Source organism: Pinus tabuliformis, chromosome 5_2 (genome assembly GCF_031772625.1).
Source record: "Pinus tabuliformis cultivar Carrire ecotype Pingquan chromosome 5_2, CPIR1, whole genome shotgun sequence".
Lineage (NCBI taxonomy): Eukaryota > Viridiplantae > Streptophyta > Pinopsida > Pinales > Pinaceae > Pinus > Pinus tabuliformis.
Window position 1 is genome coordinate 589846829 of NC_142306.1, and position 72089 is coordinate 589918917.

Sequence of the window (72089 nt, forward strand, 5' to 3'; positions counted from 1 at the left end):
CATCACCTCCCCCATTCCTGTTATACACCGCCACCACTACCAGTTATGAGCTCTTTCTTCCCGAGTTGATGGGCCACACGTGCTGACTATGTATATGATTTGTGGTTTGAATTTGGACGAGGCTTATTTGAACTCCATGAGGGTGTGCGAACAAAACTAGGGTGACCAGTTAGTTGGCCACCGATTCCGTTTAATCGTGACCATTCTCATAGTCATGCAGTTTGTAAATAATATTCATGCAATCGAGGAATAGGTTTAGCCACTTACTTGCGTAGTTGCTGTTGCGCTATGCATGCTCCGGACTTCGGCACTTCATTTCCTCATTGCTGTTGCTACTGGTGCTCTGCATGCTCGGCCCTTGTCTTATGTTGATGATTTCTCGATCAAACTCTGCTCCTTGCATGCTTCATACATCCTGTTGCACTAACTGTGTCTCTGGAGTTTGTTTTTCAAAGGGATCAGCTGCTACAGGGATCTTGTGGGATTTTTTCCTGTAGCTGCTTCTCCTTCTGAAATTTCAAGCTGATGCTTGAGAAGGGGCTAGAAAGACTATTGAAGAAGGTCTCGAATGAAAAGAAATAGCAGCTCAAAGGTATCAGGTAGGAATAAGCAAAGAATGCTGCTACTTTATTTGTCACCCTTTTCTTATGTTTACAGAATGAAAGAAACAGAATTTCTGTATTTGTCTATGCAGGGAAAGAAAAAACAAGTCGAAATGTGGGTTCTCAGGGATGGAATGGAGAAATAGGAGGATGGATGGTGGCAGGTAGGTTCACAGGCCTTCTAGACAAATTTCCAACCTTCGGGTTCTTCTCTGAACTCGATTTTGGCCTCTGTGATTTCTACAGGAGCCTCGTGTAGAATACACAGAGTTTCCTGTAGGATGCGAAATTTTCCAAAACAAATGAGACCAAGGCTTGGGAAAGGAGAACAATGATGGAGGGATGGATTATGAAGGGTGTATGCAGCCTGGCCATGTCTTTTTCTCTTGTGTGACTCTCCTACAACCTGTAATTTATTCAAAAGAAGTTAGGCTTTTTCTTCTTTTTTTCTCTCTCTCTCTTTTTTTTTTTTGAGACAACTGGGGCGCCTCCAGGAGGTTTTCACCCTTACTGCCTACCCTGGGCGCCTCCAAGAGGGTGTTTTTTTTTATTTTTTCTTTTTATTTATTTATTTATTTTTTTTATTTTTTTTTTCAGGGTGTGGGTGGAGTGGAGACAAGGATCTGCTCCACTACCAAAACTGTTTTACCCATATTCTCGATGAATTCCTTCTTGGAAAGGGGCTTCTTGTAGATCTTCAAGCTATGCCCATTGACGAGCATGGGGATGGCTTCTTCATCAATGATCTGGATAAGGACTGAACCATTGTCATTGCATTTTTCTACTGTGTATGGTCCCAGCCATCTTGTCCTCAGTTTTCCCTTGAAATCTTTATATCTCGAATCATACAATAGCGCTTAATCTCCTTGCTGGAACTGTTTTCCTTTGAGGTGTCTGTCATGCCATATTTTCCGTTGAAGTTGGACTACCTCGGAGTGGAGAAGGGCCTGCAATCTCTGTTCATCCAATCCATTTAACTGAAGCAATCTTTCCTTTTGTGCATGGCTGAGATCTAGGTCTAGCTGAGCTGCCATCCTTAATGTGTTATATTCAAATTCTATTGACAGCAGAGCCTTCTTCCCGTAGACCAGCTCATAAGGTGTAAACCCTGTGGTGGTTTTCTAGGTGGTGTTATAGGCCTAGGTGGCCTCAACCAATCGATTTTCTCAATATTTTCTGCTACTGCTCACTACCTTAGTCAAAATCCCTTCCAAAGCTCTATTAGTGACTTCCACCTATCCATTTGCTTGTGGATGATAAGGGGTGGAAGTTCTATGCTTAATCTTGTGATGTGTGAGCAGGTCTTCAATCAGATTGGAGGTAAACCGACTTCCTTGATCCGTGACTAATTCTCTTAGATAGCCAAACTTGTAGAAGATATTTTCCCTCAAAAACTAAGCTACTTTTTCTTCTGTTGCTAGCTTGATCACTTTTGTTTTTTCCCATTTTGTTAGGTAATCAGTACACACAATGATGTAAGATTTCTGTTTTGATGGAGGGTTGATAGGACCCATAAAGTCCATGCCCCACTTCTCAAATGGCTCGAAAGTCACTTGAGGTTGTAGGGGCATCTCATCCCTTGGAGTAGGTTTCCCCATCCTTTGACATCGGTCACATTGGCTGATGTATCTCCTGACATCTTGGTGAAGAGTGGGCCAATAATAACCTGCTTGCAGAATTTTGAAGGCAGTCCTCTTTGCTGCAAAGTGGCCCCCATAGGGGCCATCATGACAAGTTAGGAGGATGTCAAAAACTTCCTCCTCCCTGAAACATCGCCTCAAAATCTAATCTGGGCCAAGTTTAAAAATATTGCCCCCAATCCAAGTGAATGGGGCACTTTTCCTCATGATCTTGCTCTTCTCTTTTGAGGACAAGTGTGGCGGAAACTGTGATGAAACCAAATAATTTGTTATATCAGCAAACCATGGAAAGAGTATTGAAATAGCGAATAGGTGTTTATCCAACATTTGATCATCCACCATTCCTTCTTCACCTGCAGGCAGATTTAGTCTAGACAGAAAATTAGCAACAACATTTTCCTTACCTTGCTTATCAACAATGGTCAAATCAAATTGCTGCAATAAAAGTAACCATCTAATGATATGAGCATTTACATCTGGTTTATTCATCAAATACCTAATTGCAACATGATCAATGTGTACGAATGTTTGATAGCCGGTGATGTAGTGTCTGAACTTGTTTAGGGAATGGACTACAGCTAGGAGCTCTTTTTCGGTTACAGTGTAGTTTAATTCTGCCTTGGACAGGTTTTTACTGACAAAATATATGGCATACGACAGCTTCTCTTCAACTTTCCCTAAGGCTGCTCCTATAGCTTTGTTTGAGGCATCTGTGTGAATGTGGAAAGGTAGGGCCCAGTTTGGACCTCTCAAGATTGGGGCAGTTACCAGCTTACCTTTCAAGGCATCCAGAGCCTCTTGACAGTTGTCAGTCCATATGAACTCAGTATCTTTTCCCAAAAGACCAAACAATGGAGAGGCTAACTTACTAAAATCCTTAATGAATCTTATATAATACCCTGCTAAGCCTAGAAAACTCCGAACATCTCTTACCTTTTGAGGAGGTGGGACTATTTGGATGATAGCAATCTTGTTGGGATCTACCTATAATCCCTGCTGAGAAATTGTATGACCTAGCACGGTCCCTTCAGTCATCAGGAATTCACATTTTTCAGGACTGAGGGACAGGTTCATTTCAATACACTTGGCTAAAACTCTCCTCAGGTTAGTTAAAGCTTCCTAGAAGTTAGAACCATAAGGGGTAAAGTCATCCATATAGATTTCCACCGAGTCGTGAACCAATTCAACATATATGCTCAGTACTACTCTCTGGAAGGTGGCCAGAGCATTGCATAACCCAAAGGGAAGGACCCGGTAGGCAAAAGTACCCCAAGGACAAGTGAAAGTGGTATTATCTTGGTCTTCTAGGCTAATTTGGATCTGGTTGTACTTGCTAAACCCATCTAGGAAGGAAAAGAACTTCTTTCCTACCAGGCCATCTAACACTTGATCTATGAAAGACAAAGGGAAATGGTCCTTCTTGGTGGCCTTGTTTAGTTCCCAATAATCTACACAGATTCTCCACTTCCCATTTTTCTTTTGCACTAGCACCAAAGGAGAAATCCATTCACTATCAGAGATGGGGTAGATGAATCCTGCATCCAACAACTTTTGCAGTTTTTCTTTGACAATGTCCTTAAGGGCTGGATTCATCCTCCTTTGAGGTTGCCTTACTGGTTTATAATATTCTTTGATGTAAATTTGATGAGTACAAACTGAAGGGTGGACTCACTTCATCTCCTTATAGCTCCAAGCAAAGGCATCCAAGTGGTTTTTCAATAAGCTACACAATTCTTTCTCCTGAGAGGTGGATAGGGATGAGTTGATCTTCAAGGTTCTTTCTGGGTCGAATTCCACATTCTTAACTCAGAGAGAGGTTGGATCAGCCACATAGAGATCAACTACAACATTGGCTTGGGTTTCTTCCACCAACTCTTCTAATGGCAACACACTGGGGGGTGGATTTTGGATCAAGTTTTCAATGAGATCATCCTCGGTTTGTGGACCCCCCATGGTAGCTTCCACTGTATACAATGGTGCAGAAGAGACTTCATCCTCATCTTCCTCTTCCAACCAAAGAGGTAAATCATGTTCTAGTAGAGGTTGGGCAGGAGGATATAGGACTAGCTGCTTGGACATATGCCTATTCTTGATTGTCATGTTCCCAGCTCAATAACTGATGTAAGCATCTGCAGTAGCCAACCAAGGTCTTCCCAAGATGAGAGGATACCCAGTGAGCTTTGCCTTTGGTTGGATAACCAGGAAATTAGCAGGGTACTCCCAGGAATCAATAGAGAAAATTACATCTTCCATAATCCCCTCAGGGGTCATGGTGGAGCAGTCTGCTAACTGCAGTACTGTTGAGGTCTTTCTCAGGGAACCCTGAAGGTTGAGTTTGAGCATAGTGTCCCTATTCATCACATTAATGGAAGCTCGTAGATCAATCAAGGTATGGGGTATTATGGTGCCATTGATGTGGACATCGACTACAGGACTCCCAGGGTCTAGATATTTTGGACAGATCACCTGCCCCAACATCAGGTCGGACAGTTGTCCTATGACATTGATAGTTGTGGCATCTCTCTTGCGCCTGCCTGGGTACCTGAAGCACTTCTCCTTGATCATCTTGTTGTATATAGGCACATCTTTTATGGCTTGGAGAAGTGGTATCTTTACACATAACTGTTTCAATTCTCCCAGAAGTTCAGTTTCTTCTAGGGTTGGTTGTGTGGTTCCAGTTAGTCTCTCAAGAAAGGGTGGAATGGCTTTTGGTTCACTTTCCTATTTCTCTTCCTCATCCTCCTTATGAGCAGGTTGGCTATCTGGGAGAACCTTCCCAAATCATAGGTTAATCTCCTGAATCTCCACAGCATAGGTTGGGCATGATGTTTCTCCAGTATATACCTGTTGGGCTTGTCTATTATTAGGGTTCGGGTTTGGTTGAGCAAGTATTTGGGGTTGTCTTGGAGGAGCAGGAGGTAATGGTTGTGGTTGAGCAGGTGGTGGAGGCAAAAGCGCGAGAGGAGAGTTGTATTGGTGCCTCCACCCTTGATGAGGTGCATTCCACTGAGGTTGTAGCTGAGCATAAGAGTGAAATGAATGAGAGTTGGTTGAGTATGATATTGAGATAGATACGACCAAGGAGGGGGTGTGGAGCAGGAAGGATGAGCAGGGGGACCCCAAGAAGGCATGGAAGTGGCTTAATTGGGGTTGTAATGAGTTTGGGATGTCCCTTGCATTCCCTGCTAGTAAGGTCTGGGTCCATGTGGCCTCCTTTGGTTCATGAAATAGAGTGGTTCAATGGCTCCTTCAGCCCCTTGGTACATAGCTTTAAATCCGGGTAAGGAAGGGCACTGATTTGTAGGATGGTCTTCTTCACAGACAAAACACACTTCTACGGAGTGCAATGGACATTCGTTCCTAGGATGCTTTCTAGTGCACCTGGGACAAAAGATGGCCAAAGCCCTCTCGGCTTCCTCTTGCTTCCTTTGGATCCACAAGGTATCCATTTGCATGGCAAGAGTCTGCCTCATCTCGCTCTTGAAATCTTCCATCTGATTCTCAAGTTCATTTTTAAGGGATGAACTAGATAAGGGGGTACTGGCTAAAGGTTGACTTCCCCTACCTCTCTTTCTGGCTGCCCTAGAATGGTTTCTAAACACAGTCTTTATGTCATCGTAAGGTAGTTGTTAGATGTCTCCCCCAGCTAGCAAATGGAAGGTATCTAGAAGGTCTTCAGGGACTCCTCTGAGGAGAACCAACTTCAAAGATTCGGGGTCAAGTGTGCACCTGACCCTTTTATAACTGAATTGAAACCCCTCTTCATAGTCTTCTAAAGATTCATCACTTCCCATGGTCATTCAGAAGATTTCTTCTTTGGTATCTTTTGACCTACAGTAGTCCCGGTATTTGTTGTTAAAGGCTTGCTACATCTGAGCCCAAGTTGTGATATTGTTTCCAGGTAACCCCATGAACCAGCACAATGCTACATCCTTGAGGGTAGAAGGAAACAGTTTCAACTTCTTCTCGTTTTCTGCATAGTCATAGGTTCGACAGAGAACAACAAACTCAAACAAGAAGGTATCAGGCTCTTCGGTAGTCAATCCATGGAAGTGAGGTAAGGTGGAGGGACTTATGTTTTTCATCTTTGTGTCCCCATTGGTCTCTCAGATACGAAAGGCACCTTCTATTCTTTCCCCATTTCCTCTAATGTTTCTGTTTTCAGCCATGGTCTCAGGAGGAATGGTTTCTTGCTCTTCTTCTATTATAGGATCTTCGTATATCTCTATAGGTTCACCTATAGGTTCTTCTGGATCACTGCCACCAAAGAAGAGAGAAGGGTGACTTAGTGATGTGGTGGGGGTGTTGGGTAGGAATTTTCCTGAATTGTCTCTATTCCTACGAGGCATGAAAGGAAATCTCTTTTTTGGGTGATTTTTTGTGTTTTTTTCTGCTTGTACTTGCAAAAATTGAAATGGATTGAACAACAAATTGAAACTAACTAAAATAAACCTTGCTGAAATGAAAATTGCAGAATTGAAATGAAAGCGGGAAATGATTAATCTACTTTGCTGAAATGAAATTGCAGAATTGAAATGAAAGCAGGGAATGTCTAATTTACGCTTGCTGAAATGAAATTGCATAATTGAAATGAAAGAAGGAAATGTCTAATTTATGCTTGCTGAAATGAAATTGCAGAATTGAAATGAAACAACTACTCTACTTTTGCTGAAATAAACTACTTAACAAAATGTTGCAGTAGAAAATAGAAGAAAAGCAGTAATCACAAAATACTCTGACGCTTCCCCAGCAACAGCACAAAAAAGATGGTCAACTCTAGTATTGCAGCAATAATGCTGCAACTCCCAGGGCTCCCTACTTTACTTTTATCAACCCGGTAGTTTGTAACAAACTTGGAAGCGACGGTGCTGTATACACAAATACTAGCTCTTACTGCAGGTTGTCACTTGATCAGCTGGCGCAAGTTCGCTAGGAGCTTAAGCCAACTTCTATGAATTCTTAGAAGAAGCTTTTAACTATGATAGAAGAAAGCTAACTTGAAGGAGGCTATTCTACTTGCAGAAAGAAAATGAAAACTGAAATGAAACACAAACCCTAGTTTTACCCACTAACCCTACTTTTGCGAGTAAAGAGATGGAAACTATTGAGATGGGTGCCATTGAATACTGGAGGGTAAAATGCATGTAATCAAGCTACTTCAGCACAGAAATGAGAAGAAATCATCTTTTTTGTACTTTTGAGCATTTTTATGTGGGATTATTATGCTTGTGTTTTAACTAGTTGTGACTGTGCAGAGGTTTGGTGGCGAAGGGAGATGGATTTGGCCTTTTAAGAAGGTGAGAAAGGTGTGGAGGGATCCTAAGAAGTCCCTAGTACCCTTCTGGATACTTCCATTGTGATCAGACTTCAAAAAATCCCTCGCATGAATGTCTATAGGAGGCTACAGGGGATCTACAGGAGGTTCTACAAGAGGATCTACAGGAGGAGGCCGAAAGTAGTTTTTCGAGGTTTGAAGGTGGAAAAAATCATGGGAAAGGGGAATGAAGACTGAATGAAGGTGTTGAATGGTCTAGGACTCTGTTAATGAAGATCAGGAATGAATGAGATGGTTGGATTTGTTCAAAGGTCAAGAGAGAAACTTTATGGAAAAATGCTGGAATTAGGGCAGATTTGGCGAAATATGGCGAAAGAGTGGGGAAATCTTTGGAAGATGGACTGGTACAGGCTATGCTATGGAGGAATGATAAGATAGAGTGTTCTAAAAGTGAGTTGCACACTTACTTCTCAAAACTAACCCAAGCAAAAACCAAAAAACAGAGTTTGTTTATTTTGACCTAAAATCTGACCTAAAAACAGAGAACTGTTGAACAGAACTTTATGAACAGAAATTTATGTGAGAAATCCATGGTAAATGAACAAGAAAGGATCTAAGCATGTGAATCCAACTAATATCAACTTCTCCAACTCAAAATATCACACTAGCAATTGCTTTGGAAGCGCAAAGACTGTGTTTTTGGTGGCAGCAGCAGTGCCTTGACCTCAAATCATGGTCCCAAGGAGGGAGAAAGGAGATCAAGACCTGTTGGTAGCCTTTTTGGATCTTTCTCTGTTACTACAACAAACTACTTAAGCAACTTGAAGCAAGAACAACTATTCTAACCATCAAAAGCAACCTAATTCACCAAAGCAAGATTTAACCTAAACAACATAAATGATCTTATGAATGCAAGCAAAAAGCATATAAATACACAAAGGAGGTGTTGGGCACTTGGTTTGGGCCCTAACCCAAGAGCTTCAGCCCTCTAGAAAAGATCAATGCTGGTTCAAAACTTGATTCATCTTCATTGATAAAAAAATTACATCTCAAAATTGTCTTCAAAATGAGCTCGAAAATGAGTTGAGTACAAGGCAGCACAAAAGTGCAAAAATATACTATGAAATGGCTAACCTACAAAGGCTTGAAGCCTTCTTATTTATACAAGCGAGGACTCCCAACAGTCCTCCTAAACTTAAGGAACTCGGCTGCCTAAAACTGGAGATAACAACAACTTTACTAGACTTGCTCAGCTACCCCTTGGAATCATCATTGTGGGCCTTTGTACTCCGAGATACTGATGGAGAACTCGAGGAAGGGGTAATTAATGAAGGAGACACCCATCCTATAAGTCCTCAGCCCTGTTTCCTCTAGTTTGGCTGCCAATCTGCTCATAAATTCCTTGTCTTTGTCCAAAAATGTTCAAAAATCTGCAATAAACACTCATTAGACTATGTGGCAAAGTGACTATCCCCATTCACACTATTGACATAAATATATTCAAAAACATGCACAAAACTATGGATACTGGTGGATGAAATGAAAATAATAGGCAGAATGAGCCCATATAGTTACCCATTTCTGGGGCTCATTAAACCTTGACACCAAACTCACTGCATACATTATATCCGGCCTAGTGGCAGTCAAATACATCAAGCTGCCTATCATGCTTTTGTATAATTTTGGATTGGTGTTGCTGCTGCAATCTTCTTTGCTCAAATTCAACCCCATGACAGTTGGAGTTGGTGTGGGCTTGCTGTTCTGCATTTTAAACCTCTCCAAAATGTCTGCTACATATTTTTCTTGAGAGATAAAATTTCCATTTTTTGTTTGCTTTACTTCTATGCCTAAAAAATACTTTAACAACCCCAAGTCAGTCATCTCAAATTCATTCTTCATGACTTGTTTGAAATCAGCGATGAGAAAATCATCACTGTCCATAAAAATCAAATCATCTATTTATAAGACAACAATGAGAATCTTACCATCATTCTCTTTGATGTAGAGAGTAGGCTCACCGTCACATTTGTCGAAACCATTGTCCAACAAGTAGGTATCTATCCTACCGTACCATGCACACGGTGCTTGCTTCAGCACATAAAGAGCTTTCCTCAATCGATACACTTTGTCTTCTTGGCCTTCTACCTCATAATCAGGTGGTTGCGCAACATACACTTCCTCTTTTAACACTCCATTCAAGAACACTGACTTTACATCCATTTGATACACTTTCCATTTATGTTGTGCAGCAATCGCCACAATTGTATGAATCATCTCCATCCTCATGACTGGTGCAAATGTTTCCTCATAATCTCTTCCATGCTCCTGCTTGTATCCTTTGACAACTAGCCTTGCTTTGTGCCTTTCAATCTTTCCATCGACATTACTCTTGGTCTTATAGACCCACTTCACTCCAATGACTTGTTTTCCTTGCGGAAGGTTCACTAACTCCCATGTGTCATTATTTTCTATTTCTTCCATTTTTTCCTCCATTGTTGCAACCCATTTTTCATCTTTGACTGCATCTTCAAAATGGATTGGGTCATCTACATGACAAAACAAAGCAAATAATGAATTCAGGCCAGCACTGCTATCAACTTCATCTTGCTCATATATTTCATTCAAATTTCTGAATTTTGGTCTTCTTATGCTTGCTGAAGATGGGCTTGATATGTCACTTGGTGTTGCACTTTGTAGTGTGCTTGGAGAAGCACCTGATTGACTGTGTGACACTATCCTAATATTTTTTGATGGTGTTCCTTGCTACTTGTTTTGTTGCACTTGAATATGAGTAGAGGGAGTCACTGTTGAGGAATTACTTGCTGTGGTAAATTCCTCTTTGTCCTCATGTGGTATACATGCTTTGACATTCACTATCTTCTCTAAACTTCCATCCCATTCTTCCTCTTCTATGAACTGCACATCTCTACTGATTATGAATTTCTTGGTTGATGGATTGTAGAGCTTGTATGCCTTGGATTCATCACTGTATCCAACAAATATGCATTTCTCCCTCTTGCTGTCCAACTTCTTCCTCAACTCATCCAGGACATGTGAATACGCCACACATCCAAAAGCTCTTATGTGAGTGATACTATGCTTTCTTCCACTCCACGCCTCTTCAGGAACTATGTTCTGGATGCTTTTGGTTGGACATCTATTCAAGATATATGCTACACAAGCGACAACTTCAGCCCAATAATCATTTGGAAAATGCTTTGCCTTCAACATACTCCTTGCCATCTCCATAATGGTCCTATTCTTCCTTTCTGCTACACCATTTTGCTGAGGTGTATATCTTGTTGTAAATTGCTTGTGAATTCCATGCTCCCTGCAAAATCGAAGGAAATCATTTGAGATATATTCGCCACCTCTCTTAGTCCTAAACACTTTGATGTAGTGTCCACTTTGCTTCTCAACAAGAGCCTTGCATTGGAAAATGCAATCAAACACTTCACTTTTCTGTTTTAGGAGATAGACCCATGTCTTCCTTATGTAGTCATCTATGAAGGTCAATACATAGTGGCTGCCACCAATTGATGGTGTTTCCATTGGTCCACATAAATCTGAGTGGACAATCTCCAAAGGTGCCTTTTCCCTTACTGACTTTCCTGCTTGAAATGTCTCTCTATGCTGCTTATCCAAGATGCATCCTTAACATAGGTTGTTCTGTTTTTCTATGAGTGGAAAACCTTTCACCATGTCTTTCCTATGCAACAAATTCAAACCTCCAAAGTTGAGATGACCAAATATCAAATGCCACAACCAATTTTCATCTTTGACCTCTGCTTGAAAGTTTACTTGTATGATAGTTGCATCTTTTCTTCCATTCTCTTGTGATTTCATTGAGAGTTGTGCTTGTGCACCTTCTTTCTGCAAATATGATCTTAATTTTAGGGGAAACATTCTATTGTTTGTCATATGAACCTTTGCAATCAGTTGTCTGCTTGGAGCCATGTCCAAAATTGTGCATACATAATTCTTGAAAAAGACATTGTATCCCTTTTGCATGAGTTATCCAATGCTTATGAGGTTATGTTTCAGACTGAGGACAAAGTAAACATATGAGATGTACTTCTTCTCCCCCTTCTTTGTTAGGATATTGACTCTTCCTTTTCCCATGACAGAGACTTTTCTATCAGTCTCTAATGTCACTTCAAATTTCACACTTTCATCTAGATTGGAAAACATTTATATGTTCCCTGACATGTGGTTGCTACACCATGAATCTAGATACCATATATCACTTTGTTTTTCTTGTGCTACATTACAAGCTAAAAACATGCTATCATGGTTCTATTTTTCTCTTGTGAAATTTACACTTGGTTTGTTACTAATGTCACATTGCTTCTTTCTACATTCAATTGCACAATGACCATACTTCTTACAGTAATGACATTGAACTTGAGATTTATCATACCTCTGAGCTTGTTCTTGATTTTGGCTTGGGCTTTGACTTGGATTTTGATTGCTGCCCCTTCTACTTGATCTTGAAGGGCTACTTCTTCCACCTCTGTGTGGGCTTCTTCTGCTTCCTCTAGTATATGATCTTGCTCTGCCTCGACCTTGACCAAAGGAAACTTGTGTCTTGAAGGCATGCTCCAATGAGGAGCTTGTTGCTGTATTCAGTCTATGTTCATGGGAATCAGTGATGCATGAAGCTCATCCACTGAGAATTGTGAGAGATCCTTTGTCTCTTTTATGGCCACAAAAATGGCATCAAACCTTGCTGGAAAAACTTCTCAAAACTTTCTCAACTATTCTTCTTTCTTCAAATGTCTCACCATGAGACCTGATTTGAGTAAGCAACCCAATTACATGTGTAAAAAATGAGTCTACATTCTTAGACTCTTTCATACAAAGTGTTTCAAAATCTCTTCTCAACATTTGTAGTTTTGTTGTCTTGACTTTTGCCATTACTTGGTAGGCTGTCTAGAGGGTGTCCCTTGCTTGCTTGGACTTCGTTGTTGCTGCAACCCTTGGGGAAATACTTTCATGAATTGATTGGAAAATATAAAATAGGGCTTTTCAATCCTTCTTCCTGTTGTCCCTTAACAAATCTTTTTCTTGTTGAGATAAGGAATCGTATGCTACTGCCTCTGCTAGTTCTTAAAAACCATTCTCCACCAAATCCCAAATGTCTTGAGATGATAACATGGCCTTCATTGTAATAACCCAATAATCATAATTTTTGCCATTAAATTGAGGTATCTGAGGATTAGTCAAGCTTGTGCTTGATGTTTCCATTTTTGAGTATAAATAAAACTTTCTACCTATTGGTAAATTCGCTCCAAAGGAAAAAAAAAAACTACCATCAAAACAATTTTAAATTTCTAGTAAAAACACTTGTTTTTACACTAACAATATTTAACCCGCTCTGATACCATGTTAGAAAACTTTTACGAGGGCAAAGGAACTCAGAAATCGGATGTGGCAAAGTAGGTAAGGTCAACTTCAGTTACGGAAAGGTAAATCTTAGGTTGTGGTGAGGATACCGCAACCACACAGAGACTTAATTAAAACACAGAGTTCACTCATGGCAAAATAGAGCAAAATAAAAGAGGTTACGGAAATTTACTTGTGTAATATTAAAACCATAAGGCAACTGATGACACTTTATATTATATGTTAAAACATAAAGAAATACCTACAGCTCCAAGAGAAAAACACAACAAACTTACTATGATTTACGCATTACTGGGTTGCGGCGTAAACTTTTGTAAAACTCCATAAAACTGGTTTTCACATGCCCACCAATATTTACTCCATGATTTTCTTGTCAAGTGAACGAAGAGGAAAATTATAGGTAAGTTCGCAGAATCTATGCAAATACATGGATATTATGATTTCACAAGTGTAAAAGTGGAGACTTGGACACAATATACAGAACAGAGAGGTATCATAGACCCATGTGCATGTATTCTGATTTCACTATTCTAAAAGAGGAGATGAGAAGGATATACGTAAGAGGAATGCTATGATATTCTCCCCTATTGACACAAGGAGATATGTGTAGTAGTGAAATAAGGACCTGAAAAATCAATTTAAAATTGAACAACAAATCAAATTGTCTCTCTATGGGAAAAATCAATCCAGCCGGCCCAGAAAAATGAGTAAGTAAATGCAGCCATAGCCAAATCAGAATCTAGCCACCAAAGTAGAACTAGTTAATGTTAAGAAGTTTAAACTAAAGAGTGGAATTGTTAGCAGGTCTCAGAAGAAAAAAAAAATATTGTAAATATGAGAATTATATTTTGAGTAGATGTTTAAAAATGAGCAAGAAACATATAGAAGTGTAATATTACTTACATTACAGGTCCTTAGTGCTTACTGAGATAGTCCTTAGTGTTGTATTGAGATAAGGACCTGTAGCAGCTCTTTATCAAACAATCTCAATGCTTAGAAAGCGACCAACAGGTTCACTCAAATACCCTCAAAGCAAAGCCTCTAATTTCAAAATCCTCTCAAAAAGAAAAGGAGGTAGCGATTTTGAACTTATCAATTAAAATAGGCCCTCCAACCTTCTTTGGCAAAGTGTTGATGTACTATGAGACTATTGGAAGGCTTAGTAGATGTATGATTTTTTTATGAACCTAATTTGTTAGTTATCTATTATTATGAACACAGTACCATTATATATTTGTTGGCAACTTGGTCCCTTGGGTTACCCCTTGTTAACGAGTGATTATAGAGATTTTCATGCTTCTAAGTACTTCAATTAAATATATATATAACTAAAATCCAACATCAACCTAAAAATTACATAAGTGGATTGGTCCATAGGTCTCAGTGTTTGATCCTAGGCTTTGATACCATGTGTAAGACACCTATCCTAGGGTCTGGTAACAGATCTAATTTCTTCTGAAATTAAGTGCAATAAGAGGCGATAGTTTACTTACTTACAAGACTTTTAAACAAATAAAATTTTACCATTTACATCCTAATCAGCATAACTTAAGGTGAATATTTCATTCTAATAAAATTTACAAGAGTAATCTATGGAGGAATACCTGTACTGGTGGCTGATGGAGATGCCTTTGTCCTGCTACTCTTGTTGAACGCTCCTCTTAATGGACCCAACTGGATTTACCTCCTAGCCAACTAGGAAATAATCCCTAGCCCAGGAAACCTCCACAAGTTCCCTAGCCATCGGAGCCCAAGTCCAACCAGATGTAGTGTATGTGTCCAAGATGAATGATACACACCAAGATAACAATATTTTCCTCCTCTCAACAACCCAAGAAACCTCCACAGGTTCCTAAGGTCTCCAAAAACACAACAAGTCCTCAAATCACAACCAACCCCACAATCATAAGCAAGACCCAACATCCCCTTTTCTCCCTTCCCCCTTCCCTTTTTATACCCTCCCTCTCTTCTCCATGTCAACCACCTCTCATTAATGTCATTAACTTCTCATCCATCCTTATAGTTTACTTCTCTTCTCCCAAGTAAAGTTGGGAATACATTCGGAAATATGACATGAATATAAAATTTGGAAATTAATGGGAGAGGACCATGTCTCCTCCCAAGTAAATCTAAAAGTACATTTAGGAATGTGAGATATATATATATATATATATAAATGGAGAGGACTATGTCTTCTCCTAAGTAAATGTGAGGGTACATTGGGGAATGTGAGATGTAATTAAATGGAGAGGACCATGTCTTCTCCCTAGTAAATGTGAGGGTACATTGGGGAATGTGAAATGAATATATATATTGATAATGAGTTGGAGAGGACCATGTCTTCTCCCAAGTAAATGTGAGGGTACATTGGGGAATGTGAGATGTAATTAAATGGAGAGGACCATGTCTTCTCCCTAGTAAATGTGAGGGTACATTGGGGAATGTGAGATGAATACATATATTATTTGAAATAATGGAAGGAGACCATATCCTACCTAAGATTCAATTTGAGAAGGTAAGTTGGGAATTTGAATAATAGAAATCATGAATTTTATATTAGACCAATATTTCTCAATATTTTCAGATAATGTAAATATTAACAAAATTTGTAGGATAAGATTTAAGTGGGGCATTACATACACCCCTCCTTCAGAAAACTTCGTCTCGAAGTTAGAATGAAAAGATGCAAGGATTTTGAAAGCATAGCAAACCAGAGAGAGTTATAGCAATAAAATTTGATAAGTCAGACAATGACATTACTTCCCATCAAGAGTCTCCAACTGATCTATATCCTCCTATCCATCTTGACCTACTTCCATTCCCACCCTATCTGTCCTCTGCTGCTTTATCAGTGGCAACAGCCATACTAACCATTGATAAAACTGACATGGTAGAAGCATAAAATACATCAACCTAACTTCTCCAGCAAGCAACTGGCAATCGTCATCACACGTCGAGGGGAGCGTGCCCACCACTGCCCTCCCACGATTCTAAGTTTTGTAGGATAAACGGTGGGAAATGCCTCCACCCCTCTTGTAGAACTAGGGTCCATACCCTAATACAGACCACGCTACAGAGCTGGTTGGACTTGTCATCGAATAATCTAGTCAGGTCATCTTGCCAACTGTCATTTTCATTTTACTCATGTCATAAGAGTGCATATCAAGTAGATACCAAATGTAGTAAAATAATGTACATTATACCTTCCTCATGAGATGTCTCGTCCTTCCCTCTTGGCTATCATATAATTCTTTTTCCCCTGCGGATTAGCTCTCATTCATGCATTTATATAACAATAAGACATATAATCATCACATTATTAAGTCTAGTATCCATGTGTCAATCTGGGAATTCTCACTAAGTCATTCATTTAAATAAATCATATCCACTTGAGCTATATATGAACCAAAATAAGTCTGATAAGTTACACACTAGATAATCCATCACTAAGTGAGTCATACGTGTAGTCCATACATCAACCATTTCTATCATCAATATCAAATTTATCAACTGATTCATATGAGTAGTTTTATGTGTCAAACCAAATGCATCAATATTACATAATGTTCATAAATAACTAACATGGAACTGCAAAATAGAAACTTAACATAGGTAGCTATCTAAGTCAAAATAGGCATCACAGATGCTCAAAAAGTGAGGGGTAGTCACAACGCATAGTCTGTGCATCCTCCCAAGTAGCAGATCCTGGGCTATACTTGTCCCACTGGACCTTAACTTGGTCCATCGTGTGACGTCTGCGTTGTCGAACCCTACGGTCCAATATGTGTAATGGTTCTACCATTACGGTTCCCATGTTCGAGACCTGCAAGTCCTGTCAATCCAATTTGTGAGATTCATTAGAAACATAATGTCGTAAAACAGATACATGAAAAACATCATGAGTTTTATGCAAATGGGGCAGCAGTACAAGACGATAGGCGACTGGTCCAATCTTCTCTTTGATCCTAAAAGGTCCTACGAACCAAGGTGACAATTTCGTCCCCTTCCCAAACCGGATGGTGCTTTTGTTGGGCCAGATATGAATAAAAACTTGGTCCCCTATCTAATAACTGCAATCAATCCTATGTGAATTAGCATAGCTCTTCTATCTATCATGTGCTTCCTTTAACCTTTGTTGAACCTGCTTTACCTGTTCCTCCATTTCTTGAACTAATTCCAGGCCAACTATCGCTCGATCCTCCAAGTTTTCCCAACTCAACGACGTCTTGCAAGGCCTTCCATATGGAGCTTGATAAGGAGGCATCCCAATCGAACTATGATAACTGTTATTATAGGAAAACTCTACCAATGGTAAGTACCTTTCCCTCAGAGTCTGATTATCCATGACGTACATCCTAAGCATTTCCTCTAGAACCTGATTTACTCTTTCAGTCTGCCCATCTGTTTCTGGATGATATGCAGTGCTCAGGTTCAACTGAGTTCCTAGTGCTGACTGCAAACTTGTCCAAAACCTAGATGTAAATCGGGTGTCTCTATCAGAAATGATCTATGTGGGCAATCTGTGCAGTCAGATAACTTCATTGACAAACACTTGCGCCACATCCGTAACATCGTAAGTGTCCCTTACTGGGATGAAATGGGCACTTTTGGTCAATTTATCAACTATAGCCAATATAGCATTGTGCCTTTGGGAAGTGAGTGGCAAACCCACCACAAAATCTATGGAAATTACTTCCCATTTAGATGTAGGGATGTCATGAGGTTGTAGGAGTCCTGTTGGATGGCGATGATCAGCCTTCACTCACTGACATTCAAGACATTTGGTGACAAACTAGACTATGTCATGCTTCATGCCTGCCCAAAAGAAGAGTTTCCTTGTGTCTGCATACATCTTCTTTACCCCAGGATGTGCACAATAGAGTGCTCTATGAGACTCTCTGAGGATGGTTTCTCTTATACCCCCTTCCTCAGGTACATACATTCTCCCTTGGAATCTCAATAGCCCATCTGGTTCAAGGACATATCCTTCAAACTTTGGTTATATCTGTTTCCCATTCTGGATAGCTAAGATGACTTTTAAATACCAACTATCTTCAAAGAGTTTCTCCAATATATGCTCCCTTAAATTTACCTTTAAGGCTGCTAGAGAGAAGGTTCATGGCCTCCTGCTTAGTGCATCTGCCACTACTTTCTCCTTTCCCTTGGTGTATGAGATTTCAAAATAATACTCACTCATGAATTCACTCCATCGCCTTTGTCTGGCATTCAAATCCTTTTGAGTGAAGAGATGGTTTAGGCTTTGATGATCCGTTCTTAACTCAAATCTTCTCTCAATGAGGTAGCATCTCCATAACTTCAAGGCTAACATCATTGTTGCCAATTATAAGTGGTGGGTAGCGTATAATTCTTCATTCCTCTTCAATTTTCTAGAAGTGTAAGCTATTACTCCACCTTCTTGCATCAATACTGCACCCAATCCTCGCTCTGAAGCATCGATGCAGACAGTGATGTCTTTTCTCATGTCTGGTACTCGAAGGATCAGTGCACTAGTTAGTAACCTCTTCAGATCTGTGAATGCAGTGTCACATTCACTTGTCCATTCATACCTAACCCCCTTTCACTATAATGTGGTGATGGGTTTTGCAATCCTTGAAAACCTTTCCACAAACCTGCGATAATACCAAACTAGCCCCATAAAACTACATACCTCATGGGCATTTTTTGGTACTGTCCAATCCATTATGGCTTTCACCTTTTCCGGGTCAACTGAAATCCATTCTCCTAAAATGATGTGCCCAAGGTAATGGACTTTCTTTTGAAAGAAGGAACATTTTGACAATATCCCATACAATTGATTTTCCCTTAAATAAGTCAATACTGCCCTTAGGTGCTTTTCATGCTCATTTTCATTCTTCGAATATATAAGAATGTCATCAAGGAAGATTTGCATGAATTAGTCCAAATACTTCCTGAACACACCATTCATGAGGCTCATGAATACTTCTGGTGCATTCGTTAAACCGAATGGAACAATTACGAACTCATAGTGCCCAAACCGAGTTCGAAATGTAGTTTTTGAGATGTCCTCCTCCTTTATCCTCAATTGGTGGTACCCAGATCATAGATCGATTTTTGAGAAGACAACTGCCCCCTTCATTTGATCAAATAAGTCATCTATTTGAGGTATTGGGTACCTATTCTTTATCATGGCTCTGTTTAAGTCTCTATAATCTATGCATGGCCACAAGGAACCATCCTTCTTCTTGACAAAAATTACTGGTGCACCCCAAGGTGAAATACTAGGTCTGATCAATCCCAAGTCCAAGAGCTCCTTTAACTGCATCTGCAATTCACAAAGCTCTGGAGTTGTCATCCTATAGGGTGTCTTAGATATTGGTTCTGCACCTAGTTTCAGATCAATGGTGAAATCAATCTCTCTTACAGGAGGTAATCCAAGCAATTCCTCTGGAAAAACATCCTTGAATTCTGCCAAGACTAGATGTTGATGTAGGGAAGGTCTTTTCTGGTCACTTGCAGTCTTGACCAAATATAGTTTGCAACCGTGTCTGAGACAATGTTTTACCTTCATCATGGATATGAATTGTAAGGACACTCCCCTCTTGATTCCCAAAATTTCAATTGGCTTACCTTCATCATCTAAACAGATCACCTTCTTCTTGAAACAGTCTACCAAAGCTCGATGAGCTTCTATCTAGTCCATTCCAATAATTACATCATACGTTCCCAATGTTGTGACGTATGCCTTCAACTTAGTTATGCACACCCCGAGGTTTACCTAACATTGGTCATCACTAGGCCCTACTACTTGTTTTATTCCAGAAGCCATCTCAAATTGTTTAAAGTCATCGTGCTCATAGGTTTCCAACCCACATTTTTCTAATGAAATTGGTGAAATGAAACTATCTGTAGCACCAGAGTCAAACAAAATTTTAACTTTTACTTTGTTTATCATACCTGAGGTTTCTGCCATGGCAGACTGGTGTTCAACTTGCTGATTGTCAACTACTGCATAGATTCAGTGGTGGCTACCTACTCTCCCCATTGGTTCTTTTCCCTCTCTGTTGTTACCAGTTCGAAACTCAGGGTAGTCCTGCTGGTAATGAGGTCCTCCACATCCCCAACAAGTGATGCGTGGTGGACCTTGAACCGAATGTTGCGGAGTTCTTTGGAAAGAGCTTCTTCCCCTGGAACCCCTGCCCCCACTTGCTGCTCCTCACATATGACTTTGATTTATACGTGCCCTTGAAGCTGTGGGTGAAGTTGCACTAGGAACCATTGAAATTCCTACTGTCGGTGTTTTAGGTATAACCATGTTTCCATATGGTGGTGGCCTCCAACTTCCTCCCCTTGGGAAGGTACGAGGGGCCTTCCCCATAAACCTTGTTTGGTGTGGAAATATGGCTCTGCCTTGACCCTTTAAGTCTAGGTATTCTTTGATATAATGAGCCTGTTCTATAGCTTCTGCAACTGAGGAGGGTTTCGACATCCACACCATTTCCCTAATCTTAGGTCTCAATCCATACATAAAATGATCTTCTTGGCTCTGGTCAATATCCATATAGGAGACATACTTGACCAATTCCATAAATCAAATTTCATATTCTTCTACAGTATGACCTCCCTGTATCAGGGCATGGAAGGCTCCTACTTTCTGTTCTTCATAATACGCTGGTAGGTACTTCTTCCTGAACCTCTCCTCAAATAATTCCCAAGTAACTGTGTCTGGAGTGAGGTGTAGTTGACGCTCCAAGTTACCCCACCAATTTAGAGCACTATCTCTAAGTTGGAATATTGCTATTTTGGCTTTGGAATTGGAATTGTAATCCCTTAGTGCAAAACACCATCCCATCCCCTCTAACTAGGTTTTTGCACGCTTGCTGGCACAACCTCTTGCAAATTCTGGGAGCTTAATCTTCTAGAGCTCCTAAGTAATGTTTTCAGCTGGAGGTCTTCTATCATAGTCTCTAGATCCCTCGGGGTTCCCTAACCCTGATTAAGGGTGTTCCCCTTCCATTTCATTTGTTTGGTGCCCTCTTAAGGTTTCATTAATTGCTTCCAGGGAACTTAGGATGAGAGTCAATTCTGGTGAAGGTAATGGGTTATTTGAAGGAGGTCCTTGTGAAGACTCTCCCAACCCTTGGTTCCTTCGCGTCCTCACCATTTTGATTTGTTCAAAATCTGCATGATATCTAAGACTTATTAGCACTATTCCTAGCATTTCCTACCACACTCTAGATAGTCCATAGAGAACCCTAAGCAATAGATCAGTTCAAGTTATACCACTATGTAAGTGATCACTGTAGCTCACCTATAACTCACTATTTTCGAGCCAATTCTTTTGATAAGAACAATGAACCATTTATACCACAATGTGACTTGTTTCCATGTATAACCTTGTTGCATGAAGTTGTGGATGTTATGATCTAAGTTTTCCATAATATTTATCTAATATTTGATATACATGCCTTGTACATAAATGTTTTCTATGTTTCATTTTCCTTTTATCTTAATTGAGTTGATATAAGCTAATATGAACTAACAAACAAAAACATGTGCATGACATTGCGGTTCCAATTTTTATCTGATGTAAGGTTCAGTTCTACCTAATGGCTTCATGAAATCGTTATATTTACTAGCTCAATTTTATTTTATTTTTATTTACTTTTATTTTTTCTATAACATGATTAACATTAATATTACAAGAACATTACTTCCTATCTTAACGCCTAATAAATAATTAATCTTGATAATAAAAAAATATATTACTTTGATTTTTTTGGCTGAGTTTACAAAAAGAGGTGACAAAATTAAAACACTGAAGCAACAAATCACTAGAAATAAATATTTATAGCCTCTTCTAAACACTCTTAAGCCCTTACTAAATTGGTCATGTGCCAGATAAAGCTTATAGGTATAAAATGCTTATTTATCATCATTGTGCCAGAAATATAGCAAGAGAAAGAATCCATTAACAGGGCAAAAACGAATGAGAGTGTAAGAGAAGCAAATCCAATGCAAATTATACATCAAATTTAGTCTTCATTAGTATGAAACAGGTGTTAATTTTACAACTAGCAACTAGTTAAAATCTACACAGAAGTTGACTATTGGTCATTCAACTGATTCAAATAAGTATGTCCAGATACAGAGGAAATAATCTCATTGTGGATTTTTCAACATTATTATTGCATTTTCTCCACAACTGTGATCTGCCCAGAATCTTAGGAAAGTTTAAACTATACCATGTTTCCAAATCAGAGGTGAAACAAAGAGCTAAAAAGAAGCAACATGGCGGTCTTTGTGTGGTTTTCAGAGTATAATCGGCAGGAAATATTGGGTTCAAAACCAAAGCAAATTCAAAACAATAGAAAATGAAAAATAGCTTTGGAAAGAACAGATGGAACTCGTACCCTTATTAATTGGAGGGAGGCTCAGATCTTATCAAATGAAAGGGGTGAAGTGGATGATTTCACTATGGCAGAATGGTCTTAATGGAATTCTTGCTGATCAAATGGGTCTTGGAAAGACTATTCAGACCATTGGATTCCTTGCACATCTGAAGGGAATGGGAATACATGGACCTTTCTCGATAGTTGCTCCTCTTTCTACTCTCTCAAATTGGGTGAATGAATTTAGCAAGTTGTTAGTTATCTGCTTATTGTGCTTATATGAGGTTTCGTTTGAGTTGATACCATTTGTTATTAACTAATTGCATTCTCATGTAGATTTGTTCCAAGCATGAGTGTGCTCCTTTATCATGGATCAAAGAAAGAATGAGCTGAGTTGAGGATCAAATATATGTCCGTAACAATGGGCCTAACATTCCCTATTGTTATCACATCTTATGATGTGGCATTGAATGATTATAAGGTTTTGGCTCGATACAAGTGGAAATATCTTGTTGTTGATGAAGTAAACTGGAAAGTAGCTTTTCATCAATTTATATATTTTTGATTGGCATCGTTTGTCTGGGAATCTGACTGGAGGTTTGTTTGTGTGTTAGGGACATCGGCTGAAGAATTTCAATTGCAAGTTGCTAAGACACCTAAAGATGTTACCTATTGATAATACATTGCTATTGACTGGTACTCCATTGCATAATAACCTGGGAGAGCTTTGGTCATTACTAAATTTCATCCTTAATGAAAACTCTAATGAACCTAATGAAGTGGAGTTATTTTAACGAACCTCTAGGCTCTAACAAATATTAATATGCTCTCTTTGTCCTTGGTATTTTTAATAAAACTAGATATTAGAAAGATAGTGTGTTTTTGTGTCTTCATCAAACATGGGAAATTGATAGATGCTCTATTGCAAGTAATGTGTTGCTATACTCTATCCAAAATTGGTGAAGACATGTTTTAGTTGTGGTCTGGTAAGAAAACCCATGTATGACATGGAATATTAGGGAGATTACAACTACAATTACACTTTGAGAGATGCAAGGCTAACTGAGGAATTTGGCCATTTTCAGGTAACTTGGCCATTTTTGCAGCAAAATGAAAGCTATGCAAGAGAAAGGGTGCCACCAAATGCCAATTTACCCTGGAATCTAGTTAGGAACAGTTGTTGCACATGAGCTTAATAAAGCTTTAAAGGCTAACAAGTTGCGACTCATTAGAAAAAGATAGCTTCACATTTTATTGGAATGAAGTATCACTTCAAAGAGGGAGAAACTTTCTCAGGCTACAAGTACCCTCTTTTAATCCATGTGAAATTCTCATATGACCTTTTGTTGGCCCTCATCTATAGCTCATCATAATACAATGCTATTCTCTATAGAAAGCATGATTGGGTGAATGTTCAAACTTTCCTGTATTCCAGGTTCCAAAATAGAGGTCTGTTGGGCACCATGACACCAGTGAATGTGAAATGGTACACATGATGATGAATGCCATTGTTAAGTAATAAACAACCAATTTTGCTAACAATCTTCCTAAAATTTCTAATAGTGGCATTGTTTCTTCTGTTTGATATAATAATGGGTGCCCCTAATGACTGAGTGTGGAGAGCTAATTCATCACAGAGATGATGGTTTGAAGATGAACTTAGTGTTATGAACTGTATTTCTTGTAAGTAATTGTTAGGCCTTGCCCTGAATACAATAACTATTTATATTGGAGTTTTAAGTTCTGAAACTGGGTACATAGATTCTGATATTGGAACTGTATTCAAACTTGATATGATGCATACATTGTGTAGGCATGTACATCTGTCAATTAAGAATATCATTCTTGATTTTATATTATATTTTTAAGAAGTGATTTATAAGTGCCCTTGCAGGCCAAAGTTTTCCCGCCTTCTGGGCAATGTGGCATATATAGTGCATACCCCAATTATAGTGCGTATGTGCCTACAATCCTGAAGGCTGATGGCACCCTTGAAGCAAAAGAAGTTTTCACCAAAGGATTACAGCAAGGTGAAAACTGACACTATCTTAACTGCTATAAGTGAATGAATATGTAACATTGTTTTTGCCAACATGCTATATTTAGCTATTTTGTCAAAAAGAAACCCTTTTGGGAGATTTCAAGAACCACCAGTGAGTTTGATGTAGTATTTCAATACATAGATTTTAAGAGGAAATCCAAGAGTTCCTATTTTCCTATGCCCCTGCACCTGTGGCTGTGCAATTTCTTTAGATAATGTATTTATGTAACTAGTTAACATAATCTCAATGGCATCAATCAGTTTTTCTTGTCAAGTGAACGAAGAGGAAAATTATAGGTAAGTTCACAGAATCTATGCAGATACATGGATATTATGATTTCACAAGTGTAAAAGTGGAGACTTGGACATAATATACATAACAGAGGGGTATCATAGACCCATGTTCATGTATTATGATTTCATTGTTCTAAAAGAGGAGACGACAAGGATATACGTAAGAGGAATGCTATGATATTCTCCCCTATTGACACAAGAAGATATGTGCAGTAGTGAAATAAGGACCTGAAAAATCAATTTAAAATTGAACAACAAATCAAATTGTCTCTCTACGGGAAAAATCAATCCAGCCAACCCAGAAAACTGAGTAAGTAAATGCAGCCACAGCCAAATCAGATTCTAGCCCCCAAAGTAGAACTAATCAATGTTAAGAAGTTTAAACTAAATAGCGGAATTGTTAGAAGGTCTTAGAAGAAAAAAATATATATTGTAAATATTAGAATTATATTTTGAGTAGATGTTTAAAAATGAGCAAGGAACATATGGAAATGTAATATTACTTACATTACAGGTCCTTAGTGCTTACTGAGATAAGGACTTGTAGCAACTCTTTATCAAACAATCTCAATGCTCAGAAAGTGACCAACAGGTTCACTCAAAAACCCTCAAAGAAAAACCCTTGATTTCAAAATCCTCTCAAAAAGCAAAGGAGATAGTGATTCTGAACTTATCAATTAAAATAGGCCCTCCAACCTTCTTTGGCAAAGTGTTGATGTACTATGAGACTATTGGAAGGCTTAGTAGATGTATCATTTTTTTATGAACCTAATTTGTTAGTTATCAATTATTATGAACCCAATACCATTATGTATTTGTTGGCAACTTGGTCCCTTGGGCTACCTCTTGTTCACGAGTGATTTTAGAGATTTTCATGCTTCCGAGTACTTCAATTATATATATATATATATATATATATATATATATGTTTCTATAACTAAAATCCAACATCAACCTAAAAATTACATAAGTGGATTGGTCCATAGGTCTCAATGTTTGATCCTAGGCTCTGATACCATGTGTAAGACACCTATCATAGGGTCTGCTAACAGATCTAATTTCTTCTGAAATTAAGTGCAATAAGAGGTGATAGTTTACTTACTTACAAGACTTCTAAAAAAATAAAATTTTACCATTTACATCCTAATCAGCATAACTTAAGGTGAATATTTCATTCTAATAAAATTTACAAGAGTAATCTATGGAGGAATACCTATACTGGTGATGCCTTTGTCCTGCTGCTCTTGCTGAGCGCTCTTCTTGACGGACCCAACTGGATTTACCTCCCAGCCAACTAGGAAATAATCCCTAGCGCATGAAACCTCCACAAGTTCCCTAGCCCTCCGAGCCCAAGTCCAACCAAATGTAGTGTGTGTGTCCAAGATGAATGATCTAGACTAAGATAACAATATTTCCCTCCTCTCAACAACCCAAGAAACCTCCACAGGTTCCTAAGGTCTCCAAAAACACAACAAGTCCTCAAATCACAACCAACCCCACAATCATAAGCAAGACCCAACATCCCATTTTCTCCCTCCCCCCTTCCCTTTTTATACCTTCCCTCTCTTCTCCATCTCAACCACCTCTCATTAATGTCATTAACTTCTCATCCATCCTTACAGTTGAATTCTCTTCTCCCAAGTAAAAATGGGAGTACATTTGGAAATGTGACATGAATATAAAATTGGGAAATTAATGGGAGAGGACCATGTCTCCTCCCAAGTAAATCTAAAAGTACATTTGGGAATGTGAGATATATATATATATATATATATATATATATATATATTGATAATTAAATGGAGAGAATTATGTCTTCTCCCAAGTAAATGTGAGGGTACATTGGGGAATGTGAGATGTAATTAAATGGAGAGGACCAAGTCTTCTCCCCAGTAAATGTGAGGGTACATTGGGGAAAGTGAATTGAATATATATATTGATAATGAGTTAGAGAGGACCATGTCTTCTCCCTAGTAAATGTGAGGGTACATTGGGGAATGTGAATTAAATATATATATTGATAATGAGTTGGAGAGGACCATGTCTTCTCCCAAGTAAATGTGAGGGTACATTGGGGAATGTGAGATGTAATTAAATGGAGAGGACCATGTCTTCTCCCTAGTAAATGTGAGGGTACATTGGGAAATGTGAGATGTAATTAAATGGAGAGGACCATGTCTTCTCCCTAGTAAATGTGAGGGTACATTGGGGAATGTGAGATGAATACATATATTATTTGAAATAATGGAAGGAGACCATATCCTACCTAAGATTCAATTTGAGAAGGTAAGTTGGGAATTTGAATAATAGAAATCATGAATTTTATATTAGACCAATATTTCTCAATATTTCCAGATAATGTAAATATTAACAAAATTTGTAGGATAAGATTTAAGTGGGGCATTACAGTAAGCTATTCATGAAACGACTTATACAAGGCACAACATGAGAAGAGTGAGATAACAAAACTTGGTTGATTTAATGTTTCTCTTGTTATATATATATATATATATATATATATATATATATATATATGATTTTCTCATCCATATATTTTGTATTGAATATAATATGCATTTAAATGATATATGTGATCTTCATCAAGCAAATCAATTTAGATCTCAAGTTTGTCAACATTTCTATTGATTTAAAGGGTTTCAAATTGGTATGTATCTTCTATTATGAGTAGCAAGGGTTAGATGTCTACAGGAAAATTTGTGTCTCAATAAGATATCTAAATTAAGTACTTAATCAATCTCAAGGGTGACAAATAGATATAACAATGCTCCACCTTGCACTTCCCAAAAAGTTTTTAATATCACTTTCTCCACAAGTTGCTTAAGCTTATTATGTTCAGATTTTTAAAAGTGTTCTAAAGACAAGCATAGCATATAAAGTAAATGGCTGGTAAATGTAGATATGTAGTAACAAAACATGTAGCCACCACTTTACCATGGAGATTAGAAACACGTTAACTCTAGAAAATTTCATATGATTTCTCAAGAAAATTTCATGTCCACCACTTTACCACACAGATTAGAAGAAATTCTCATGTGATTTTTACCAAAAAAATTCAATATACAAAATAAAATATATAAAATATTAGAATTCACCATAAAACTATTTTTTTTATTATATATAAAATATTTTATTTAAAAATACATTCTTTTATTTAATCTCCTTAAAACTTAATTCACTATCAAATATAACGCAATTTTCTAAATAAAATAATTAGTAATTTTATAAATAAAATAATTAAATTAGAGCTTGTATTTTATCCATAAGATGTTTGAGACAACTTAATCCCAACAAACAAATTTAAATTTAAATTTAAATTGCAAATTCCATATATTCCCAAAACTTGTGCAAGCCGTTGGAAAACGACATCATTTCATATTGTCGTCATTACTTAATGCAATATCCTCCCACCCTCGATATTTTTACCTTGCTCAGGTTCTCATTGACTACGAAGTTTCCTGAGATGAATCTTCGGCTAAGTGGAAACTTGATTGACGGTGAAGCGAGCCCATAAGGATTCAATAATAGTAATGGTGGATGATTTCATAAATTATTCCCATACAAGCTCTGAGCCAATAATTTGTTGAAAAAAAATACCAATAACACTAGACATGAAATAGACACTGAGGTTGAAACATCTAGATTTGGCCTAGGACAATTATGGGTCACACAAATGCTTAGACATGCGAAATATTGACATATATAATGGTAACATAAGTATTTGTTTTTTAACCTAAAATTCCATTTGGTCAATTTATTGTTTCTCTTGTTATGAATATATATATCTATATAATTTTCCCATCCATATATTTTGTATTGAATATTGAATATGATATACATTTAAATGGTATATGTGATCTTCATCGAGTAGATCAATTTAGATCTCAAGTTTGTCAACATTTCTATTGATTTAAAGGGTTTCAAATTAGTATGTATGTTCTATTATGAGTAGCAATGGTTAGATGATGTCGCTTCTGGGTAAGTATGGTTAATACCAACATGAGTCAATGGCATTTTTGGTTTTACGATGCCTATTTTCACTCCCTTCAGTCAGACAAGTAAAGTAATTGCTCGTGAAATGGATATGGGGGCCTTTTATTGGTTATTTATGGTTGGATTTCTCTTTTCGATGACATGATGGGTTTGAACGGCCGATAGTACCCCAACTTTGGTCAGACAGGATAGGGGACATTCCCTTTATAATGGTTGTACAACATGGTTTCTTGCTTGGGTCATTCGACAAAGTCTCCTTTATTGGCACTGATCTTTTCCTTCATTCCTTTTCCTTGTATTGGACTATTAGGGTGGGGGCAGTTTACCGAGCTAATGAACTTGAACCAGTTGACCCCACATCTGAAAAAGTGCTAGTATCGGGAGCAAAGCTAGCAACAACAAGAATAACAATAGAAGCAAGGGTGCCAGAGGAGGGAGTAGCAGGGAGTAGCAAGAACATAAGGTAGCAGCTATAGTATGGGTGGCTAAGACAAAGATAGGGGTAAGAGAATTAGGTAAAAGGAAGTAACAAGAATTTACTTTACTATTGGATAATTTGTTCCAAATCCATATGGTGGATACAGAGCCAGTGAATCAATACGTAGTTCCGCCACCTCGATATGATCATGATCCATTATAGAAAAGTAATTGGATCTTTCAATCAATGTTGCATCATATAGGAAATCCTAACCGTTTATCCCTTCACAACCGAGAGAATCAAGTGAATTTCGATCCCATTTGGATCCATCTCATGCTAGATCTCACTTAAATATAATATACGGTTATGGACGACTTCGGAGCGAAGGATTTGGGTCGTATATGTGCCTATTTCATTGGATCTCGACACACTCTTAACATGATTCATTTGGCTCTTGATCAAGTTCCTTACACACCTATTCATATTCCTGATCTTGCTATGATTATTATTGTTTAGAGGTTTTCTCACAGTGTGTCTCCTTAATTACCGGGTTCTTGCCTAGCCCCCTTATTCTTATCATTCATTTTTCTCACGCTATTTCTTATGGTGGTTCTTTACATAATTCTATTCATTTTTCTTCTTTTTTGCAACGAACGTCGTTTGGTTACTGTGATCCTATTCTTACTCCAATAAATCCCCTTAATTCCCATCTCTTTATAATATTCTAGCAACACTTTTGTCCAAATAGTGTTTGTTCAAGTTTGAAAGACATTTATCCACCCCTACTAGTTCATTTTCCTTGTTTACCAGGTGACCTATTAGTATCCAGCTTGGGGAGTTATTAGTAGGGAAGGGATAGCTCCAGTGGGAGTGGGGGAACTTAATGGGCTCCTCTTTAGCCTAATGCTAGTTGTAATAGGGAACTTACTTATGATGCGCCACTTCTTAGAGAGTCATAACCCTTTTTATATCCACTTATATATTCAGTTCCTATTCTTTTGGATCCTCTTGATTCAGATCAATATCCATACCTTAAATTGATACTGAGTTGGAGTTGGACCAGTTCCAGCTTCCCTTCCTTTTCCATCGCTTGTTCCAACCCCTTAGTCAATATAGTTAGATCTTGCGCCATATATTTACCAGATTCCAGGAGCAAGGAGCAAAGGTGACAAACAAAGTGAATGCACCAGTTTCATCAGCAGAGGAATAACTTCCAATTCCATTTATTCCAGCGGCAGCTGATTCAAATGCAAATTGAGATCCAATGCCAACTGTCACAGATGGAGAGGCAATAACAGCATCTGAACTAGGGTCTAGAGCGAAAGTAAAAGGAGCAAAGGTAGCATCATAGATTGACATGGGCTAAGACAGAGAAAGCAGGGGTACCACCAGCAGCAAGATTAGTGCCTACATCCTTGCCTGTTCTAGCATCCCTTAGTGTAGGCATAGTTCCAAAGCCAATTTTTGCAGCAACACATGCAAAAGAATGAAAGGCAAAGACATACCTTGTTGGGAAGGAGGCAAAGCCATAAGCTAGGGCAGAAGGGTTGGAGGTAGCACCAGTTGTTCCAACATCTAAACTATTAGTAGAAGAGATAGAAGCACCAGTATAAGCACAACCTATGTTAGAAGAATTTTACAAGGGAAAGGGAACTCAAAAATTAGTTGCGGCAAAGTAGGCAAGGTCAACCTCAGTTGTGGAAAGGTAAATCTTAGGTTGCGGTGAGGATATCGCAACCACACAGGGAATTAATTAAAACACAGAGTTCACTCAAGGAAAAATAGAGTAAAATAAGAGAGGTTACGGAAATTTACTTGTGTAAGATTAAAACCATAAGGAAACTGACCACACTTTATATTATATGTTAAAACATAAAGAAATTATACCTGCAGCTCCAAGTGAAAAACACAACAAACTTATTGCAATTTACGCATTACTGGGTTGCGAAGTAAACTTCTGTAAAACCCCTAAAACTGGTTTTCACGCTCCCACCAATATTTCCTCCATGATTTTATCCTCACTACCTCACAGATTCTCGCTCTCTAACTTGCCCAACATGCCCAACATTAGAAATGACTTCTACTTGCATATTTATCCTAACATAAGAATTTGACATTAATTACATGACAGAGAAAATATTTAATACGCAACATGGGCGATTTTACATAGTAAATGATTTTCTGAACTTGCAGGCATTGTGGAGTGTGGGCAATAGTTGCGGAAATGAATGTTTTCCCATATCTATTTATTAAACTTCATTAAATTATTTAACTTCTGTGATGTGTTGTGGCTGAATGGGAAAACATGATGGTTGTCAGTGTGTTTAAGGTGGTGGTTGGGATTATTATTTCCAACACTCTCCCTTAATCACAACTGTTGCCATTGACAATTCCCAAACAATCTCTGAGATAAACAAAATTTTCACGTGCCAATGGCTTTGTGAAAATATCAGCAAACTATTCCTGTGACCTGCAGTGCTACAACAAAATTTCATTGTGATTAATCAAATCTCTAATAAAATGATATTTAGCATCAATATGCTTGGTCCTCTTGTGAAAAACCGAATTCTTTGACAATGCAATTGTGGATGTGTTGTCGCAGAAAATAGTTGTCACTCCCTCTTGGTCATGGCAAAGATCCCTCAACATCCTTCTCATCAAAACTGCCTAACATGTTGCTGCTGTTGCGGTGACATATTCAGCTTTTGCTGTTGACAATGACACTATTGGCTGCTTCTTGGAGGCCCATGAAATGGCTCCAGAACCCAAATGAAAAGCATAACTCAACGTGCTCTTTTTGTCATCGACACTTCCTTCCCAATCACTATCGATGTAACCAACCAGCCTAAAATCATGTGTTACGGTGTACAAAATGCCATATTGTTTTGTCCCATTGACATACCTTAGAATTCTTTTCACTGCTTGCCAATGTGTTTCCTTGGGTCTCTCCATGAACCTTGACACCAAACTCACTGCATACATTATATCCGACCTAGTGGCGGTCAAATACATCAAGTTGCCTATCATGCTTTTGTAAAATGTCGGATTGGTATTGCTGCTGTAATATTCTTTGCTCAACTTCAACCCCATGACATTTGGAGATGGTGCGGGCTTGCTGTTCTGCATTGTAAACCTCTCCAAAATGTCTGCTACATATTTTTCTTGAGAGATAAAAATTCCATTTTTGTTTGCTTTACTTCTATGCCCAAAAAATACTTTAACAACCCCAAGTTAGTCATTTCAAATTCATTCTTCATGACTTGTTTGAAATCAGCGATGAGAAAATCATCACTATCCATAAAAATCAAATCATCTATGTATAAGACAACAATGAGAATCTTACCATCATTCTCTTTGATGTAGAGAGTAAGCTCACCGTCACATTTGTCGAAACCATTGTCCAACAAGTAGGCATCTATCCTGTCATACCATGCACACGGTGCTTGCTTTAGCCTATAAAAAGCTTTCCTCAACCGATACACTTTGTCTTCTTGGCCTTCTACCTCATAACCAGGTGGTTGCGCAACATACACTTCCTCTTTCAACACTCCATTCAAGAACATTGACTTTACATCCATTTGATACACTTTCCATTTATTTTGTGCGTTAATCACCACAACTGTATGCATCGTCTCCATCCTCACGACTGGTGCGAACGTTTCCTCATAATCTCTTCCATGTTGCTACTTGTATCCTTTGACAACTAGCCTTGCATTTTGCCTTCCAATCTTTCCATCGACGTTGCTCTTGGTCTTATAGACCCACTTCACTCCAATGACTTGTTTTCCTTACAGAAGGTTCACTAACTCCCATGTGTCATTCCTTTCTATTTCTTCCATTTCTTCCTCCATTGCTGCAACCCATTTTTCATCTTTGACTACATTTTCAAAATGAACTGGGTCATCTACATGGCAAAACAAAGCAAATAATGAATTCACGCCAGCGCTGCTATCAAATTCATCTTGCTCATATATTTCATTCAATTTTTTGAATTTTGGTCTTCTTATGCTTGCTGAAGATGGGCTTGATATGTCACTTGGTGTTGTGCTTTGCAGTGTGCTTGGAGAAGCACTTGCTTGACTGTGTGACACTGTCCTGATATTTGTTGATGGTGTTCCTTGCTACCTACTTTGTTGCACTTGAATATGAGTAGAGGGAGTCACTGTTGAGGAATTACTTGCTACTATAAATTCCTCTTTGTCCTCATGTGGTATACATGCTTTGACATTCACTATCTTCTCTAAACTTCCATCCCATGCTTCCTCTTCTATGAACTACACATCTCTACTGATTATGAATTTCTTGGTTGATGGATTGTAGAGCTTGTATGCCTTGGATTCATTACTGTATCCAACAAATATGAATTTCTCCCCCTTGCTGTCCAACTTCTTCCTAAACTCATCCAGGACATGTGAATACGCCACACATCCAAAAACTCTCATGTGAGTGACACTATGCTTTCTTCTACTCCATGCCTCTTCAGGAACTATGTTCTGGATGCTTTTGGTTGGACATCTATTCAAGATATATGTTACACAAGTGACAAATTCAGTCCAATAATCATTTGGCAAATGCTTTGCCTTCAACATACTCCTTGCAATCTCAATAATGATCCTATTCTTCCTTTCTGCTACACCATTTTGTTGAGGTGTATATCTTGTTGTAAATTTCTTGTGAATTCCATGCTCCCTGCAAAATCGAAGGAAATCATTTGAGATATATTCGCCACCTCTGTTAGTCCTGAGGACTTTGATGTAGTGTCCACTTTGATTCTCAACAAGAGCCTTGTATTGGCAAAAGCACTCAAACACTTCACTTTTCTATTTTAGGAGATAGACCCATGTCTCCCTTGTGTATTCATCTGTGAAGGTCAATACATAGTGGTTGCCACCAATTGATGGTGTCTGCATTGGTCCACATAAATCTGAGTGGACAATCTCCAAAGGTGCCTTTGCCCTTACTGACTTTCCTGCTGGAAATGTCTCTCTATGCTACTTGCCCAAGATGCATCCTTAACATAGGTTGGTCAGTTTTTCTATGAGTGGCAAACCTTTCACCATGTCTTTCCTATATAACAAATTCAAACCTCCAAAGTTGAGATGATCAAATCTCAAATGCCACAACCAATTTTCATCTTTGACCTCTGCTTGAAAGTTTACTTGTATGACATTTGCATCTTTTCTTCCATTCTCTTGTGATTTCATTGAGAGTTGTGCTTGTGCACCTTCTTTCTGCAAATCTGATCTTAATTTTAGGGGAAACATTCTATTATTTGTCATATGAACCTTTGCAATCAGCTGTCTACTTGGAGGCATGTCCATAATTGTGCATACATCATTCTTGAAAAAGACATTGTATCCCTTTTGCATGGGTTGTCCAATGCTTATGAAGTTATGTTTCAAACCGAGGACAAAGTAAACATATGAGATGTACTTCTTCTCCCCCTTCTTTGTTAGTATATTAACTCTTCCTTTTCCCATGACAGAGACTTTTCTATCAGTCCCTAATGTCACTTCAAATTTCACACTTTCATCTAGATTGGAAAACATTTCTATGTTCCCTGACATGTGGTTGCTACACCCTGAATCTAGATACCATATATCACTTTGTTTTTCTTGTGCTACATTACAAGCTAAAAACATGCTATCATGGTTCTGATTTTCTCTTGTGAAATTTACACTTGGTTTGTTACTAATGTCATATTGCTTCTTTCTACATTCATTTGCATAATGACCATACTTCTTACAGTAATGACATTGAACTTGAGATTTATCATATCTCTGACCTTGTGCTTGATTTTGGCTTGGGCTTTGACTTGGATTTTGATTGCTGTCCCTTCCACTTGAGCTTAAAGGGCTACTTCTTCCACCTCTATGTGGGCTTCTTCTGGTTCCTCTAGTATATGATCTTGCTCTGCCTTGACCTTGACCAAAGGAAAATTGTGTCTTGAAGGCATGCTCCAATGAGGAGCTTGTTGCTCTATTTAGTCTATGTTCATGAGAAATCAGTGATGCATGAAGCTCATCCACTGAGAACTGTGAGAGATCCTTTGTCTCTTCTATGGCCACAAAAATGGCATCAAACCTTGCTAGCAAAACTTCTCAAAACATTCTCAACTATTCTTCTTTCTTCAAGTGTCTCACCATGAGACCTGATTTGAGTAACCAACCCAATTACATGTGTAAAAAATGAGTCTACATTCTCAGACTCTTTCATACAAAGTGTTTCAAAATCTCTTCTCAACATTTGTAGTTTTGTTGTCTTGACTTTTGCCATGCTTTGGTAGGCTGTCTGGAGGGTGTCCCATGCTTGCTTGGACTTCGTTGTTGCTGCAACCCTTGGGAAAATACTTTCATGAACTACTTGGAAAATATAAAACAGGGCTTTTGAATCCTTCTTCCTATTGTCCCTTAACAAATCTTTTTCTTGTTGAGATAAGGCATCGTATGCTGCTACATCTGCTGGTTCTTGAAAACCATTCTCCACCAAATCCCAAATGTCTTGAGATGAGAACATGGCCTTCATTGCAATAGCCCAATAATCATAATTTTTGCCATTAAATTGAGATATCTAAGGATTAGTCAAGCTTGTGCTTGATGTTGCCATTTCTGAGTATAAATAAAACTTTCTACCTGTTGGTAAATTCACTCTAAAGGAAAAAAAATCTACCCTCAAAACAATTTTAAATTGGTAGTAAAAACACTTGTTTTTACACTAACAATATTTAACCCACTCTGATACCATGTTAGAAAAATTTTACGAGGGAGAAGGAACTCAGAAATTAGTTGCGGCAAAGTAGACAAGTTCAACTTCACTTACGGGAAGGTAAATCTTAGGTTGTGGCGAGGATATCGCAACCACACAGGGACTTAATTAAAACACAGAGTTCACTCACAGCAAAACAGAGCAAAACAAAAGAGGTTACGAAAATTTACTTGTGTAATATTAAAACCGTAAGGCAACTGACTACACTTTATATTATATGTTAAAACATAAAGAAATACCTACAGCTCCAAGTGAAAAACACAACAAACTTACTGTGATTTACGCATTACTGGGTTGCAGAGTAAACTTCTGTAAAACTTTGTAAAACTGGTTTTCACACGCCCACCAATATTTCCTCCATGATTTTCTCCTCACTACCTCACAGACTCTTCGCTCTCTAACTTGCCCAACATGCCCAACATTACAAATGACTTTTACTTGCATATTTATCCTAACATACGAATTTGACATTAATTACATGACAGAGAAAATATTTAATACGCAACATGGGCAATTTTACATAGTAAATGATTTTCTGAACTTGCAGGTGTTGTGGAGTGTGGGCAACAGTCGCGGAATGAATGTTTTCCCATATCTATTTATTAAACTTCATTAAATGCTTTAACCTCTGTGATGTGTTGTGGAATGGTTCGCTCTAAACTTCTGTTCTGACTTCTGTCATTCTTCCTGCAAACAAAATCGCAACTGTGTAGTGGTTGACTGGGCAAACATGACGGTTGTCAATGTGTTTAAGGCGGTGGTTGGGATTATTATTTCCAACAACCTAGAGCACCTAGAGAAAAGACAAAGACTAGGGATGCAAGAGTTGCAGTTATAGGTCCACACTAAGTAGTTGTTCTGGGTGATTTGTTTCATTAACTGAAAATTGTTTATAAATCAACATTCCTTCTAGTAGCATATCCAGTAGCTAAGGGAGAAAAGTAAGCATCGTGCATTGGTTCTAAAACAAACAAGAATCCACCGGTTCATAGAAAGACAAAAGAAGACATTGCCACCTGGCATTGAGTGATCGACATCTATTTGTATCGAGTATCGTCTATCGAATAACTTCTATCAATGACAGTGTCGAGTCTAGTAGCTAAGCCAAGTAGCCCAAGAAAGTAGCTTAACCGAGTAGAGTGCAACCAAGCAATCGAGCCTGAGAGCCAAGTTGAGCAGTGCGTAAGTTTAGCCTATAAGCCAAGCCAAGAAGCTAGGGATCCCATCCTATTGTTGAGTATACTGCATCCCCTCACCCGATACCCCAAAAGACACGACTCCATACATCTTGGAAGTGGAAAGCCATGAATGAAAAAGGAAAAAGGCAACCTTCGGTCCGGGAAAGCTCCCTTATCCTCTGAATGAATTCAAAACCAAACACCAAAGGTATGGAAGTTAGCCCACCCAGAAAGCCTATGAAATTGGCCTAATCATCTCGACTGACTAGGGTTCAGAAGAGAGAGCTGAGGGATAGTTAACATACATTAATAATTAGTCATTCAATAAAGAATAGTGGACAGATAGCACTTTCATTATAGACTATATTTTCCAAATTACAGAGAGATCGGCCATCACATAAAAGAGTTTTGTCCTCATCGTATGGGATCCAATTCCCACGCCCCCTCATGCCTTTAAGTGCCTATCAGTTTCGCAATTGGTGGTATTTCTAGAACAATACAACACTGCCTTCACCCCCAGCCAGATAGGCCCTCCCACTTGAAGGAGAAGGTCTCCAAGGAGAAAGGTCAGAGATGGGCTTTTGCACTTGCATGGACCTCCTAACTACTTATTCATTGGGGACACAACCTATTATGATATAGGATTCTGGAGAGAGGATGCTAGGGATCACCTGCTCGATAGACTCGAGAACCCAAGAACGAGACAATGACTCGGGGGGAGTTCATCTCTTTGTTATGTATTTTTCAGGTACATCTTAGCCATATAGTTTCAGGATTGACCTAAAGCCCTTCCTTCCGGTTGAGTTGAGCCAGATCCAGAAGCCACTAGTAGGCCCAGTAGTAGGGGAGCCCCCACTAGGGCCACCAGCAAGAAGGAAGAATGAAGCTCTTGCTCAAATGCATGACCCATCTCGTATGGTAGGAGCATCACATCATTGTTGTTGTTACATGCATGTCTAAATTACGTCCTTAATCTATTTCAAGGGTGACAAATAGATATAACAATGCTCCACTTTGCATTTCCCAAAACATTTTTAATATTATTTTATCCACAAATTTCTTAAGCTTATTATGTTCAAATTTTTAAAATTGTGTTAAAAACAAATATAGCATATAAAGTAAATAGTGAGTAAATATAGATATTTTTGTAACAAACTTACTTTATTCTATATTTTATATTACAAAGATTAAAGAAGATCACAAAAATAAACTAAATTATAATTTTGTTTTAAATTACTATTATTAAATATTAAAATAAAATTATGAGTAAAAAATTATGTACATTTAAAAAAACATGTTAAACATATGTACATCTTAAAAATATGTGAGCACCAGTTTATTATGGAATTAAAAATATGTTAAGTGAAAAATTTTCATATAATTTTTACCAAATAAATATTCTAATTATATGTAATTTTCTTTATTTAATCTCCTTTCAACTTAATTCATTATCAACTATACGATAATTTTCTAAATAAAATAATTAGCAATTTTCTAAATAAAATAATTAAATTAAAGCTTGTATTTTATCCGCAAAAATTTTCTAAATAAAATAATTAAATTAGAGCTTGTATTTTATCCGCAAGAATGGTCCAGACAACTTAATCCCCAATATCAAGATAAAATGACAAAATTGAATTTCAAATTCCATATATTCCCAAAACTTGTCCGAGCCAAACATTAGAAAACGACATGATTTTATTTTTCATCATTACTTAATGCAATATCGTCCCACCCTAATCCCTGAGTCGATAGTGTAGCCCAAGCGTGGTGCAAATAGCCAATCAACATACAATGTCATCCCACCCTCGATATTTTTACCTTCGTCGGGTTCTCATTGAGTACGAAGTTCAAATAGCCAATCAACATACAATATCCTCCCACTCTCGATATTTTTACCTTCCTCGGGTTCTCATTGAGTACGAAATTTCCTTAGATGAATATTAATCCCTAAGTGGATAGTGTAGCCCAAGCGTGGTGCAAATATCCAATCAACATACAATAAAGGACTAAACTCTATGATATATTTTATTTATTTAGTTATTAAATAATATATTGATATTTAGTTATTAAATAATACATTGATTCTATTTCATGTAAATTTATAAAAGAAATGAATATGCATTCAAAGCTTTGTCATTGCATTAGTTGAATTGGAAAAATACTTATAATTTGGAGGCTTTAACACCAATATTATGCAATATTCATTTCTAATAAATCACTATCAATAAATATGCACTTTTAAAAAGTTTGTTATTCAGATTGTAGTCCATGCATTTCCAACAAATCAAATTTGTGAAGTCCATCATACTACCCAAACCATAAAACAAATTCACATATGTAGCGGAAAATATTAGGTTCGAGCTTCAACCATCTGTCAGTATTGATCTTGTGTGTGGTTATTCCTTATCAAATCCATCATACTACCCAAACCATAAAACAAATTCACATATGTAGCGGAAAATATTAGGTTCGAGCTTCAACCATGTCAGTATTGATCTTGTGTGTGGTTATTCCTTATCAAATGCCAAAGTTTTTGGTAGAGGTTGTCAATGTTAAAAATATTAAGATCAGATGCCTGGAATGTCGTAGAAGAAGAATAGAAAGACATGCTTATATTGGGTGCGGAACAAAGCAGAAGAGTGTTGCCATATAGTATAGGATATTACCTTGGTATGTATGGCATGATAGGCTCTGCTGTTAACTACAAAAGAAGTAACCCACACAACTTCCAACCCACCATCCTCCAATGCCATAAGGAGATCAGAGTGCACAATCTGATGTTGAAATGTGTTCATAGAGACATGATAAGTTGAATCTATAGATTTGATTTTCACTGTAGGGAATTCTCGATCTAATCCTCTAATTGATGTAAGCTTTACTGTAAAATTTTTCCTTACAAGGAAATCCTATGCCCTCTAATGAAACATTTACATAGTATCATCAAAGTTAGCCTTCATTTTATCTCTTTCTATTGAAATATCTTCGAATTTTCGTTGCAGATGTTGAATAAATTTCACAACTTCCTGTCACTGGTCTGACACTGCACATTTTTCCACGAGAGAGAACTTTCATGAAAATAAAACCCTAATGAGTATTGTTGATGTCTCTAATGGAGAAAACCCATGAAAATAAAACCCTACATAGTATTGTTGACATCTCTAATGAAGAAAACTCTTGTGCTCGGTCAAATAAATACATACGTGAAGATTTTCAACTGGGAGCAAAGATTTGAGAATCGAAATGAGAGAATTCATGTCTTTATGTCGCTGTCTTTCAGTCATTTTGTGCTTCCTCTTGTTAGATAGGACCAAACCTCGAAACTAACCATCATTTGGATGAATAGAACTGTAGAATGTGGCCTTTAAAATAGGATTCAAAAAACCAGAATGACCAGCTCTGGTTGCAAAGTTGCAACCATCAACAAAACTACATATGGAAGGGTGATGGGTATCCATGATGCCAAGTTTCCTGTTGGCTTGCTACCATTGGCAAGTAAACGTCCATTGTGAGCCTTATATTGCTAGAACTTTTTAACTTGCTGCTACCCCTCTTGAGCCGATCGAAGGCTCAAAGAATCCGATGTAGGTAAACTGGACTCTGAATTGTTCATGATCTCTGATTCCAATAGAATATCCTAGATTCTCCCAAAACAATCCAATTTTTTTTAAACCAATTCAAATTAAACTGGAATTTGATGATGACCCAGATGTAAAATTTGGGCGATTGGCACCAGATATAATTTCGCACCCAATAACTAATTATGGCAGATGATGGCTTGGATGTGAAAATTCATAACTGATTAATACTGATCTTCAATCCTATGGCAGAGAATATTTCAATCATCTAACACCAAAATCAATGGTGCACTAAACACATAGGGTGGCATAGGAGGGAGTTCTTTTCAAAGGGAATGCCTTACGTTGTAAATATCTCTTTAATTTTTAAGAAATGAACTTCCTCATTTTACCATCTATATTCAAATCCACTTCAAAACCAACTAAACTAGTACAACCACATTAAAGATATCAATGTGGTTGATATAGCTGAAGGCTTTACAAATATAACAAAAAAACCAAAAAAATACTATTACAACATGAAGAATGCCTTACCAATGCACACATTTACATGATTAACCATGTATAAAATGGTTATGGGTCAAACTTAACTTGAGAAAAAAAAAGAATTACACATCTTTTGTAAAAATTACCATTTGCTAAATAAAATTTGCTTATATATTAATTTCCCCATCTAATTACAATATGAACTTATTAGAATTGGAATAATCTCAAATCCCTAGGAAATTAGTGGGCAGGGAGCCAAGTGGAACGAATCTAATTTTTAAAATTGTTTAAAAGTCAATGCAACCTAACAAACTCTGTAACACACTACAACCGTTGATAAGAATTAAGACTAAGCATACGTTGAGCATATTCCCTTGAGAATCAATCAAGGTCGTCAATTAAAAAAATAAAAAAAGTCAACAGATCATCAACCTTAAGGTGAAATAGGGGGCCTTCACAATTAGACGGAATTTTTACAGAATAAACAAATAAAATAATAATAATAAACTATTTTTAAGGTCCTAGTTAAGCTAAACATGGAATTGGTGTATGAGACCATGTTGTTTGTGGGACAAGGCCCGCCTCCATGTAGTTATTTAACTCTAAAATCTATAAAGATATAACTAATCTAAAAAAATTACTCTGAAAATTTAACTCACTTATCCTTTTAAATAAAAAAAAGGTAAATACATTAATTCTAAAATTAGAAAGGAAAAGAAAAGTTAATTTAAAACTCTAATTTGAAAAATACATTGATTATAACATTAAATGGAAAAGGTTTAATTTGTTTTTAGTTAAACCCATTAACTTCCCTAGATCTTCTCATCAAATAAAACTAGCGTTTGCACCAAAAGGTGCAAGGACACGCCAATAGAAGTGTAGATGAATGTGGAGTGATGGAGACGTAGTTTTATAGGAAACAAGGGTGTGGATGTGGAAGGTATGAGGAATCAAGAGGCAAGGGGTCGAGGCAATGGGAAATAATTGTTAACAGCCAAGATTTTTTCTCTGAGTCATACCCTTAAATGCGAATTATTGGAGAAAAGCACAAATCTCTCAATATAGAATACAATAATCGTGAAAGTCCAAGGAGAATACTACAACATAGAGTGAACATGATTGTCAACATTTAGAATATCAATGTGATTCTAAGGATGATTAAATTGGACCAGTAATCGATGACTTATAATGATATATGCCTAAGACTAGTAAGATTCGACAACATTAGGGACCCCCTGCCCCCACAAAAGTTTGATAGGGGGGCTCCCTCATTTGGATTTGTGCAAAAACTACCATTTTCATTTAAATTTTTATTTATATATAAATTAGTTAAGATGTATTTTTCTCACTCTCTAATATTTATAGAGATAATTTTATTTTATTTTATTATTAAAATAGAAGATTCATAATATTAATTCATATAGCCAACAAACCTATCAACTCTGCAGAAGTCGTAGCATTTTATAATATTTACTCATATTTTTTCTCCATATGCAAGTAGTTTGTAGGAATTCAAATCGGTCCCTTTGTCCCATTGAGATCTAGAAAGCAACTTCCTAAATAGTTTGTGTGATGAGTAGCCTGGTTTTATGCTTGGGCTCCTTGATGACCTAAATCTTCAATTGGATTGAAATTGTTAGGCTCTACAATGTCCTAGGTTGAGGAGGAGATTGAAAGAGGTAACTTCAAACCACTTGCAGTTCAACAACTAGACCTGCCAAACCAGAGACGGATCTCCCTAAGGATTTCACAATCAATGACTGGAAGAGAAATGGATTTTAGGCTATATATAATAGTTTTAGTTGAGGTTTTGAAAATTAGGGTTTTTGGGTTGCTTAACCAGGGATGAGAAAAAGCTATTAGGTCAAGGTCTCAAAGGGTTGCAGTAGCAGGCATAAAGAGGAGAAAGATAACAATGTCTTGTGATGAATCTGAGAATTTGGTCAACATACTGTAGGGTCTGAAAATCTTAGAAAGCCATAATGAGCATGTATTACCATGAATTCATTAATCTAGAAGAAGAAATACATAGAAATGATTTTCCACATAAACAGATCTTTGAATATAAAGAATTATGCCTATATAACTGTAAGGAAAATCACTGAGGAAAGAAAAACATGTTAAGAAAGATGGATTCATTCATAAGAAACTGACATAGAAAGAAACAACATCACAAACTCACTGCACATGTATTCTTGAAAAATAGTTGCAACTGCTCCTTTGATTAACTGAGTGAAAGCATAAGATACAAGTTCTCTCCTCTGAAGTCCAACCCTTCTCTTTGAATGAGAAATGATACATATAGACTCAAACAAATAGCTTCCCCACCTTCAGGGGTCAAATCCCTAAGTGGTGGAATAGTTTCCAAGAATCTCTCAACCAACAAGTGAGAGTGAGAAGGTCAAAAACAAACTCTTCTCTTAGACTTTGATTTGATTTTTGCTTCATTTATGAGGCCTAATTAACCATAAAAACAACTTATCATGCTAATTTATTCATGATTACATCATCTAGACTTTGAACTATTGAAGTTACATCATGAACTTAAATTTGACTAAGTCAAACTAAAAACTTGAGAAATTACACAGTGGAATTTTTAATTAAAAACTCAAAAAATTGCAGAAGCGTAGTGCCAACTTTGAGGCCACTTTTAGGTGCCTTTATGAAGTCAATTTTTAAATCTTAGAGAATGGTCAATTGGTGTTTCTTGTCTAGTTTCCCGAACATCTTGAATTTTTTAAAATTACCCATGGGAAGTCCTTCAAAAGTTGATTCTCCCAAGGTGTCTCCAAAAGTGCAAAGCGTGTCAAAAAGAGGGGCAGAATGTTGATTTTTGACCCCTTTTTCTCATTTTTCTCAAAATCTGAGCCCTGCCTGAGAAATATCATGAAATGGGTTTTGATAGGAGGCCACCAAATTTCCAAAAATGCAAGCCACTTGTCATTTAGAGATTTGAGGAAAAAGCACCGCGCCAAGGCATTGCATTTCTATTACTAGTGCAATTTTTTAGTTTTGCACTAAAATTCACCAAAAACCAAAAGTGCTTAGAAAACTCCCAAAATTGATCCAGAAGTGAAAAATGAGGTATATTATTCTCTCATGGATGCTTCAACAAGCATCTCCAAGTTATCCCTCTCATTTTTGTCTTTTAGGTTTTCCTTTATCTTGTTTTGCATTTGCTTGAGCTTGATGTTACAAATCATGTTTCTGGTTTGGTAGTGGTGGGCCATGTGCCTCAACAGCTGGTTGTCCCTATTAGCCTTTTCAAGAAGCTGCTCAAGATCACCATTGACCTTACCTATCCAATACTCTTTGTCTTCATTAATTTCCAAAGCAATTCTGTCTTCAATGTCCAAGTCTTCATCCAATAGGTTTTGGTCTTTTTCTTTCTGCAATGCTCTTTTGAGACCCTTTTTCCTTGGCTTCTTCTTTCCAACATGTTTTTCTTATTCATCATGCTTTACCACTACTTTACCTTTCACTTCTTGCTTCAACATATTTGATTGTTCTTTCTCCATGATTAGCTATTTGGCCTTGAGTTGATTGTTTTCTTGCTTAAGGAAAGAAATGATGAATCTGGCCCTTGCCAAATTGTCCATGAGCTCTCTGATTTGGGAATCATTCTCCTTGATAACTTGTTGCAAGTTTGAATGCTCATCTACTACCTCCAAGTCAACTAGCTCAAAATCATGCTCAATTAGCTCCTCATCTTGTAAACTTGATCCTTATCGTGCTGATGTACAAGGCTTGGCCCTTTTATCAACTTGAGAAGTAAACACAAGCCTTTTTCCTCTCTGATATATTTTGGTCACCTCAGGTCTAGGTGCCTTAGGAACCTCCCCTAATTTTCTTGATGACCCTATCTCCATAGGCTGTGCTAATGTGTCTTGATGATGGCTTGATGAAGTAGTTTCATGCCACTGTAGAGCTATTTCAATGAAGGAATCCCATGCCATGTTCTTTTCTGCCAACTCATAGAGGAATACAACCTTTATTAAACTGTGATGGAAAAGGATAGGGTAATGCTCTTTACTTTTCATTTTCACCTTCTCAGAAATTTTGATAGGACTTCTACACAAGTAGTTACATAGGTTGAGAGGCTTAACAGCTGTGAAATGCATTAGCAGCCTAATGTGATATTGATACAATCTGGAAAATATCCCCTCACAGGTGAAAAAAATTCATTACAACCTACATCATTGGTGCATACTTTTCCAACAGGTATCTCAATGGAATGATGTGTGAATGAGCCTCTCTGTAGGGTGATTTTTAAAAAGGTTTATTTTGCTCAAGGTCTAGGCTCATGCCTTTGAACCAATACTCCCCATGATTAGGTATCCATGTGGCAAGAGAGATGGAATCTATTGAGAATGTAAATTCAATCCCTGTTATGGTTCCTTTTTCCCCTTTCAAATTGGTGGCAATCCAATCAATGAGCTACTCATGAAAACCTACTTCACCCACTCTTTAACAAAACCCTAGGCAACTGACATCTTCAAACCATTGTCTGATGAATGGTGAAGAGTTTATTTCATTATAGTTTGTGGGCTCATGCCTCAGAATCTGCCCTCCTTTAAGGTGTTTTCTCTTTTCTAATGGTGAAGAATCTCCCTCCATTTTGAAAACCCTAGATGACAGGAAAATGGAAAAAATAGTGAGGAATGAGTGAAATGGTCAAATGAGGTAGTTAGGGAAGGGAAATGGCAATAGGGAAATTTTGGGAGATGGGCAGGGGTTTTAGAAGTCTTTAGGAAGTTAAATGGAGGAGGAATTAATGAGGGAAAATGAGCAAGAAAAATTAAAAACGGTCTTAGCAAAGAAACTATTCTATTTGATAGGTAAGAGCTAGGGTTTGTAGGAAGGTGAAGTGAACTGAAGGGAAATGATTTGTTTGGTGAATGGAATGGTAATTTGTATACAAACAGAGGTATGTGATATAAATTTCTAGGTTTTGAATGTTCCAGCTGACTAAATTCACCATTAGCAAGCTTTAAAACATGAAATTCATACAAATCCTAGATGACTAAACTAACCATCATTCATTTGTTTTGCCAAAGTACAAGAGGGAGTGAAATGAGTGTACTTACTTGCTAAATGGCTTAGAGAAATAGAAAACAGGAATGAAAGCTTAAAATTTGAATTTGGGTTATTTTCTTTGAGTTTCGGGATACTCTGTCCTATGCGTAGTGCAGTTGACAGAAGCGCAACACAATTCACAAAATTGCAACGCCTCTCCCAAAAACGCAACGCAATTCATAGAAGCACAATGCCTAGGAATTGTTTTCCAATTTGAGCCCAAAAACTAGTGTTTTTTCACCTAAGGAGGAAGGAGCTCAATAACCAAAGGAGTTAAGGATGCAAATGAAATGTGTTTGAGACTTTTGGGCTTTTATAGGCATAGTATGATTCTCTTTTGAGTGAAAATGGGCCCCACATATCTTTCAAACATGACTTTCACTCCTTTTTTTTACTTGATCACCTTGGAGATTGGTAACCTGAACTTCTTTTTACCTTTTTGAATAGTGTACTTTCTTTATTGTGGAACCTTGAGACTATAGCCTTGAAGTACTTATGAAATTACATAAAAATTTATTGAAAAGAGTTGCTTATCACAACTCATCCTATGCCAGATTTTTATGAATGAAATGAAAATGTAGGTAACCTTGAAACCCTAATGACCTAATGAAGACATTAGACTGAGTGAAATCATGATGGTGATGAATGACATGTTGATGACATTCTCTTTATGATGATACACTCATATGAGTGATGTAAGCAACCGACATGTGATATTTTTTAGAGAATAGAGATAATCCTAGACAAACTAACCAATGACCAAATTTTATTCTAAAAACCTAGTGACATGATAAAATTTGACCTTGAGACCCCTAACAAAACTTGGTAAAAGCATATTTTATCATTGGTGATAGGAAGAAATGACTGACACTAACATTGGCTCTAGCTGGGGATGGAAACTCCTTGGAGGTGTCAAGAACACCGTAGACCAGGTAGCCTTATTCATTGGGCAATGGAGTCAAAATGAAAAAAACTAAATTGAAACTGAAAACTAACTGACTATTTGACATGACATGACTCTAAAAGAAAAATAAAACCAGCAACTGATCAAAGAAGCCTTATGGCCTTCTCCTCGGGCTTCAAACTCCTATGATAGCCACTTCACACTTGGACATGAAAAGTAAACTGGTATATACAATGGTAATGAAAATTTGTAGAATTTTTTCAAGTATGGTAGTGCTTGAGAAGCCTACCATTGATCGCTCCTCCTGAATAATCTTCCCCATTCATTTCCTCCAATAGAAAAGAATCCTTTCCTCTGAAAGCTGAGATTTTGTACGATCCTTTCCATAAATTTTGAAACTTGCCATGTTTGCCATTTTCTTCATTTCTCGCATCCCAACGAAGAACCACATCTCCCAAGTTGAAATTGTCTTATTTTGTGTTGCGATGATAGATCTTATTTATTCTTTCCTGGAGTTTAGAAGTATTTTGAAAAACTTCCTTCCTAGTTTGTTGCAAATGGATAATCTGATTTATTCTTCGCTGCATATCATTTGTTTCATTGTCCAATTCCTGCAGAATTTTCATGACTGGGACAACAAGGGATGAAGGAAAAATTGTATCAATCCCATACACCAACTGAAAAGGAGACATACCTATGGATTTGTTAGTGCTGACTCTGTCTACCCATAAATCATTAATGAGATTTTTGTGCCAGTTTTTTTTATTGACTTCAAAAACTTTCTTGATGATGTTGATCAAATATTTGTTGGAAGATTTAGCCATACCATTCCCTTGTGGGTGATAAGAAGTAGAATGCCCCAATACAATATGATATTTTGCAATATTCTTAGAATTGAAAGCAGCAACATTATTGGTGATTATCTTCTGTGGGTAGCCAAATATAGGCAAGATATTAGATTCAATAAATTGAATGATGAAAAAATCAGTAGCTTGCTTGGTTGGGATTGCCTCAATCCATTTTGAAAAATAATCTGTGGCTGTTAGGATCCATTTATGTTGTGCAGATGATGAAGGATGGATCTCGCCAATAAGATCAAGACCCCATTGCTAGAAGGGAGCTGTGATTGAAATGAGCTGCAAGGGTAATGGTAAAAGTTTTCTTTTTCCCTAAAAAATCTGACATTCATGACAGCTCATCATTGTTTTATATACATCATAAAAAATAGTGGGCCAATAAAAATGGCTCTCAAAATTTTGTTTATTGTAGTCTTCCAGAAAAGGTGGCCACCAAAATCTCCTTTGTGGAAATCTCTTATTACATCCTTTTCTTTATTTTCAACCAAACAGTTCAACAACACACCACCCAGATCCTTCCAAAACAAAACACCATCAAGAATACAATATTTGGAAGCCTTTAACTTTAAGGATCTACTTTTACCTTTGGGCACTTCCAGTGGAGGATTTAAATGCTACAATACATAAAAAATGTAAGAGTACCATGGAGATGAAGTGAACATGTCGGACACCTATAACATTGAATCTTCTTCTTCTCCTTCAAAAAGGGCAGCAATCAGATTGATATCTTATGCATGCAAATTTGATTCAGCCATGAGCTTGGCCAAACCTTGTCCCTTGATGAGATTTGTGGGTTTTATCTCCAAATCATATTCTAACATTGGTGCGATCCATTTTCCCTGCCTACCTTCTGGATCTGTCTGCATAAGAACTTCTTTTACAACTATTGTTGGAACATAAGAAATGGTGTGAAAATGATGAGTGTAATCTTGGAAATATTTGAGAGCTTTCACAAAATCCAAAGCCTAATTCTCAATTATATTGTATTTTAGCGCTGCATCCCTTATTGTTCGACTGAAAAATGCTATAGGCTATTCATTTTTCTAATCTTTCTTTTGCATTAGGATAGTTGCTAAGGTATGCTCAGAAGTGAATGAAAATATGATGAAATCTGAAGTATAATCAGGATTGAACAAAGTAGGAGTAGTAGATAATGAAAATTTGACTGCATTGAAAGAATTCTTGGCATCTAGAGACCATCTTACATCATTGTCCTTTTTCAGCATGTCTGCCATTTCTCTCAAATTTTCAGTGAGGTTGGGGATGAATCTCCTCAGAAAATTGATTTTCCCATTAAAAGACTGAATTTATTTTTTGTTCCTTGGGAAATCTAATTTTTGAATGGCTTCAACTCTTGTAGGGTCAATGTGAATGCCATCCTTGGAGATAATATGTCCCAACAACTTGCCTTCTTCCATGGAAAATAAGCTCGTCTTTGGATTGAGTGATATACCAAATTTTTTGCATTTCTAAAAGATAATTCTCAAATGATGTAAATGGTCTTCATTAGATTTAGAAAAAATTGTGAGATCATCTAAATAAATAACTAGAAATACATCCTTTTCATTGGCGAAAGCTATTTCCATAGCCCATTGAAAAGTCGCTCCTGCATTCTTTATTCCAAATGGAATTTGAGAGTACATGAATGTACCCCATGGTGTTGTGAAGGATGTTTTTAGTTGATCATCCTTATGCACCAAAATCTAATTGTAGTTGGAATATCCATCAAGAAATTACATCCTAGAAGACCCAACTACCCTCTAAAGAATATGATCCATCTTTGGCAGGGGATAATTTTCCTTCAAGGATACTTTGTTTAATTTTTTGAAATCAATGCAAAGATGAACCTCCTCGATCTTTTTTCTCACCGGCACAAGATTGGACATCCACTGAGAAAATCAAATAAGAACTGTAATACCAGATTTATAAAGCCTATTTACCTCCATTTCAGTTGATGGAAACAACTTAGGTTTTATCCTCCTAATTTTCTGGAGAAATGGATTTTGATCAGGCTTAACCGATATAGTGTGCTGAATGATGTTCTTATCATACACCTTTAAATCTGAATAGTCCCAAGCAAATACATCAGAAAATTCTTCCATCAAAGCAATGTACTTACTTTTCATCTCAGGAGATAGAGACTTTGACAATTTGACCATCTTAGGCTTGTCTGTTGTACCAATGTTCACATCTTCAACACCTTTCTCTATGGGAACCATGGTGGGATTTTTAGCAACATCATCACGATCAAATAACTCTTCCAAAGGTACAAGACCTCTTGGAATGTTATTGTCCTTCAACTGCAATATTTCAATCTTGGTTGCTTCAATTTATGGATCATTCATATTAGATGCATCATCAATGTGGGAATTCTGGAATTCATCTTCCATCTGCAGAAAATTATTGATTTGTTTGTCATCCCAAAACATTTTCCAATATCTCATATTATCAGGAATAGTTGGGTGATGTTTAACATGAATTGAATACTTCTCATTGGAGTGAATGGGAATCTTCACCATACTAGTTGCAGTAGCAAGAGAATCAGCTATAACATTCTAAGTTCTAGGAATCAAAGACAAAGTATATTCTAAAAAAGTGTTAATAATGTCAAGGACAGCATTACGATAAGCTCTCATTCTTGGATGCTTGGCCTGGTATTCCCCTTTCAATTGTTTGATTACCAACTCGGAGTCACCATAAATAGAAATTTTCTTTGCTCCCAAATTTTTCAGATTTTTAAGGCCAATAATTAGTGCTTCATATTCCACTTCATTGTTTGAACAATCAAAGGCCAATTTATAAGAACTCATTCTTACATTGCGTGGAATTTTACATGAATGATGCAATGGACCATGAATCCACATGCCAATCCCAACTCCTTTCCCCAACGCACCATCAAACTCAATGGCCCAAAGACCATTTTCTTCATCCGAAAATAAAACTTCGGAAGGCTGAACTATTTGATTCTTTGCAGGATGACTAGTTGTCTCAATAAACTCTGTTTTCTTCACTAAATCAACAATCTTTTGAAAGGGATTTTCTGGATGAAAGCACTCTTCTTTCTTTTCCTTTCCTTCAGCAATAAAAACTTTTTGTACACTACTTATGACATCCGAAACTTCTGAAATTTCTACAAGGTGACTATCATCATCTACTGAATTCATATCACTATACAAAATGAAAGAGCCTATATCAGTATGTACAACATGGTTGGGGTGATTAATGGGTTTTTCTTTTCTACTAATCATGAACTTAATCTTATTCTCCCAGTAGAGTTTCCTAAGCTTCCCAAATGTTGGTATAGTAGCATATGAAAAATCAAGTTATAAGGTTCCTTTCAGCTTTCCCCCCAAGACCTTGAGAGAAGCACACCAAACTGAGGAGGAATATCAGCAACCACTACATCCATCAACACATTCTTGGTTGGAATTTGGTCTAGGGATACTACTAAATCTTTGATAAGTCCAATACATTTCACTCTTCCTGAATTAAATGAGTAGAGGTCATGATAAGGTCAGGTGATACTCAATCCTAGTTTGTCCATAACAACTTTTGGCATAAGGTTGTGCAAGACACTAGAGTCTAGCATGGCATTATGGAGGATGAAATCATGAAGTTTGAGACTAATATTGAAAGGTGGGATTTCACTATCTTCGAGACTTCCCTCTAAGGATGGACCAAACAGAATTGCAGGCTCATCATCGACAACATTTACTATGTCTGACATCTTGTCTACCTTTAGCATTTTAGCAATTTGAAACTTGTACTTATCATTCTTTACTAATTTCGTTAGGGGAATTGAAACATTCAACTTGGAAATTTAATTCACTAAACTAAATAGATTAGATTTCTTATCTACCTCTTTTGCAGAGATGTCCTTCTTTTCAATCTGCCCTTTAGCTTGAGACTCCTTCTTATGACTTTCACTTTGAACATCCTTATACTTCCTCACATTGTTGGTAGAGGCTTCATTGGTTTTATCCTCACTCAGTATGAAAATATCCTTTTCTTTATTTTGATTTGCAGGAGCTATTTCTTTGCTTTGTGTATCTTTCTGTGCTTTCTACCTCTTCAGATTCAATGTCATAGGTACATTTCTATTTCTCAAATTGTACTGCTTCTGCAAATGGTTGAGAATATTCTAATATCCTCTTTGGTATTCTTCGGTTTGCACTGCCCATAGATCATCACTTGCAGGTACAAGTTGTTGATCACTTGGTATGAAAGACTCCTGAGAAAACTGATCTTCCTCAGTCAGAAAAGTAGGTAGCTCATCTTCCTCAAAGAAATTATTTTCTTCTATAATTTCCTCTTCATCTTCTTCCTTCCATTCAATGTAGTTTTTCTGAAATGGAGTTCTTACTTGACCCTGAGGATCCTGATTTCATTGATATTTTTGCTTATTTCTGAACTGTTGTTGCTGCTGTCCTTGAAAATTTGGATTCCTTACTAAAGGCTCCACTTGCCGATCTGTTATAGACATTCTATCCATTATTATTTCCATGGTTTTGATCAAAGTATCAAGTTTTACATCAAAAGATGAAGAGGGCTCTTCTTTATAGACAACTTTCTTTTTAGGTCTCTTCGGATTTGTTTTAGATTTCTTGATGAGTAGATTAGCTTCAACACTTATTGCATTTCACTGCATTTCTTCTAGAGTTGTAGGATCTCTCTCCCTAAGGTGATATTCCATGTCTAGGTCGAAGGCATCAAGACAATGGAGAAGTGCTAAACCAGGTGGAGGCTTCATATCACCAGGAATGGAATTATACACCATATTGAACCTTGTTGTGAATTCTTGGACTGTCTCATTTTGGTTTTTTGCATGGAATTGTACTCAACCAAAATTTGAATTGGATTTTTCTTTTCTTGCCATTGTGCTAAGAACAACTCTATCAACCTCTGAGAGCTATTGATATCATTAGCAACCAAATTGTGAAACCATTTCTTCACATCTCCGGAAAAAATCTGAGCTATGATTCTCATCTTAGCATCTTCTTCATCAATCTCTTCAAGATCAATAAAATCTACCAATTTTTCAACATGTTGCTGAGCTGTGATTTCTGAACTTTCATCAAACAGAGGGAGTCTTTGGCCATAGTTTTGAGGTAGAACAACAATTTGAGCAGGTAAGATTAGAGGGGAAAATCAATCCATGACTGTTGGAAGATGTAGTAGAGGTACTACAATGGGTTGTGTAGGTAAAGATGATGTCACTAATGGAGGTGGTGTAAAATGAGATGAAGTAGCTGATGTATTTGGGTGTGCAGTAGAGGATGAAGCAGTAGTTAGGTTTTCAAGTTGATATTGGATGTAAGTTTTCTCAGTGGTAATTTAAAGTTGGTCAACTAGACTCTGGAGTTTATCAATGTTTAACCATAGTTCATGATCAACTTTAGAAAAGAGGGATTTAGAAGAAATGAGGTGACAATCAAATTTAAAAGGTTCAAGTACCACTTTAGAAAGGCAAGACTCAGATTTTGACCTAAAAAGAGATAGCTCAAACTGAATATCAAAAGAAATATGCTCAACAGTGAATAAATTTTCAGGAAAAGAAGTAGTCCTTTCTAATTTTTGAGTTGTACTTTCAGAAATAGGTGACTTGAGTTTTCTAAGTAGTTTTTCTAGGTCATCAACAATAGAAGGTGGATTTGGGTCAGGATTTGACCTAGTATGTCTTTTAGGAGCCAGAATTTTCACACCTTAAACTTGATAAAATTTCTTAAATCAACCTATCTTTAGATACTGGAAGCTATCACCTACAAAACCAGTCTTCTTGAATTCTCTAATAGAATGAATCCAAAGAATAATATATTAGTCATTTCCGTGGCAATGACACCAAAATTTTAGGCTCTACAATGTCCCAAGCTGAGGAGGAGATCGAAAGAGGTAACTTCAAACCACTTGCAGTTTAGTAGCTAGCCCTGCTAAACCAAAGAGGGATCTCTCTAAGGATTTCACAGTCAATGACTGGAAGAGAAATGGATTTTAGGCTAGATATAATAGTTTTAGTTGATTTTTTGAAAATTTAGGGTTTTTGGGTTGTTGGACTAGGGATGAGAAGAAATTAGGTCAAGGTCTCAAAGGGTTGCAGTAGCAAGCATAAAGAGGAGCAAGATAGCAGTGTCTTGTGATGAATCTGAGAATTTGGTCAATGTAGTGTAGGGTCTGAAAATCTTAGAAAGTCATAATGAGCATGTATTACCATGAATTCATTAATCTAGAAGAAGAAATACATAGAAATGATTTTCCACATAAATAGAGCTTTGAATATAAAGAATTATGCCTATATAATTGTAAGGAAAATCACTGAGGAAAGAAAAACATGTTAAGAAATATGGATTCATTCATAATAAACTGACATAGAAAGAAAACAACATCACAAACTCACTGCACATGTGTTCTTGAAAAATAGATGCAACTGCTCCTATGAATAACTAAGTGAAAGCATAAGATACAAGTTCTCTCCTCTAAAGTCCAACCCTTCTATCTAAATGAGAAATGATACATATAGACTCAAACAAGCAGCTTCCCCACCTTCAAGGGTCGAATACCTAATTGGTGGAACAATTTCCAAGAATCTCTCAACCAAAAAGTGAGAGCGAGAAGGTCAAAAACAAACTCTTCTCTTAGACTTTGATTTGAGTTTTTCTTCATTTATGAGGCCTAATTAACCATAAAAACAACCTATCATGCTAATTTATTCATGATTACATCATCTAGACTTTAAACTACTAAATTTACATCATGAATTTAACTTTTCCTAAGTCAAACTAAAAAACCTGAGAAATTACATAGTGGAATTTTTAATTAAAAACTCAGAAAATTGTAGAAGCGCAGAACCAACTTTGAGGCCACTTTTACGTGCCTTTCTAAAGTCAAATTTGAAATATGAGATGAAATTCACTAGTCGTTCCTATCTGGTTTCCATAACATCTTGAATTTTTTAAAATGACCCATGGGAAGGCCTTCAAAAATGGATTCTCCCAAGGTGTCTCCAAAAGTGCAGCGCCTGTCAAAAAGAGGGGCAAAATGTTGATTTTTGACCCCTTTTTCTCATTTTTCTCAAAATATGAGCCCTGTCTGAGAAATCTGATGAAATTGGGTTTTAGAGGAGGTCACCAACTTTCGAAAAATGCAAGTCACTTTTCATTTTGAGCTTTGAGGAAAAACCGCAGCACCAAGGCACCACATTTCTATAACTAGTGCAATTTTTGAGTTTTGCACCAAAATTCGCCAAAAACCAAAAATGCTTAGAGAACTCCCAAAATTGGTCTAGAAGTGAAAAATAAGGTATATTATTCTCTCACATATGCTTCAGCAAGCATCTCCAAGTTATCCCTCTCATTTTGTCTTTTAGGGTTTCCTTTAGCTTATTTTGCATTTGCTTGATCTTGATGTTGCAAATCATGTTTCTGGTTTGGTAGTGGTGGGCCATGTGCCTCAACAACTATTTGTCCCTGTTGGCCTTGTCAAGAAGCTGCTCAAGATCGCCATTGACCTTACCTAGCCAATACTCTCTATCTTCATTAATTTCAAAAGCAATTATGTCTTCAATGTCCAAGTCTTCATCCAGTAGGTTTTGGTCTTTTTCTTTCTACAATGCTCTTTTGAGACCCTTTTTCCTTGGTTTATTCTTTCCAACCTATTTTTCTTGTTCATCATGCTCATCATGCTCTACCACTTCTTTACCTTTCACTTCTTTCTTCAACATCTTGGATTGCTCTTTCTCCATGATTAGCTGTTTTTCCTTGAGTTGACTGTTTTCTTACTCAAGGAAAGAAATGATGAATATGGCCCTTTCCTAATTGTCCATGAGACCTCTAATTTTGGAATCCTTATCCTTGATAACTTGTTGCAAGTTTGAATACTCATCTACTTCCTCCAAGTCAACTTGTTCAAAATCATGCTCAATTAGCTCCTCATCCTATAAATTTGATCCCTGTTGTGCTGATGTAGAAGGCTTGGCCCTTTTCTCAACTTGAGAAGTGAACACAAGACTTTTTCCTCTCTAATATATTTTGGTCACCTCAAGTCTAGGTGCCTTGGAAACCTCCTCTAATTTTCTTGATGACCCTATCTCCATAGGTTGTGCTGATGTGTCTTGATGATGGCTTGATGAAGTAGTTTCATGCCACTACAGAGTTGTTTCAATGAAGGTATTCCATGCCATGTTCTTTTTTGTCAACTGATGGAGGACTACAACCTTTATCAAACTGTGATGGAAAAGGCTAGGGTAATGCTCATTTCTTTTCATTTTCACCTTCTCAGACATTTTGATAAGACTTCTACACAAGTAGTTACATAGGTTGAGAGGCATAACAATTGTGAAATGCATTAGCAGCCTAATATGATATTGATACAATCTGGAAAATCTCCCCTCATAGGTGAAAAACTTCATTACAACCTTCATCAGTGATGCATACTTTTCCAACAGGTATCTGAATGGAATGATGTGTGAATGAGCCTCTTTGTAGGGTGATTTTAAGAGAGGTTTATATTGCTCAAGGTCTAGGCTCATGCCTTTGAACCTATACTCCCCATGATTAGGTATCCCTGTGGCAAGAGAGATGGAAACTAATGAGAATGTAAATTCAATCCCTACTATAGTGGCTTTTCCCCTTTCAGATTTGTGGCAATCCAATCAGTGAGCTGCTCATGAAAACCTACTTCACCCACTCTTTGACAAAACCCTAGGCAACTGATATCTTCAAAGCACTGTCTGATGAATGGTGAAGAGTTGATTTCATTGCAGTTTGTGGGCTCATAACTCAGAATCCTCCATCCTTTATGACATTTTCTCTTTTCTGATGGTGAAGAATCTACCTCCATTTTGAAAACCCTAGATGAAAGGAAAATGGAAAAAACAATGAGGAATGAGTGAAATGGTCAAATGAGGGAGTTAGGGAAGGGAAATGGTGATAGGGAAATTTTGGGAGATGGGAAGGGGTTTTATAAGTATTTAGGCAGTTAAATGGAGGGAAATGAATTAGGGAAAATGAGCAAGAAAATTTAAAAGTAGTCCTAACAAGGGAACTGCTCAATTTGATAGGTAAGAGCTAGGGTTTGCAGGAAGGTGAAGTAAATTAAAGGGAAATGATTTGTTTGGTGAATGGAATGGTAATTTGTATACAAACAAAGTTATGGGATCAAAATTTCTAGGGTTTGAATGTTCCAGAGGGATGAACTCACCATTAGCAAGCTTTAAAACATGAAATTCATACAAACCCTAGATGACTAAACTAACCATCATTCATTAATTTTGCTAAAGTAAAAGAGGGAGTGAAATGAGTGTACTTACTTACTAAATGGCTTAGAGTAATAGAAAACAATAATGTAAGCTTAAAATTTGAATTTGGCTGATTTTCTTTGAGTTTCGGGACACTCTGTCTTGTGCGCAGCGCAGTTCACAGAAGTGCAGTGCCTAGGAATTTTTTCCAATTTGAGCTATAAAACTAGTGTTTTTTAACCCAAGGAGGAAATATCTCGATAACCAAAGGATGTAAGGATGAAAATGAAATATGTTTGAGACTTTTGGGCTTTTATAGGCATAGTATGATTCTCTTTTGAGTGAAAATGGGCCCCACATATCTTTTTCAAACATGACTTTCACTCCTTTTTATACTTGATCACCTTGGATATTTGTAACCTGAACTTATTTTTACCTTTTTGAACAGTGAACCTTCTTTATTTTGGAATTTTGAGACTGTAGCCATGAAGTACTTATGAAATTACATAACAATTTATTGAAAATAGTTTCTTATCACAACTCATCCTATGCTGTATTTTTATGCTCGAAATGAAAATGTAGGTGACCTTGAAAACCTAAGGACCTAATGAAGACATTAGACTGTGTGAAATCCTGATGGTGATGACTGACATAATGATGACATTCTCTTTATGATGATACACTCATCTGAGTGATGTAAGCAACCAGCATGTGAGATTTTTAAGAGAATAGAGATAATCCTAGACAAACTAACTTGTGACCAAATTTTATTCTGAAAACATAGTGACATGTTAAAAGTTGACCTTGAGACCCCTAATAAAACTTGGTAAAAGCATATTTGATCACTGGTGACAAGAAAAAATGACTGGCACTAACAGAACTCAAGATAAAATCTATAATATTATGCAATCATTTATGTGATGAGTAACATACTCCAGTTAACTGTGTAGATATAACCCAATATGTGATGAGGAACCCACTCCAGTGAATTGTGTAGATCTAAGCTAATATGGGCATATTTAGAAAATTTGTAAATTCTTTCTTGAGATTGGAGCCAAAGTAAGCAACATTTCATCTCTCTGTTATGTAAGGAGGAGGTACATGTGTGACTGCTCTTTGGCTTCACGATGTAAATTCATAAATTTGTTTTATACTATTTGGTAATGAAGTATCATATGCATTTTTAGTAGACTGAATGACCAACACAAGTTCTTGACATTTTGTGCCTGAAAATTCATTGTATCAGTACGTAATAGAATATATGAACATTGAATACGCATTGACATTTTCCTTTCTCACGGTATTGCTGGGAGCGGGATCCCCAAGGGCAGTTTTGGGGCTAAAATCCCAGGTTTAAGTCAATTTTTGTAATATCATTGTAAAGACTCCGAAATTTGTGGTTGCGGAGTGTGAAGGAGTTATGTGTCATAAAGGGTAGTCTGCCCTTAGTTTTTTAAAAGTAAAGTCAGCTGTAAGAGAACTACCCATGGTCCGTGAACCATGGGATTGTATAAAAAGACCTAAGCTCTAAGTAGTTGTAGGAGATAGACAATGAGGGATGATGTAATAGAATCTTAGCTTTAGAGCAAGAAGTCTAAGTATTGGGTTGTAGCATAGGTAAAGGCTCTGCAGCTGAGTGAGCAGAGGCCTAGGGTAGAAGTCTGCAGCTGAGTGCGCAGACCCCTGCAGCTGTGTGCACAGGGTGGATAGAGTTTGTAACCACTTGGAAGATATTAAGAAAGAGAGATATTCTGCAATTTCTATGTCCTTGCTCTGTTGATGCATCTTGATATGTTACGTATGAATTTTCTTTATTATGCTTATATGGTGTGCAAATGAATGCAATTACATTGAATAATTGAATGCATATATGAATATCTGTTTATGCGGGGATAACTATAATTGTTTGATAAGATAAGAAAGGAACGTAGATTAATTGGGGAATTTATACGGCACGCTGCCATAGCAGCACAAAAGTACTTGAGCAACATGCTCAAGCTGTGTAAAGGACAATTGTATCCTTTCGCGAGGTATTGAAGAACAGAACATAAGGTTTGTCTTGCAAGCCCTAGAGCGAAGAAACCTATGCGAAGGCAGGGATAGAGGGAATTAAATGACATCACAACCATCTCAGGGTGCGGAAACTTGGTTCCAGCATCCCCCCATATTGCTTTGGGTGAGACTTCAGTCCGCACTCTGCAGGATGATGCCGAAAGGTCCAGTAGTGTAGGGATTTGTTTGGCTAATTAATGCTGAACTTGGGTCAGGCCCCCTCAAGCCAACAAATGGTTCTGTTGTCGAGACCGATATCTGCATAAGAGATGTGTGATGTCATATCACTGGAATCCAACTAAGAAGGAGATTGGAGATTGGTTGGATAGAAAAATCCATGAATTCGCGGCACAAGAGAACAGAAACCCGCGACTGACAAAAGAACAATGGTTGGACAAATACCTATATACAAAGATCCACGAGATCTTTTTCTGCTCCTTCCCTATCGAGCTATACGAGTGGATCGTGAAGCTAGAAGATAGCCAAGGAAGGTGGAAACTTGACGGTCCTATTGTGTGGACCCTGGAGCTAGTGCGAAGGTTGGAAGCATCGAAGGATAAGATCACTTGTGCTGTTGATCATTGGCTTGATCGTGTCATAGGAGGATTTGTTACTAAATTTGTAGTCGACACCTCAGTCAGCTATAGTGAGGTGGAGCAACTCTTTTTCAAAGGACCACAAGGTAAGTACGTGAAATCCTTGAATACTTGGATTAAAATGCTATTGTGTGAAAAACGGGTCATGCAGCTACCTTGATGTTCGGAACTACGTGAAGCAAAAAAAATTACAGGAACGAAGGACAAAAGCGTTTGGAGTATAGCCCTTTGATTTCACCTCGACAATGTGACGAAGAAGGAATAACGAAGGTTTCTCCACGAAGTGCTATTTAGTTAATAAGGCAAGGATTCCCGCCAATACCGCCTCTACCCACACCACCTCCAACTTCACCACCGTCACCTCCAACTTTGCCCGTACCACATCCACCTCCACTATGGTTCAGTATGGCAAATATAGTGAAGTTGCCTTTGTTTAAAGGCTTGGGAAATGAGGACTTGGACCAATTCTAGTTCGTTGTGAGGGCTGTATGGGAAGCTCAAGGTGTTACATATGATCATATAAAGAAGGCAACATTGGTTAGTGCTCTGTAAGATCGCGTGCTAGCCTGGTATATTAAGTACTCTAACGAACCCGAATGCTGGAGTAGCAGACGTCTAGGTAGCACTAAATAGGTGATTTAGTAGGCCTAAATTTGAGGCACAATCGATTGTGGGATTCAAAGAGATCACGATGAAACTAGGTGAGATGCCTTGCGAACTAGATCAGAGGCTGAAATGCATAATCCACGAAGCCAACATGAATTTGACGAATGGACAACATCGTGCGTGGTTTTTGGCTTTGCTACCACGCTTAAGGAGTGCGCTGTCATAGCAGAAGATAACAACTCAGGAAGAGGCATTGGAGATTTCCATGAGATTACATGAGACTCTGATGCAAGATCCTAATCTAGGAGTTCAGCAAATCCATGTGCAGCTGAAGAATTTGTGCCTTGAGATGCAAAGTCTGAAGCAGGACAGGACAGTCTAACCAAAGGTACGCGAGGAGGTATGATGCTTGAAATGCGAGAGTCAAGGTCATGACAAAGACCATTGCCTGGTCTTTGCAAACTATATTGTAGGAGGAGGACCAGTGCCTTTAAGGCCAGAAGCTCAAGCAGGACCTAGCGCAGGGCCTCCATTATGGTGCACTATTTGTCAGGTAGTCGGAAAACATGCCACAAATAATTGTCACTTGCTACAGAAGTATGTACAAGCACCGCAACAACTGTTCTGCAACTTTTGTAGGTCAGTAAGACATGATGAGTGTACTTGCAGGAGCTATGAATTGATGATGGATAGAACTCTCGCCTATATGGTTTAGGCCAAAACGCAGCCCCTTGACCATAATGCAAGGATGGCGTGGACAGGATTTCAGGGGTGCGGACAAGGCTGAGGCAGAGGAGGACTTGGCAGAGGTCAAGGACAGTTGATTTGCTACAATTACAAAGGACTAGGACACTCTGCGCATGATTGCAATAATCCAATGCGTTCATCATGCAAGTATTGTACGTTGTTTGATCAATAGAAGACTGTCCTATGCTGGTAGCTAGGATACATGACAAAGGGGAACTACCACCTCCGCCAAATTAGAACCTATAGATGATGAGGTCTAAGCCACGTGAGGAAGATCCAAACATATATATAGTGCTTAGAAGTGGAATCGCGATAGGAGACGACAAGGGGAAACAACCAAAAGACAATACATGGGTTCACAAAGCCCATAAAAAAGAGGCTGAGTTCGATTTGGAGCGCACTCGTGAAGCCTTCATGGAAGCCAAGAAGAGAATCGTTGAGGCCTTCACCTCAGGAAGCAAGGATAAGCCTGAGCTAGAGATGGACCCCTTTATGCTAACAACTTTCCTGGAAACCTGTATGAAGTTACTGCGCGACAATAAGGCTGTGAAAGGGTTACAAGAAATCATCAATAGATGCACTGGAATCATGCTAGGTGAGCTGCACATAGTACGAAAGACTAGCAAGCATAAAAAAAGGACGGGACGAGAGATGAGACTGACCACATAGATAGGAGAGTATGAAATGGAACAGGTCATTTTGGACCTCGGGTTAGATGTGAATGTCCTACCAAAACAAACTTGGGAATGGATGGGGAGACCTATGCTACAATGGTCTCTGATTCAACTAATGATGGCGAATTAGCAGAAGATCATCCCCATGGGGTGGCTGTCGGGGGTGGTCGTGGATATTGAGGGAGCGAGCACACTGGTTGACTTTGAAGTAATAGAGATAGTGGATGACAACAATCCCTATCTTGCACTCCTGGGAATTGACTAGGCCACTGATATGAAGGGGGTAATCAATATGAAGAAGTGAAAGATGATCTTTGAGAATAAATCACTGCACATAATAGTACCCATCGATCTTGCTGAAGGATCGTGCTACACTGAACCTGTACGCGATTATGAGAGTGAAAACGACTTGGACTATATCTATAAGATAACAACGCAAGACCAAGATTGGGTGAATCCCACCACAGATGGACAGATTACATGGGATTGTGAGAGTTCCTGCACTTTGGACTCTGACAAAGAACTAAAACACTGGCAGAATCGGTTACATGAAGTAACTACGCTGAATTACAACATGATGACTCAGTCGCTATGCTGTGTGTCATCAAAGGTAAGAAATCTGCCTACTTATGATGGTATGAATGAGGTAAAATATCTTTTTGGATGCATTTGAATGGGAGGTACCAGAAAACCAACGCTTTCAGGCCTTAGACTGAGCACTACGCGCTATGCCCGCAAGATGGTGGGGTATGCACAAGGGAATCTTTGATGATTGGTGCGAATGTAGGAGGATGATGAGAACATGATCTGGGAAGCCTAAGATGTGATTGACAGACAAGTATGATGGGTATAATGATTCACACATGCATCTGGCCAAATGGATGTAGGCTTATGGAGAAAAGCCCCAACCTGAGTGGGTGCACCTATCCTGTCATACCCTAGATGTTATCCCAATGAATTGGTATATAGAAGCAAAGCTTCGCCATGGGACAAGCAAATGGGATATCCTACGCAAAGAATTCATGATGACATTCAGTTTTGAGGATGGATTTGACAGTATCAATGAAGCGCTACAAGAGGTGAAAGCAACTATCTTTAGGATACTGCAGGATCCTTTTGACATGATTCAGCCTGAATGGGCTACTCAGCTAAGTCACGCGCTCGAATGTTATAATGTAACTGTTGAAGAAGAGGACAAGGATCTGCAGAAGACTAACATTCTAGAAATAGAAGTCCACCGTGAGGTTCAAGGACCGCAGATTGAGAACCCTGATACAACCACATTGTTGAGAACGAAACAAGTGAACATTGGTACGAAGGCAGAACCCAAATTCGCGAAGATTAGAGACTACTGGGATGACGTGACAGTGGATAAGGTCACTGAATTACTCCACGAATACCAGGGCTTATTCCCTACTAAGTTTACAGATCTAAAATGAATAATCAAGGACCTAGGAATGATGAATGTTGCATTAAAGCTTGATGCGAAGCCAGTCAGGAAAACTCCTTACCGTCTGAATCCAAAATATAAGGAGAAGGTCTGCTTAGAGCTAGACAAGATGTTCAAGACAGGCATCATTGAGCCTGTGGAAGAATCTAATTGGGTAAGCCCAATGGTGGTACAAGAGAAGAAGCAGAAGGATGAGATAAGGATATGCGTGGATCTCAGAAAACTGAATAACGCTTGTGTGTATGATCCTTTCCTGACTCCATTCCCGGATGAAGTTTTGGACAATGTAGGTGGCCAGGAAGCATATTTCTTCACTGATGGGTTTTCTGGGTACCACCAAATCAAAATCGTGCTGAAGGATACGAGTAAGACAACCTTCACAACTGAGTGGGGTTGTTTTCAGTACACTATAATGCCGTTTGGATTGAATGTGCCTGCAATCTTTTCGCGTGTGGTTGTTGCGACATTCAAGGAATTTATTCATAAGTTCATGTAGGCATATTTTGATGACTAGACTGTATTTGGGCTAGTTAAGCACCATGTAGCAAGCTTGCGCTTGATGCTAGATACCTGTCGAAGATACCAGATCGCACTCAATCTCAAAAAGTGTTTGTTTTGTGTTCCTTTTGGAAACCTATTGGGGCATGTGGTTTGCAGACAAGGACTGATGGTAGACCCTGTGAAGATCACAGTGATACTAAACTTGGAAGCGTCAAGGAGTGTGAAATAGCTGCGCGCTACTCTGGGACATACAGGATATTACAGAAATTTTATCAAAAGCTATTCCCAGATCACCACGACTACGGAGAAATTATTGAAGAAGGATGTCACATTCTGCTGGAATGATGACTATAAGAAGAGCTTGGACATATTGAAAGAAAAGATGGTTACCACACTGATTCTAGTCTTCCCGAATTGGAAGAAAGAGTTTCATGTACATGTTGACGCGTCATGTATAACGCTGAGAGTAGTACTAACAAATTCTGGTGGACAAGGCTTGGACCATCCTATCGCGTTCGCAAGCCTCAGGTTAAGATACATTATCACCACGACAGAGTATTTGACTCGTTGGGAAGAAGCACAACTAGTGAAGGATTGCACGGGTGCGATTGACATGAAGTTCCTATTTTAGCATGTATGGACACGATTTGGATGCCCAAAGATCTTGATGAGTGATTGTGGTACGCAATTCCTGAATGAGACGATCAGTGCGCTAACAGAGGAATTTCAAGTATATCACCAGAAGAGCACACCTTATCACCCATAGGCTAACGAGACATTGGAGGTGTTCAGCAAAGTGCTCGAAAATGCATTGACCAAGGTTTGTAATGCTCAATGAAGTGATTGGGACCTACGCATACCTGCAGTACTGTGGGCTTATCGAATGACATGCAAGAAGTTGATTGGACAAACCTCTTTTAGGCTTGTCTATGGTGTGGAAGCGGTAATGCCTATGGAATACATCGTACCTAGTTTGTGCATAACAGTGCTCATAGGTATGACCAATCGTGGAGCTCTAGAGGAGAGGCTCGTGTAGTTGGATGATCTCGAAGAAGGAATATTTTTGGCTGGATTTCATCAGCAGGTCCAAAAGCAGTGCAAAAAGGCATGGCATGATCGACGCATCAAGCTGTGCACATTTAAGGTAAATGACCTAGTTTTGTTATATGATAGTAAGTTTGATAAATTTCCAGGGAAATTCAGGATGCACTGGTCAGGGCCTTATGTTATTAAGGATATTACAAACGAAGGAGTGATACAGCTGGTCAAGTTAAATGGAGAACCCTTCCCAGGAAAGGTGAATGGCAGTCGCTTGAAGCCATACACTGACAGTCTGACCATATGACTAAATGAAAGTAGCACAATCTTAGTGCTCCAGGCAGCTGAAAGGAGGTGCGGGACTATAAACTACATTGCCCAAGTTGGAGAGCTGCACGATTGTAATATGGTGCGGAGTGAGGATGTGTCACTAGGTCCACTATGAAGACAGTCGAATATGTGAAACAAGCAGCAACTCAGTGCACAGCCAAAGTTGCGGTCATCAGGGTCAAGCTGGACGGGCTTTGCGCAAAGATCTTCATGCCTACTGATTGACTCGAGAGCGAGTCACGATGTTTGTATTGGGGGCCTGTTGGGAGCGGGATCCCCCAAGGGCAGTTTTGGGGGTAAAAGCCTAGGTTTAAGTCAATTTTTGTAATATTGTTGTAAAGATTCTGCAATTTGTGGTCACAGAGCGTGAAGGTGCTATGTGTCATAAAGGGTAGTCCACCCTTAGTTTTTTAAAAGTAAAGTCGACTGTAAGAGAACTACCCATGGTCCACAGACCATGGGATTGTATAAAAAGAGCTAAGCTCTAAGTAGTTGGAGGAGATAGACAATGAGGGATGATGTATTAGAATCATAGCTTGAGAGCAAGAAGTATAAGTCTTGGGTTGTAGCATAGGTAAAGGCTCTCTAGCTAAGTGCGCAGAGGCCTAGGGTAGAAGTATGCAGCTGAGTGTACAGACCCCCGCAGCTGTGTGCATAGGGCAGATAGAGTTTGTAACCACTTGGAAGATATTAATAAAGAGAGATATTCTACAATTTTTGTGTCTTTGTTCTATTGATGCATCTTGATATATTATGTATGAATTTTCTTTATTATGGTTATATGGTGTGCGAATGAATGCAATTACATTGAATAACTGAATGCATATACGAATATATGTTTACATGGGGATAACTATAATTGTTTCATAAGATAAGCAAGGAACTTAGATTAATTGGGGAATTTGTATGGAACACTGCCATAGCACTGCAAAAGTACCTAAGTAGCATGCTCAGGTTTCATGAAGGATGATCGTATCCTTCTGCGGAGGTATTGAAGAATGGAACACAAGGTTTGTCTTGCAAGCCTTAGAGCGAAGCACCCTGCGTGAACGTAGGGATAGAGGGAATTAAATGACATCATGACTAGCTTAGGGTGTGGAAACTTGGTTCTAGCATCCCCCCATACTGCTTCGAGTGAGACTTCAGTCCGCGCTCCGCGGGCTGATGCTGAAAAGGCCAGTAGTGTAGGGATTTGTTTGGCTAATTAATGCTGAACTTGGGTTAGGCCCCCTCAAGCCAACAGGTACACAAATTATCATAGAGAAATACAATATGGGAACTTATACAATTCCCATGGTGTATTATGTGCTGTGAATTGGTTATCCTCTGCTTTTCAACAACTTTCTTACATATCATGTTTTTTAGCCATGTGATTTAAGAACCATCATTATCCATATGGAAAATAACTCTTTTTCTTTTCTATTTTCCCAGCATAAAGTTCTTGAATTTACCAAAATTATCTAAGGTTCTTTAAGAGAAATATTGTTCTCATCATAATCAATAATCAAGCTACTCATCATAATGTTGCGCTGGGTAGACTAAACTAAAATTCTAGCCATACACCTTGGAACTTTTATATATTTCCATCCTTTATCTATGCAATACTTCATCCTTACCCAAATATACTTGTATTACTACATGCACTTAGCCTAGGGACATCTAAATCAAACCAATAGATAACATAGAAATCTGCATGTCATGACCACCCAAATGATCAATGGGATAAGAATAAGTTTTTCTATCAAAAGAAAGTTGAAATATTGTAAATAAAGATAATACTATAGCCATAGCCAATGTTAAGGAGGAAATGACGTAGGAGAATGTTTAGAAAACATCTATATCCAAGACAAGGTCATCCTGCAAAAGTCATATCACCCCAAGATCTTGCAATATCAAAGCATATAATGTTTTTAGCAAAAAGATACTCTTAGAGTAGTGCTGATAGGAATATCATAATTGTAATTAGTATCTTATCATATTTGAAGCCATGTGTGTGAAAATATTGTATGGAGCCTTCCAGAGTATTCTAAAAAAATTTCAAGACCCTTAGTCCATTTCTAGTTCGTCTTTTGAGACTTTGTCTACTTCATGGTGTTGTAATCACGATTTTCATTACACCAAATCCCATAGGTGTTAGTAAACAAATGCATCTCCAGAGTTAACACATCCACGAGAGGCGATTAAGCACATGTCATGAAACACTCGGGGAGCACTGGTTTATCCACTGTCCAACAATCTCCCCCTCAACACGAGCTAGGTATGATTCAAACTCAATACCTTTAGATCTGATACCACATGTTGGAATCAAGATTTCCATTACACCAAAACCTGTAGGTGTTAGTAAATAGACACATCGCTAGATTTAATGGATCCATTAGAGGTGTTTAAGCGCATGTCACAAGACATGTGGGGAGTGTTGGTTTATCCAATGTCCAACACATGGCTCTACTCCCTATAAACATAGGGAAATATAGATGAGAGAATACACAATAGACTTTTTGATGGCTTGAAAAGGTGGAAAAAGACTATAGTTTTCCATTGAGAACACCCTGTGATCCAGTTGATTGATAAGAATGATCATAAATATGCATATTTGTAATTCCTTTTTCTCTAGAAATTTGCAGTGTAAGCTTTAAGGCCATTATTAATAGCTGACCCAAGAGGTTGCCTCTTCATGACATTTCATAAAACTGTAAGCAATAAAAGTTGCCATAAATATTAATACTGTGCTAGGAATGGAGCTAAAATAACAAAAACCAAGCCTCTACTTCAGGCTTTGGATTTCTTCATTTATTAATATTATTATTATTACTATTTTTGGAAAATCCATATTATATTACATTATTGTAAAAAAAAATATTATGATGAAAACGTTTTCCATATAATGGTAGTTTTTACTTCTAAATCAATTAGAACTCTTGCATAATTAAAAAGTCACACTAGTACAAAATGGCTAATTTGTTACTAAAAAAACAACTAAAATTTGCATATAAAGGACAATTTCTCAGTCGGTGACCAATAGTAGCTAATTTACAATATCTTATAACGCAACCAGATTTAAGTCATTTTTAGCTTAGTCATTAATTGGTTGCCTCATTTTTATTGTCTAGTAGTATACTTAGTCATAAATTTGGTTATAAACTTAGTCATTAATTACTGTAATTAATGACCAAATATACAACAAAATACATTACTATATGGTTACCCGAGAAAACCAATTAATGACCAAAGAAATATGACTAAAATGTCGGTAGTGTTATAAGATACTATAAATTAGCCACTAGTAGCCATATATATGAAAATTTTAGTCATCGTTTGAAACCAATTAATGGCCAAAGAAATATGACTAAATTTTGGTCGTGTTATAAGACACTATAAATTAGCTACTAATAGTCGTATATATGAAAAATTTAGTCATCATTTGTAATCATAAATTTATCATTTGCAGTAGTCATTTATCTTTTTTTGGTAGTTTTGTATTCATTATATGAACAACTGAATTATTAGTTTCTATTCATTTCATTTTGATTTCATTAATAACCATTATAACCGACTAATTTAGTCATATATTAATTTTATTTGTGTTCATCATTAATCAATATAAACTACTAATTTAGTAGTTTTAGATTGATTTTGTGTTCATTATTAATCAAAATAAATTAATTAGAATGATTTTGTGACTCAATTAAAAAAAATGTCATACAATATGCATGTTCATCTAATATGAAAACACAAAGTTACATATGTTAATTACAATACTAAATAATATCATGTGCAAATATAAATAATTTCAACCACACAAATTTTATTATATAAATTTTCAAGTATTACAACACGAGTTTCCAACTTAATATTGGTTGGACTACATTTTACACATGAAATATTGTTTTATCACCTCAAAACATTATCACTGTCTTGCCAAGACACTGCAAGTTAATTCACCAACTCTAAAGACTTGACCGTCAGTCTCTATGCATGTGTCTTATGTATGATATTGGCTCTAAAGGTATCACTAGATCAATTCTCTTCTCTCTCTTTTTGCATTTGTCTCTCCAGTGTAATTTCTATCCTCTTTCTTCAATTCCTGCTTCTTACCATCAATATTGAGTTCATATCCTGAAAACAAATGAAGATACAATGCAAAGTATAAGACATGAAAGACAATGAATACTTGAATATAAACTAAAATATATTATAAAATATTTATACGACATATACCTCAACATCAGCAATGTCAATTCCATTTTCCCCCATAAAGAAAAAAAATTGAATAAGTTTTCTTTAGTTGGGAAATAGTGGCCACTATGTGACCCGATGACCTATATAAAAAAAAACAAATAAAACATCGCCATAAAAAAGAACACCTTAATAACTTAGTATTCAACCTTTAGAGAAATCTTAGGCATAATCACGTCATCTAAGTTACATCCTGAAAAGTTCAAGTTGTAGATAACTTGTTAAAACAAATAATCTTAGGTGAGATGTCTAATCCTTCTCGTTTTATTCGCAACAACATTTCATTCTCTAATGCATGAACTTGGTCAAGTATATAGACAACCTATGCCCAAATAACAACATGAAAGTAAACTTTTTTAATAGTCATGAAAATATTTTAACACAAAACAACTAAAAGGATTTCAATTAATATCGTGTAATACTAAACTCATCTTCAAGCTTTGGATGCCTTTTAAATGTACCTAATACCAAGTATTTTCAATTTCATAGCTAAAAGACAAACCAAAATCAAAATAAACGTTAAAAATATAATCAAGCAATAAAGAGAGGATATCATGGAATGAACATTGCAATTATATTTTTTTTTACCTATCCACTAGTGTCTTATCTAGCATTCCTAAAACATTTTTTGCCCAAAATAACCACGAGGTGAAAAAATCACAATTAAAAACCATAGGAATCCCTACTAGAAACATTTCCAAAGTCGATGGCTCAGGTGCCTAAAAGATCTTGAACAACAAATGAATCATATCCAAAACATTCTCTACATTGTCTCCCCGTCCTTTTTCCAATCCCATTTCTAGTAACCTACCCACACTAGAGTCAAGTAACAATCAAACGAAGGCATTGTTTTTTTTTTTTATCATTTATATCTATAAATTTTGAATTTGATTTGTTTCAGGAACATATATATTCATATTTAAAACATTCATGTCATGAGAAGGTATCAATCAAGGACATCATAAAAATCAGCCTTAATGAGGTCCTCAAAAAATTCCTACAATATCAATATTTTTCTTGTTGTGATATCTTGGGTAGAAAAAATAACATATATGCAAAAGAAAAATCCATATATTACTTGTGTTCAAACTTTGTATATGGTGTATTCTTAGGCAACCTTTTAAGATGTTCCTCTTCATTTACCAAATAAGATTGTAGCTTGGTTAAACTCTGTATCCTTTCATTCAACATCAATTTCTTCAATATAAATGTCATGCATTATTATTTCCCATTTCTCAACATGCTACAAATGATAAACTGAAAGTCACATAAAACCAAGAGCAAACCCTTTTTCTAACCAAAACAAACAAACAAATAGTGCCTCTAATAAAAATTCACACCTCATAAATGACTATGTCACGTGCTTGGGCTAAAGATGAGATTCTTTGAACCATATTTAGATAATGTTTAATAGGATATTCATATGTTTATCATGATGTCAATTTGGTGTTAAAAGAAATATATAAATCCGGGCTATTATCAGTGAAATTCAAGTATAATTAAAAAAAAAAATGACGTCATTGCAAGGTAGTGGAGAGAAACCATCACATATCTTTGTTAAAAGAAATAAGAAACAACAAAGAAATGATAATATGGATCCTTTCCTCATGCCAATACTAGTCCAATGATTCTAGAATACAATCGGTAGAGAAATAGAAGTACAAGGAAGAAACCAGGATGGATAGATGACACATACCCAAATGTCACATCAACTTCTAAAAAAAGAGGGAAAAGAAGGCCATGGGATCAGAGAGATCACTAACAACAAGGGCCTAGAAAGCATGCCCAAAAAAATAAAAGTAACGTATAAGGTAAGCACAAGACTGGTTAGTTGGTCACATTAAACTTCAGCTAACCACACAAATTAAATTTCAGTGACAAAGCCCACAACAAGCCACATTCTAATAGCATCCTTACCATGTCATTATGATGAACTAAATTTCCATATTATAGTATTAGTAAGTTGCGTAAAGCCAAATAATCCACAATTATTATGTCAAACGCAATATCTTCTATAGTGCCCAAAATCCCTTGTATCAACTTCACTCTAGCACTAGAGCAAGACGTAATTATCATCATGACCCTCTCCAATAATGTAATAATGGCATAAATTTCCATTAGAGTAAAGTTTATAGATGTATTGTGGTTAATTAATGTAAAGTGGCCCAGTCATTAATAAAAGCCTACTATGATGGTTAATAAATAAAAGTCACTATGTTCATTACATAAGGTCCACTAATGGTGGATTAGTGCAACAATAGATAGGGTGGTTGTAACTAGTGATGGAGTATTCCTCATGTAATGAAGGGATTTTTATCTATCATGTTTTAGCACTTGTATTGGAGGTCATCCCGTTTGAAGTGGTTGAGAGATCTTTCCCTCACTTGATTAGTGTGGATAATAGAAATATGTTGATGTCCAATTGTGTGTTCCTTATATTCTTGTTATTATTATGCACTCTATATCTTAACAAGTAGTATTAAAGTAGCAATTTGCGACATGTGAAATAATTTTATTTTGTTTTTTGCATATTATCTTTTGGTAGCATTTATCCTTGCTTGGAAGCCATATTGTAGTTGCACCAAATGCCATCAGAAGTGCAGGTGTGTCACCATTTCCAAAATGGTTTATAATTGCAATTCTGAGCCATACTAAGGAAGTTACAACCATTTTAAGTTGTGCCCTGAAAACTGTAGCCAAAAAAATGAGATCAGTTGATTATTATATT